Source organism: Ostrea edulis, chromosome 4 (assembly GCF_947568905.1).
Source record: "Ostrea edulis chromosome 4, xbOstEdul1.1, whole genome shotgun sequence".
Taxonomy (NCBI): Eukaryota; Metazoa; Mollusca; class Bivalvia; order Ostreida; family Ostreidae; genus Ostrea; species Ostrea edulis.
In genome coordinates, this window is record NC_079167.1 from 33,542,151 (window position 1) to 33,603,970 (window position 61,820).

The 61,820-nt window shown below is 36.1% G+C and overlaps 1 protein-coding gene and 1 long non-coding RNA gene across 2 annotated transcripts; both read right to left on the reverse strand.

Moving 5' to 3' along the window:
* Positions 1–7,580: 7,580 nt before the first annotated feature.
* LOC125672304 (RYamide receptor-like) lies at positions 7,581–39,208 on the reverse strand. Its single transcript, XM_048908521.2, has 2 exons — positions 37,699–39,208; positions 7,581–8,102 (listed from the first exon to the last, which is right to left on the reverse strand). The coding sequence occupies exons 1-2, from the start codon at positions 38,398–38,400 to the stop codon at positions 7,668–7,670; spliced, it is 1,137 nt and encodes a 378-aa protein (XP_048764478.1). The 5' UTR covers positions 38,401–39,208; the 3' UTR covers positions 7,581–7,667.
* Positions 8,401–11,892, reverse strand: LOC125672305 (uncharacterized). Its single transcript, XR_007368931.2, has 3 exons — positions 11,821–11,892; positions 11,139–11,335; positions 8,401–8,845 (listed from the first exon to the last, which is right to left on the reverse strand). It is a non-coding gene; the product is annotated as an uncharacterized LOC125672305 (long non-coding RNA).
* Positions 39,209–61,820: the final 22,612 nt, after the last annotated feature.

Here is a 61,820-nt window from a genome sequence, read left to right on the forward strand (position 1 = left end):
AAATTAACAGAATTTAGATACGAATGAAAGGTGAATTATTGGTATTATCATTGATAAAGACACTGGGGGATGAACAGTTGATCATCTTATAAAGGGACCCAAGATGTTCAGCTTGTGAAATTATTCATGAAAGCGAAAATAACTAGAGATTGTTTTATGAAAAACAAATGTATTCCCAGCTCCCCAAATTGAAAGTGCTCTAAATTACTCCCCCCCCCCCCCTTAATGTGCTGCATGAGCAGGAACATAAATATTATGAACTCCCATAAGTCTCATAGGAGAATTGTTCACAAACTAATTTACATCCTCCACCCCTCAGATCTGCAATGACTTTAAGGAAAACAATTGGATCCTCCTGTCTCTACAATATGCACATCTGTAAATGGCATTGAAGTATTGTACAACATTTCAAGTCTATCGGATAAGCTATATAGGAGGAGAAGCATTCACAAGCTATTTTAACATCCTCCATCCCTCTAAGATCCACTATAACTTATACGAAAATAATTGGATCGTCCCATCCCACAAATATGCACATCTGCAAATGGCAATGAAGCATTGTGCAAAGTTTCAAATCTATCCGATAAGCCATATAGGAAAAGTGTTCACAAACTATTTTACATCCTCCACCCCTCTTAGATCTACTATCACTTTTATGAAAATAATTGGATCCTCCTGTCCCGACAATATGCACATCTACGAATGACAATGAAGCATCGTACAAAGTTTCAAGTCTATCGGTGTTCACAAGCTATTTTACATCCTCCATCCCTCTTAGATCCACTATAACTTTTACAAATATAATTGGATCCTCCCGTCTCACAAATATGCACATCTACAAATGACAATGAAGCATTGTACAAAGTTTCAAGTCTATCCGATAACCCATATAGTGGGAGAAGCGTTCACAATATTTTGAAACAGACAGACGGGCGGACTGACTGACGGAAAGTACAAAAACAATATGTCTTCCCTTGAAAGAGAGGAGACATACTAATTCAAATATTTGGAGCAAATCAAGAAGAAAAAACACAGTGAAGAAATTTCGCAATGTGCCACTGGATTCAGCTAATTCAAATACGGGAGGGAAATGTGTCTTAAAAGGTTTATCGATTTAAAATTTGTGAATCTTCAAATTTAAACAGAGGTATGTAAAGGTTTAAGTTCTTCAGTGATTTTTCGATACCTGTGTTGATTAAGGAAATTTGGAATTAAAGTTTCTGTTTGACAACTGTATCGTCTTTCGCTTGTTTTCAGTCAACCTGTAGGCGTCTAACATGTTATTGGGTTTACCTGGCATTGTCCAATAAGTTGGCAATTACTGTCCATTATTTTATCAAATAATTACAGTAATTGGCAACTTCTTGGACACCAGTTCTACAGTAATTGTAACATATTGGTTCGATGTGAACTCTTTTCAATATAAGATCATATAAATAATTGGATTATATAACAAAACTATTTAATGTGCTTCTGTTTATCCGACCTACTGTGTTCAATACTTGTGTTATTACATGCATAATGTGTGTTCCTAAATTAATGTGTGATTATGTGTTTGCAAACAGTAGTGAAAAGTGAAAATAACGAAGTGATCAATCTCATAAATCCCATAAAAAATACAAAATCAAGAATAGGGCAAACACTGACCCCTGGACACAATAGTGGGATCAGGTGCCTAGGAGGAGTAAGCATAGCCTGTTGATCGGTCACACCCGCCATGAGCCTTCTAATTTGATATCTTTAATTAGAAACAATGATTTCTTTTAACGTCTATAACATACTATAAATTCCTATGAATTATTTTCATTTTACCCTAATTCAGGATAGGATAAAAATGACCGAGACTTTACGTGGCTTCAAAGTGTGTTTATGAAATATATAATGAAATACAGTTCTTAAGCATTTCATGAACTGTGGAAGGAGTTACTTCGCTTTACTTGCCTCCATATCCATCACTACGTAGGGCATCATTGTCTAGAGATTGCACTTTGTGGATTTAATACGATTCAGGATTGACACAAAAAGGGCGTCTAATTAAATTTTGGTCATAAAGATAACATCCCCACGGCCGTAGCGTAAAGTTATCGTGTCGGCACACTGAGCCCCAGGACAAGATACAAGCGATAAACTCTATATTGTAATGTTTTCATAATTGCAATAAGAGCTTGTGAAATTGTACAGATGCTTGTTTTCCGGATTTCATCACCAATTTGTTACTAAATTTATGATCAATTTCAAATCTTTAAATTTTTCTCACGTGTGCTTAGCATTACATCAGATGTTTTACTACATAGATCTTTGGACGTTTTTTTGTGACCAAGCCCGAGTCTTATTTTCGAATTCAAGAATAGATTTTTATACTGACTTTAGTAGCGTTTGTTATTTGAAATAATATTGATGCACCTTTGTTTATCAACCCCACACTTTTTCTGGGTTATTTGATTTCTGAAAAGACGCTGCATTTTAAGAAACAAGAGGACCACAGGCCTTATTCGAGCACTAGTGAAAAAGTATCACCACTCCCAAGGGCTATGGACTCTAGAAATTTTTTTACTGTTATGAATATTGAAACTAAATTTTAATGTTCAGCAACAGTATAAAACAAGATGTGTTCTTAAAACTTTAATGCCCTCATAAGTGCATACACTGATGAAAGGCTTCACATAATATAATAGGTGTTGTAACATTAAAATATAAGACTAATTTGGACCCACCCTAGAGTCAAAACTTTGGATTATAAATTCACAATTTTTGTACATCTTTATCTGCTATTCCTAAATATGCATTTAGATTTTATACAGTATCAGCAAATTTACGCATAAAAACTATATTCTAAGTTTGGTGCCACCTTGGGGTCAGAACCCTCTACCCTAGAGATAATAAGATTTACAGGTTTGGTAAAGGACTACCTGCTCTCTCTAAATATCCATTTAGTTTCAATTTAGTATCAACACATGTAACACTAAAGATGTTATTTAAGTGTTTTACACATAAACACTATATAGTAAGTTTGGCCCAACCTGGGGTCAGAACCCCTACCCTGGGGACCATGAAATTTACAATGTTGGTAAGGACCTTCCTGCTCTACATCAATATGCTTTTAGTTTTTCTTAAACATGCTCGGTTCTAGAGAAGAAGATTTTTGAAAATTGGTCAATTTTGGACAGTTTTTACCCCGCCCCTAAATCCCCAGGGGTGCTAGAATCCTGAAATACAACCTATCATTGGGTCAAATGCTGTCTGGCGTGTTTCATACCGATTGTTAGGCCATTCTTGGCACACTGATTTTTGACTACGGTAACTCCGTTACTTGAGCAAGATATAGGATTCACGGCGGATGTGACCGGTCGACAGGGGATGCTTACTCCTCCTAGGCACCTGATCCCATCTCAGACCTCCGGTATATCCAGGGGTATGTGTTTGTCCAACTCTTAATTATAACCCCCGTAACTTGGAGAGGGGGTATATTGGAATCGGGTTGTCCGTCCGTCCGTCTATAAACGCAATCGTTTCCGGGCTCTAAAGCGTTATCCTTTCCACCTACAGTCACCATATCATACATATGGACTACCCATAGGACGAAGATGTTCTCTATCGAATTTGGGGCCCAAACGTCAGGTGGACTGGACATTGAAGTAGCAATATGGTTTCCGGGCCCTAAAGCGTTATCCTTTTCACCTATACTCACCATATCATACATATGGACTACCCATGGGATGAAGGTGTTCCCTATCGAATTTGGGGTCAAAAGCTCAAAGGTCAAGCGCATTGGACATCGAAATAGCAATATGATTTCGGGGCTCTAAAGCGTTATCCTTTCCACCTACAGTCACCATATCATACATACGGACTACCCATGGGACGATGTTTCCTATCGAATTTGAGGTCCAAAGGTCAAAGCACTGGCCATTGAAGTAGTAATATGGTTTCATCTCTTATCCATTTCTCCCTAGAGAAGAAACTACTCAAGGTTTTGTCATGCCCTTTCTTTTTTACACTCAGGAAAGAGGTAATTTATACCTATTAACAACACCCTTTGGGAGATTGGGGTAAGCGAGGGCATTGCTCACAGTATCTCTTGTTTATACTCTTACAGGACTTTTGAGAACAATCACTGTTCGTTATCTTTCCCTTTTTATTGTAAAAAAAAAAAAAGATTAATGAAATATGAAAGAGCACAAGAAACTCAGAATCTTGAAATGGAAACTAGAAAAAAGATATACGTAAAGGAGTGTGCAAAAGAAACTCGTCAATGAAAGGTGAATATATCGAACATTGATCAATCTCGTAACTCCTATAAGCCACACAAAATAGATAGTTAGGCAAACATGGACCCCTGGACACACCAGAGGTGGGATCAGGTGCCTAGGAGGAGTAAGTATCCCCTGTCGACCGGTCACACCCGCCGTGAGCCTTATATCCTGATCAGGTAGACGGAGTCATCCGTAGTCAAAGTCAGTGTGCCAAGAACAGCCTAACAATCGGTATGAAACAAGTCCGACAGCATTTGACCCAATGATAGGTTGTATTGACGAACTAGATCGTTATAACGACCATAGAATTTGCGAAATGCTGACTTCAATCGAGACTGTTAAAACTCCTGTACCATCAACTTGTTTGTCTGTAGCTTGCCTTGATTTAAAAACTGACCATACGCAGAACAAGCTCTTGCGTATAGAATTAGTTTAGAGATATAAACACCATATGCAGGTGATACTGGAATATTGCTACATAAATATGGGAAGTTGACGATTGTTTATTTCAAGATATAGAAATGAACAAAATTTTAATCGTTAAAGAATATGTATCGATCATTGGTCATGAATTTATATTCTTTGCGACATTATCTATATAACAACTGAGATAAGATATAAATGTTTTTACAGTGATAACTTCATAGAAAACTCTTTATCCTTTGTGAATTGTCAATATGCATTTATTTTACTTCTAATATGAGTGTGCTATTCCACCGCATAATGTACATATTTCAATCATTGTTTCTTTTTCTATATTTAAACTATTGGAAAAAGTGTAGTTCCTTTCCCAAACAATTAAAAAAAAAAATAAAGTGTAGCATCTGGACTTGGTTTTTGTTTTCAATTTTCAAATCTCTTACCGAGGAGGGAGGGATGTGTAAATAAACTATTTTAATGTCAAATACTGTTTGGATTGACTCTAAAATAAATCAAAATTAAGAAATTAAGGTTTCTATACAATAGTTGATAGGGCCTTGTATTAAACAGGTTTCTATACAATATTTGACAGACCCTTTTATTAAACAGGTTTCTATACAATATTTGACAGACCCTTGTATTAAACAGGTTTCTATACAATATTTGACAGACCCTTGTATTAAAAAGGTTTCTATACAATATTTGACAAGGCCTTGTATTAAACAGGTTTCAATACAATATTTGATAGGGCCTTGTATCAAACAGGTTTCTATACAATATTTGACCGACCCTTGTATTAAACAGGTTTCTATACAATATTTGGCCTGTAACAAGGTGATTTTGTTGATAAATCGGAAATCCAGAATATCACCCAGTTAAGATAAGATGCCCAATCATATATCAGACGGCAGCGTTAGCAAATTTTGCTCTAAAAAAGTTCTTCATTGTCAGAATCAGCTGCTCACGTTTTTCAGATTAGAAATGTCAAATTTCTGGCTAAAACATAGTACATGATTATAGTGTTCAGAAGGATAATAAACCAATAAATTCCTCGGGTTTTCGTTATGAAGTGTATGGACATAACTGGAGGTAGTTTATACACGTAATACATATACATATGCATTTGCTCATATACCCAAAAGTGTAGAGAAGGCCATTTCAAGAGGTGTGGTAAAGCGTTCATGAGTCCGAGCTCCGATAGTGCCAATGCCGCATCCAACCGAATACGTAAACATAGGTAGGGTAGGGGTTGCTCCTTCGCCTAATGCTTGGTATTTAAAAGTGATAATCACGGATCCTTAAGAAACAAAGGTTCCATTTTGCAACAGGTGTTGGCACATTAAGAAAACAAAACTCATTGCTACGGCCCTGAACACAAAGCATAAGTCTAAATTTGTGATACTTCACCTACAACTGGTGACATGTCAATATGAGTGAACAAAAATTCGAAGAGACGTAAAACAAACAAACAAAACAAAAGATTAACACAATGAAGTCCTTCCTACACCAGCTCCAGAAGCACGCAATGATGCCATATTAGCACAATGAAGTTGTCCCAGAAGCAGTTGACTGCCATTAACACACCATAGATACAGGTATCCTTGTGCATGGAGACTACGCACATCCAGCTGGAATAAATGTTAGAAGTTTTGTTAATATAATTCTTACTCGGGGTCACTGCGACCTAATTTTAAGTTCAGACATCAAACTCCTTCATACGGATCAGTGGACAAGGTTTGATGATTCTAGGCTGAAAAGTTACAAGTCGGGCACGGTAAAACAAACGATCCCTTCAAACCATTCATAGACGAGCGTACAAAAACTGAAAAGGTAGGATCTGGAAAGTTAAAAATATTTAAAGGACAAAAAGTAGGTCACAATAAGTCACCAGAGTGATTGATGTGACCTAAAATCAGACACACGATTTGTAGGTATTTACGATGCCTCGTGATACGGAGTTAGTCACTTAAACCTCGTGAACTATGTTTGAAGCGGGTATTCCAGTCGTATTAGTGACACCAACTTGCATATGGCCAAGTACAGCAGACTTAAAACTTTGGCGACGAGTCTCCAATCTAGTTCACAGCAATAAACACCACTTCTTGTGCCAGTTTTAACGATGCCGCGAGTTTTCAGTTGCTTCGCAATTCCCATGCTTGCAAGGTGAAATACTACAGACACTGCATGCTAAGAATATTAATCTAATCCACCTCAGTGTATCCCAACAACACCAGGGTATGATTAAAAAGGATTGTTATCTCTATCCCAATCCACTTGGGTATGCTGAATGAGGGACATTTACCTCTATCATTACCACCTCATGGATAAGTTGAAAGGGGACCTTTACCTCTATTCCTACTACAGTATGCTGTAGTGTAAAGTGTCCCTTATGTCAATGAAAAGTGAAGAAAACAGTGATTAACCTAACAAATCCCATGAAGAATACAAAATTAAAAATTGGACAAACACGGATCCCTGGGCTTACCAGAGGTATCGCAACAAAACCTGGCCTTTCGAAGTCAGACTCTTCTTTTCGTAGCAAGAACACACGTCTGTTCACGATGTTTTGACCTCCCACCACAACTAAATGTTCTCAGGTGCTATATCCCCCATATTCTGGGCATTTCAAATTATACTTTATATAAAAATAATGTCCAAAAGACAATGAAGGGGTAATGAGGTGTCCAATACCCAAGCACATGTGACAAACACAGAACGCAGGATTCTCAGGACCATAATTTACACTGAGTTCGCCAGTGTTCATGGACACCTAGAAGAAATTCAATCTTATCTATGGTTCCTTGATAAGAGCGTCAGGGGAAGAATAGCACACCACACAAAAGAAGTTCAGTGAACTACTGAAATTAATTAAAAGTCGATGAAAATACAATTATATTGACACCGTTATCATTTTTACAAATTTAATCAAGATTAATGCTCCCTGAAAACACACAGAGTCAATCTTTCACCAGAGATAGCACATGCATTTTTCTCTCACGTGTCGCTGTGTATTTTACCATGTATGTCGTAATTCTCTGACAACAACTGTTCTTTGTGCGATAGATACCTACATTCTTTGGATTTTTTATTCACATTTTGCATTGATTGCATTTCAACACGCAACACAACCCCGTTATTTCTCCCTAGTTCATCAATCTGTTCATCAGATTCACATTTGGAATGTTTTCGTCGACAACATGTGTGGAATGCTAAATGTAGCCCCGCTCTGAATTTAGGACTCATCCAGATATATATGATGGGGTTGTAACAGCTATTACTCATGGACAGCCAATGGAAGAAAACCCAGAGAACGGGCATGAAGCTCTGGTTGTAAATCTCCGGATTCTGTTCCCCCGCCAGAGTGATCACGTGGAACGGCAGCCAACAGAGGGCGTAAAATATCACCACAGTTACCATCATACGAATCATCTGAAAAAGACGAGAGACATTCTTGATATACATGTACAACAATACACATATACAATAATTTTCTGTCAATCTGCTAGCATGCCATTTGGCTGACAATGTGTTTTTGGCAAATTTAGACCCCGGCCTTTGAAGAAGAAAACATGTGGATTGTCATAATCCATGAGATCACAGTAATCCACGACAAGGGTAATGGAGTTTTCTTTTTCATTAATATCGTCATCATTGATCAAACATAACCATTTTGCATGCTAAACAAGAAAAGAGGGAACTATCATTTGAAATTCATGGTCTTGAACCTGACCCTAGAAATCTTCAAGATTTTATGACAATATTCATGCAAAATCTTTGACATATTCTACACTCATTATGCAAATAATGTAAGTCAAACTTAAACTTTATTTCACATTTATTTGTTATAGTATCAGATATTGCACATGAAAACAACACACACTTGAATGCGTACATGATTGAACGTTTACTGTCAATGAAAGTGTAGTGATTAATTATAGCACGTATTATGACAATGTCTGGACTATCCAAACATGATTTGGTTTATTCTCTTCACTTATTGTGGTTTGCAGGCAAATATTCAAGAAATTTGGTAAGTTTCTTTGCCTCCCGGTTTGCTTTCTGTTGCTTTTTTTGTCTTTCCTTTGCTTGGACCGCCATTTCTATCTTCAACAAACTGGAGGCAATATTCGTATGTGTTGCAGATCACAAAAAAGGGCTCCTCCAAATGGTTGCTGATAAAAGAGAAGCATTTCATTTTAAGAAATCACTTATACTTAATTTTGATTATAAATTGAGAAAACTTATTAAAATCAAGTAACATATAATTAAGATTTGTCGCGCTTCTGCATATTAGAAAACTATATTCAGGATATAGGGCTCACAGCGGGTGTGACCGGTCGACAGGGGATGCTTACTCCTCCTAGGAACCTGATCCCACCTCTGGTGTGTCCAGGGATCCGTGTTTGCCCAACTATCTATTTTGTATTGCTTGTAGGAGTTATGAGATTGATCACTGTTCGTTATCTTCACCTTTCATTCACATGTTGATATTTTACATTTGAATTGGCAAGATTTTTTTATGTGAAACACTCTGATGAGACTGCAACAGATTGGGCAACCGAGTGTTTGTAAACTGCTGCATTCTCAAATATACAAAACGCATTGAAAAATGACAATAGAAATGATACAAGCAAGACCTCTGCACTCTTACTTTCTTCCTAATAATATGTTTTGAAATAAAAAATCCAAATAAGTATGTTTGAAATACCGATGATAAAATATTGCAGCATTTACAAAAAGCAGCATTTTACAAAAATAGAAGAAGTCAAGATCATATGAATATGCCTCTTTCGCACATATATTGTACTCAATTACATGTATTTGCTGTAAAATCACTTCATATTTCCTTTCGTGCATCACAGATGCAAACATTTGCGATGGTACATGTGTCATTATGAAAAGGGAAACAAGAGCAACTCCAACGTGGGATAATAAGCCCGTAGATTTTGCTCAAGGAAAACATATTTTAGTGGGATTCATATAACAGTGAAGTTAGCACTGTCCTCTGTGAGCTAATTCATGATTATGCTTGTAGAAATGGATATCAAGATATAAAGAGGGATAGCCTTAGAATGCACTACTTCATAAATATGCTAACGGTTCAGTTGGTATCCTGCCCATAAGGTTTTCCTAATAAGTGATACTACGACCTTGACCTTTGACCTTGAAAAACAATAGGCATCTTCCTCTCATCATGGTGATCAAATATACGAAGTTATAATATCCTGGAGCTTACGGTTCGGTTTGTATGCCGCCCACAAGGTTTTCCTAACTGATACTACGACCTTGACCTTGAAAAACTATAGGCATCTTCCTCTCATCATGGTGATCAAATGTACCAAGTTGTAAAGTCCTAGGGCTTATGGTTCAGTCTGTATCCTGCCCACAAGGTCCGGACAGACAGACGGACGACGCCATACCATAATACGTCCCGTCTTCGACGGGCGTATAAAACATTTATCCCCGTTAGGATTTGAAGACACAACTATCAGTTCCCCAGTGTTATTAATATTGAACTTGTCCGGTAATATTCGCAACGGACGGCAGACTTTAAGGGAAGATATCAACATAAAAACAAAACATTCATCAACATGGCTGGACTTCCCTGAACTCAACACTGCAGATTTCTTTTAGTCTTTTCCGTTAGAGAATCTCATTATAATGGTTCATTAATGATTTCTACACTCTATTGTGACTACCTTTTCTTTAAAGTCATATTTTATGTCCGTTCGACTCCACCTTCCATTGTCCTCTATCCAATACCTCATTGATTGATTGTATATTGATTAATGTCCCTCTTGAGAATCCTTTACTCATATGGAGACGTTGCCGGTGTAGGGCGGCAAAATTAGGCCTTACGGCCTTTGAGCAGGGAGGGATCTTTATCGTGCCATACCTGCTGTGACACGGGGCCTTGGTTTTTGCGGTCTCATCCGAAGGACCGCCCATTTAGTCACCTCTTACGACAAGCAAGTGTTACTGGGGATCTATTCTAACATGGATCCCCACGGGGTTCATCCAATGCAAACCGGACAGGTCCATTATAATGGACCTGTGAGACAGCTAAGTTGTTTTATACGAATCCCAAAGATGACACCGCATTGACAAATTTATTGTACGTTACAGAAAATTACTTTTATAACTCATCCTTTCAATGAGTTATCAACGAAATTTCAAATAAATGTGCAAAACGTACGAAGTTCATGAATTTGTCAAAAGTAGATAAATATTTGACTTTGAAATGGAACCATAAACAACAGATTTTAGGACATCCATCTAGATGACTCGTGCTTTCATTTTATCAATGTATTTTGTATTCCTTATAGGAGTTATGAGATTGATCAATGTTCGTTATCTTCACCTTTATAGGAGTTATGAGATGATTGATCACTGTTCGTTATCTTCACCTTTTCATGCAGAGGTTCTGAAAAGGTTTGTCAAAATAGCGTACCATTCATAACCTACCTTCACACCCAATGAGAAATCATGATAAAACTTGTAGCGGGCCTCGATTTCTTCATCCCTGCAAACTTTCATCAAAATCCCGTCAGCAGTTCTGGAGAAGAAAATTGTGTACGAGAAAAGCTGCGGGACTCTGGATGACAGATGGGTCGCTATGACTACAACTCACTTAAGCCTTTGGCTTATCAGGCTTAGATGAACTGAAAAATGACATTACATGTATATCAAATTATTATGCATCCAGGATACATCAACAATTTTTCCATGCAGACAACGTTACACTGATCGACAAGGGGTGCCTACTCCTCTTAGGCATCTGATTCTACCTCAGGTATATCCAGGGATATATGTTTGCTCAACTCTTAATTTTGTATTCTTTATAGAATGAGAATGTTAGAGTGAGAAAAACTCGTTTGTCTACCATATGGCCTGAAAGTCTTTCTCTACCAAATGTTCTAAAAACATTTCACCTGAAATTGGATTTTCAAACAAAGAAAGAATGAAAGGCTTCATTTTGACAAAAGTACTTTCAAACGTGTATTTTGAACAACTCCATCTCAAAGCATGACCTGATTTTGTTAAGTAACAGATAGGGTATCTTAAAAGTACAAAACCCTCTAAAAGATTAAGGATGTATTTTACCAAAGGTCAAAAATTTATTGTCACAAGGCGGTATATAACCTACCACGATTTTTGCAGACATCTTCATTTAGTAACAATTCTTCTGCCTTGGAAAATTGATGTCGTTGCTTGACTGTAAAGAAAAATTGATCTTTGCTCAGTCCATCAGCCTTTTGTAATGATAGCCTGCAGGAGCTTCGTGTTGAAATGTGTCTGTGCTTTACCTTTTCCAACAGTGATAAATGTTTTTCTTACTATTACTGCAAAATTATATGAACCAAACCATCTATTTACAAAAACACAGAGGTATCTAGTTTTCTACTTTAATATTTTGATTAAAATTCTGCTCTTAAGACATATTGAACCAGCTGGCTATTTATTTATCTCTAATTTCAGATCGTTGAAGGTGCCTTCGTTTCAACATAAATTACTTGGAACTTGCGTATTATAGTACTCAGATGAGTGATATAGGTCTACTTTGGACTCTTGTTTAAATTATCTGTAGTAAAATTCATTATCATACCTGAGGTACTAGATCTGTCACAAAAGTTCGTCGTTATTGAAAGGGTGGTTTCTGTCGAATTGGAAATTTTCCAGGTACCAACAGTACATGTACTACTGTGAAAAATTAGACTTTGTCGGCAAGGGGACACGCTATGGGCAGTCTTTTACGTCTTTCTAGGACCCCCTCCTGCAGGAAAGGCCTAGGTTTTCTGTATCTCATTCTTCAAATTATAATTCCAAGGAGTTGATATAAAACAGAAAGTTTAATGAGCAAATTTGATGAATGTACATGTATGTATCAATTATTATAAGGGTTGTTAAATGTGGTATCTATCAGGTTACATACACATATAAATGTATGATGCAAGGAAATACAAAACATTGGATGGAATGTTTGAAAAATAAATATATTCTACTCATGAAACAACAAAGCGTCGTTTACAATTTCACAATTATATTTACCTCATTATTTAAATTAAAAGCCTAAACACCTTGTGAAAATTTGCTTTGTTACTATTTGAATATTCATTGATTGCAAACTCCTTACCTTTCCTCCCCCTGTCTTTCTGTTTCTTTCACTGTGTCGTCTGCAAGTCCAAGGTATATACGGCTTTATTTAATTAAACCAACTCCTTAACGAGGAACGTTTCAATACCAGTGAAAAAATCTCGACGGGACGTAAACCTAAAATCCTTAATGAGGAGATAATGAATGGTTGACTGATTAATGTAGTGGTCCTCATAAGATAGTCTGATGTAGAGGTCTTCATAAGGTAGTTTATCATAGAGGTCTTCATGAGGTAGTTTATCATAGAGATCTTCATAAGGTAGTTTATCATAGAGGTCTTCATAAGGTAGTTTATCATAGAGGTCTTCATGATGTAGTTTATCATAGAGGTCTTCATAAGGTAGTTTAATGTAGAGATCTTCATAAGGTAGTTTATCATAGAGGTCTTCATGAGGTAGTTTATCATAGAGATCTTCATAAGGTAGTTTAATGTAGAGATCTTCATAAGGTAGTTTATCATAGAGATCTTCATAAGGTAGTTTATCATAGAGGTCTTCATAAGGTAGTTTAATGTAGAGATCTTCATAAGGTAGTTTATCATAGAGGTCTTCATGAGGTAGTTTATCATAGAGATCTTCATAAGGTAGTTTAATGTAGAGATCTTCATAAGGTAGTTTATCATAGAGGTCTTCATGAGGTAGTTTATCATAGAGATCTTCATAAGGTAGTTTAATGTAGAGATCTTCATAAGGTAGTTTATCAAAAAGGTCTTCATGATGTAGTTTATCATAGAGGTCTTCATAAGGTAGTTTAATGTAGAGATCTTCATAAGGTAGTTTATCATAAAGGTCTTCATGAGGTAGTTTATCATAGAGGTCTTCATAAGGTAGTTTAATGTAGAGATCTTCATAAGGTAGTTTATCATAAAGGTCTTCATGAGGTAGTTTATCATAGAGGTCTTCATAAGGTAGTTTATCATAGAGGTCTTCATAAGGTAATTTATCATAGAGGTCTTCATGATGTAGTTTATCATAGAGGTCTTCATAAGGTAATTTATCATAGAGATCTTCATGATGTAGTTTATCATAAAGGTCTTCATGATGTAGTTTATCATAGAGGTCTTCATAAGGTAGTTTATCATAGAGGTCTTCATAAGGTAATTTATCATAGAGGTCTTCATGATGTAGGTTATCATAGAGGTCTTCATGAGGTAGTTTATCATAGAGGTCTTCATAAGGTAGTTTATCATAAAGGTCTTCATGAGGTAGTTTATCATAGAGGTCTTCATAAGGTAGTTTATCATAGAGGTCTTCATAAGGTAATTTATCATAGAGGTCTTCATGATGTAGTTTATCATAGAGGTCTTCATAAGGTAATTTATCATAGAGATCTTCATGATGTAGTTTATCATAAAGGTCTTCATGATGTAGTTTATCATAGAGGTCTTCATAAGGTAGTTTATCATAGAGGTCTTCATAAGGTAATTTATCATAGAGGTCTTCATGATGTAGGTTATCATAGAGGTCTTCATGAGGTAGTTTATCATAGAGGTCTTCATAAGGTAGTTTATCATAGAGATCTTCATAAGGTAGTTTATCATAGAGGTCTTCATAAGGTAGTTTATCATAGAGGTCTTCATGATGTAGTTTATCATAGAGGTCTTCATAAGGTAATTTAGCGTAGAGATCTTCATGAGGTAATTTAGCGTAGAGATCTTCATGAGGTAGTTTATCATAGAGATCTTCATAAGGTAGTTTATCATAAAGGTCTTCATGAGGTAGTTTATCATAGGGGTCTTCATAAGGTAGTTTATCATAGAGGTCTTCATAAGGTAGTTTATCATAGAGGTCTTCATAAGGTAATTTAGCGTAGAGATCTTCATAAGGTAGTTTATCATAGAGGTCTTCATGATGTAGTTTATCATAGAGGTCTTCATAAGGTAGTTTAATGTAGAGATCTTCATAAGGTAGTTTAGCGTAGAGGTCTTCATAAGGTAGTTTAGCGAAGAGGTCTTCATAAGGTAGTTTAGCGTAGAGGTATTCCTAAGGTAGTTTAATGTAGGGATCTTCCTAAGGTAGTTTAACGAAGAGTTCTTCATAAGGTAATTCAAAGCAGGAATCTTCATAAGGTAGTCTACTGTAAGGGGTGCTCATAAAGGTAGTTTAACGTTAGGGTCTTCATTAGGTAAATTGACGTAGAGGCTTTTATAAGGTCGTCCGAGAGGTTTAGAAATAATTTTTTATTTTGCAGATCCTAACTAGAATTCTGCACATTCATTATAGGAGTCCATAAAACACTGACGTAAAATTGTTGGATATGTACAAAGTCCAAATTTCATTACACGTAAAATTACATGTATTTCGTTTCATGAATCGGAAAACAAATAAAACCAAATTAGTGCGTGTTTTCTGACGTCAGTAACTGGCGGTTAAGTTATCGTTTGAACTGTATATCGTGTAAAATGTCGTAAAAGTATCATAATAAGCTATTAAAGGGGGCGATACGTAATTGTAGATCCGCATGTTTCTTAGATATTGGTGAATATTCTCTGGACGGGTCGTTTAAGGTTAACTTGGTCGTTTAGCAATCATACAGAATGTTGTCAATCCTCCAGACTTTTCAAAGAGGAAATTTAGATCTTAGCATTGATTAACAATACAGAAATCCTTTATTTTAGCTTGTATTGAAAACAATAGTGATGTGCAAAATACTATCATTTTATGGCTGAAGTATTATGTTTATACTGCAAGATGCACCAAGAAACCTTTAAACTTGCCCGCTGCAATATCACAAATGAGATTATTTTATGAAACACACAAATATATCGCATATAAGAATGGTGGAAAGAAAAAATTTGATACTCAATGGAACAGATGGAGCTTACTATTGACTTGAAACATGCCTCTCCCTCTTTTTCTCTCTTTCTCACTATCTCTCTCTCTCCACACATATCATGTTAATTATATATGACTTATAATATTCATGTACTTTATTATGTGTACAAAACCCAATTTTAAAAAAACCCAATACAGACACGGAATGATGCGAGTGCTCTCTTCATTTTACCTCACCTGAGCTGAAAACTCAAGTGAGCTTTTCTGATCATCCGTTGTCCGTCGTCTGTCTGTCTGTAAACTTTTCATACATTTGACTTCTTCTCCAGAACCACTGGGCCAATTTCAACCAAACTTGGTACAAATCATTTCTGTAAAAGGTTTTCCAGTGTGTTCAAATGAAGGACCATGTTCTATTCAAAGGGGAGATCGTTACAAAAAATGCAAAAATAGTGTTGGGTCATTTAAAAATCTTCTTAAAACCACTGGGCCAGAAAAGCTGAAAATTACATGAAAGGTTCTTGACATAGTGAAAATTCAAGTTTGTTAAAATCATGGCCCCCGGGGGTAGGGTTAGACCACAATAGTGGATATTTTTTTTTACATGCGAATATATAGGGAAAATATTACCATAAGTCTTCTTCACAAGAATCACTCGGCCATAAGAGTGGAGATTTATCTGAAAGCTTCCAGGTATAAAGTAAATTCAAGTTTGTTCAAATCATGGTTACCGGAGTTAGGGTGAGGGTACAATATGGGGTCAAAGTTTTACATGCTGATATATAAGAAAATCATCTCCTTCAACCAAACTTGGTAAAAATCATCTATGGGTAAAGGGGATTCAACTTTTTGATCAAATGAAGGACCACCCTTTCAAAGGGGAGATAATTTCTAAAATGCAAAAATAGGGTAAGGGTCATTCAAGAATCTTCTTCTCAAGAACCACTGGGCCAGAAAAGCTGAAATTTATATCAAAGCTTCTTGACATAGTGGATATTGAATTTGGTTAAAATCATGACCCCCAGGGGTAGGGTGGGGCCACAATAGGGGATTAAAGTTTTACATGCGTATATGTAGGGAAAATCTTTAAATACTGGCCAAGGTGACTCAGGTGAGCGATGTGGTCCATGGGCCTCTTGTTCTCCTAAAATTTGGTATTTTGCCCACGGGTCTCTTGTTCTCTTAAAATTTGGTATTTTGCCCACGGGTCTCTTGTTCTCTTAAAATTTGGTATTTTGCGACAATATGTGACGTAGTAGCAGTGCTGTAAATGCAGTATATAATCCGATGTAACACACACTTACAAACTAAATGAATCGTATTTTACCGTATTTTACCATATTCCGGTCCTTTCACAGCTTCTAATTTCATCAACACAACTATCAAAGTAGCAACTGAAGGTTAATGCTTCCAGGCACAAATCTTTTAAGACAGTACATATAATTATTGCGCATTATCTACATCTTTTTCCTGATTTCAGCCAGTTTGTAAACTAGAATAATTCACCCAAATCTGTTAATCGTGATGTAATGATCCACCCTAGGGGAGTTTTCACTACAGTACAAGACGAAAGAACAGTCTGTGCGTGGTGTCTACAATATTACATGTAGCCATCTAAGTAATTTATCTAAATTAACGAAAATCCTGGGAGGGGTTCATGACAATAATGTTCGCCTCAGTGCATTTTAAAGTGTAAAGACGGGTCTCCCTAAGGGAGAAATTGTGCGGGATTGATTCCCTATTCACAAAAGAAAACAATACAACCAAAACAAACAAGCTCGAGTATCCAAATAAATCGTATCTGTATAAGAATCTATCTACAGCACTAGTCTGTGATAAAAAAAAACAACCCACGATTTGGACATTTTCTTCAAGTGTCATATAATTATACATGTACATATTAACTGTGGTGTCGTTGATGACTAGGTTGCCATTAAGTTGGAGGAGCTTTCCAATTAGAGCTGGTGTACTACAGCAGAACTGACGCGGCGCTGAATTTAGGGCCAACATTTTATTCTGTTTTAAGGTGAATTAACATAAATATCATCACGTTCTAGAGGAATAGAAAAAATAAATTCTAAAAGCTAAATCATTTTTCATTACCTTTAAAATATCTTGCTTTATTCATTGCCGCTGCTTGTTGAGACTCTAACAACGGATTTTTTTTTTATGACAACGTTTTGTACAGATAAAAGAAAAACTTGTATTGTGCTCATACATTGTATGTTATCTATCAGCAATACAATTACAATCATGCTCCAGATGAAACGAAGATGATTTGCTTGCTGGCATCCTTCGACCTTCGAAAATCACGCGTCATAAAGGTTGGAAAGTGATCCGCTTAGTTACGATTTAGCAAATTCAATATCAAAATAGCATCATGTCCCCTTAGTAAGAATTAAGACGTCACAAAAAGGATGGGTTTTGGTTGGGAAGGAGAGACATGTAGAAAATAGTGTTCGAATTATCAATATGTCGTGTTCTTGAGTTCACCAGTATAGTTTCGAAGTACCAGTAAATTATTCAAAACGGCGAAATAATGATAGAGTCGGTGGTCATCCGTTTGATATTCAAATTAAGCCGTTTTATATCGGTAGACAGGGGATCGTAACTCCTCCTAGGCACATGAGGCCATCTATGATATATCCAGGGGTCCGTGTTTACCCTACTCTTGATTTTGTATTCCTTATAGGAGTTATGAGATTGATCACTGTTCGTTATCTTCACCTTTGCATTAAAAGGTTACCATATTGCACAGATATTTGGAGAATTGTTGGAAATTCTTCATAATTACAATAGTATGATTATACGACAAGTGGATTATAGTAAAACTTGCCATAGCGGGCACTTGCCTCATGCAGTCATTTCATTATCTCCCGTCAAAGTCAAACCTGCATTATGGACACTTGATATAAAAAATGCATGCATGGATGTGTTGTTATATATTTTTGACTTAGTTTGATTGTAATAAGTACAAATAGATGTATAAAATTCCGGGGGGAAATAAGGAACTTGTAAATTTTCCGTAATGTTCAAAAGAAATAATTTATAATATACCCCCAAATATAACTCTAAAACAATTTCCTCACAATTCTACTTAATGGAGAAACCATGGCAAACATTTACATCCCACACGATAAATGATATTCGTTTTTTTTATTTAAAAAAAACCCCCAAAATTTTGTTTTTATAATTTTTGAAAAATGTTTAGCATGCAGTCCCCGTGGGGTTTAGTAAAAGTAACCTTTACAATGAGTGAGCGCTTAATAGTGGTCCACTTTATCAAACGAAACTTAGGCGTTCTATATATATATATATATAATTTTTTTTTTTTGACGAGTGAGGGGAAACTCCCTTACGAAACAGCCTGTAGAGAAATAAATGTTATGTGATTGAACTCCATCTGATCATCAATATCTATATCTATATATATATATATATATATATATATATATACATGCATGTAAATGCATATAAATTGCTACATGTACATGGAAAGTGATGATAACGAACAGTGACCAATCTCATAACTCCTATAAGCAATACAAAATAGAGAATTGGGCGAACACGTATCCCTGGACACACAAGAAGTGAGACCAGGTGCCTAGGAGGAATAAGCATCTCCTGTCCACCGGTCACACCCGCCGTGAGCCCTATATCTTGATAAGGTAAAATGAGTTATCCGCAGTCAAAATCAGTGTGCCGTGAACGGTCTAACAATCGGTATGAAGATCGTCAGACAGCATTTGACCCAATGATAGGCTGTATTGGCAAACTAGATTGTTATAAAGACCATAGAATTTGCGAAATTTGACTTTAAACGAGACTGTTGAAAACCCTGCACCATCAACTTGTTTTGTCACGAGCCTGCCTCGATTTAAAAACTAACCATACGCAGAACAAGCTCTTGCGTATCAAATGATTTGAGAGATATAAACACCATATGCAGGTGATGATGGAATATTGCTACATCAATGTGGGAAGTTGACTCCGGAGATAATAAACAACAAAATGTTTAATTAATGAAGACCTGTACATCTCTATTCACTTTATGAAAAAAGTTGTGATTTGTCATCCGCAGGTGCCCTGTCTTAGAACAACATCGCCTCTCATTTGAACTGCCTTTAGAATGATTCGTAACTTGAGTTTTCCCAACCCCCAATTTCGAAGCAACAGTACGGACATTTAATCACGATACCATCATTTTGATAGCTTCATATCGTTCTGTCAGATTTACTGTTATCCTTACATCCTTTTCCGCCAATTTATTTGAAACAAACACCCTTGGTTTACCGTGTAAAAACAACTCATTATGATATGATCATAGAAATCCCTATTTGTTCAACCAACCGTTCAAAATCGATCTAATTATTCTCGAAATCTCGCAACACTTAATGAGTTAAATTAAAAACCTGTGAGTAGAATTTACGGAAAGCTGTGTCTGTACTTCGCTGTTATGTGCTGTACTTAATCGTGATACCACCATGATGATCAAATTTCATGAACGCAAATACAATATCAATACAAAGTATAATTTCGGTCTCAGACACAGCAAAGTTACTACAAGAAAGTCATTCTATCACATGCGGTGCCATGCTAACACCAGCGAACACTGTTCTAAAAACACGGACTAAAACACAATCTTCTAGAAACCTACGTAGCACTGAAACAACAATCGACGCTTTGGAATTAAGATTATCAGCAATAGAAAAAACATTGTATCATTCAATTTTGTTAAAGTACATGTGTTGAAAATAGACGCATACATAGAGACTGCAAAAAGACTTTCAAAATATAGAGATAAACACGAATTCCCATGGAAACATTTTAATCTGTGAAAAGTATGACAGAATCGTACAAGATCAACGCCAGTGGGGATACGGGTTAGAATAGGTCCTCAGTAACCCCCACCTCCCGGGATCCGGATTAGAATAGGTCCTAAGTGCGCCTTGTTTGTCGTAAGAGACGACTAAATGGGAGCGGTCCTTCGAACGAGACCGCAAAAACCGAGGCCACATGTCAGGATAAAGATCCCTCCCTCCCTGCTTAAAGGCCGTAAGCGCCGAGCATAGGCCTAAATTTTGCAGCCCTCACCTGCAATGGTGAAGTCTTCACATGATTGAAATATTCTCGAGAGGGATGTTAAACAATATACAGTCAATCAATTTTACCCATTGTCTTTTATATACATATACTTCTGTTGTAATCGAACAGTGCTTATTGTAAAGTATGTTTTGCACCTATTACTGTATACTACTAAATGTGGTCTAAACGAATAATGATGAACTTGAAACGTGAAGTAAGCTTTAAAGCGTATTCCATCTGACGTTAGCGTAATCAAAAGTGATAAGTGCATTAGACTGGACTACTAAAGAACGTGTCCTAAATTGGAAAGGCAGTATTTTATTCAGCAAACTCGACTTACAGCAATTCATTATGCCTTCATCCATAAAACAATCAGAAAACTCCGTAGACATAAATCGGCATTCTATTGGGAACCGAAACAAGACCAATTATTTTCTTACATCACATTCCGACAGTTTGGGTTGTTACACTATTCAGTAAAGATGATTGATGTTTGATGCCTGCACGCCTCATTCCGGAAGTAGCAGAAAGTTGGTGAAGTTGAACATTCTGCCTTCGGTCTATATTTTTTTCTTACATATCCCCTTGTAGTCTGTTCTACTATGATAATGGCCACGAAATGAGAAGCACTATTTTGATTCTGATCGTTTTGTTATGGAAACCGGAAGTCAAATAAACGAATCATTTCATATTTCCGAAGAAGTTTGAACATTGTACTCATTTCATTCACTTCACGTATGAAAAGTAGAAATTTACAACGGCAAAAACGTGAGTTTCTAATTGAACTTTTTGACTAGGTCTTGCACTGTATGTGCATACTGAAATGTCCGACCAGGTAACATGTCGAAGACGCTTGTACACAATTTCGATGTTTTAAATTATTCAATCATATAATGGAACTATTACAAACATAGATATGTCGACAATAGTCTCATATTTCTTGATTATTTTCGCTGAGTTGATCTCTACAGGTCAATAGGGGTACAATTACAGACTCTGCAGTGGTTTCAGTTCGTCTGGAATGCGGCCGTGTTTGCATGTTCCAAGAGTATACCACTGAGAAAGTGCTCATACGTGTAACAACCAAAGGGCTAAGATTTTCCGAGTGTCTATCATGTTTGCATGACAAATAACATGATAATACAGCGATTATATGTAAAGTGGTATTTAAGCGCCGAACCTAAATGCTTGGGTGTCGCAAATAGTACCGCTGGCTGGTCGTGTCTCGTGAGTGCTGTGTAATCTCGCTGCACCCAGCAGTAACAGCTTCCTTGGCAGCCTGGTAATGTATGTGCATGTTTAATTTCTTGTATCCACCAGAAATGATTTATATCTATACAGAAATGCTTTAAATAATGGGTTAGGCTTAGAGATGTATCTTGGATAAGGCTCAACAATAATGATTATGACAACGAAAGAATGTATGTAGTTTAAAGAAAACAAGATCTCCGAAGTTCCTTGCAATTGCTAACTCAGTAAGTTTGAACCAGTTCATGAATTAATGAGCCATCAATCCTTTTCGGCAATCCAAAGTATTAATATTTGCACATGAATTCTCCAGATAAATATAGTATACACATGAACTCTTCAGACAAATATACATGTAGTCTACACATGAACTCTTTAGATAATTCTTGACAATGCTGTTTACACATTAAATGGATATCAAAATATATTTTCTTTCGAGAATCAATCTCCATTTTCTTGGGGCTTGAGGGATGTCGTTAAACCCTAAGAAAACAATGGTGACCTTCTGGACACATAAATGTAGTATAAAAGCTGGGCGCATACTTTATAAAGAGCACGAAGGCCTATACCAGTTCTGTCAATTCATGGTCTCCGAGTCAGCGGTTCAGGATAAAGGATTGTATCATATAGTTTGAAATACATTAAAAATGTTTTAAAAGCTTTTCTTTTGATCATTTAGCATAACAACTAGTGCATAGTCGTGATGACAGGTGTTGAATTTTTTTTCCCACATGTCCGGGACTTAGGGGCCAACTTTTGCGAAGTCTTAAAGGAAAATATCCAAGTCCAGGTTGAATTTAGAAGTGTTATTGTTTTTATATTACACCATCAAATGGTTAAATAAAATCACTTCAAATTTTCAATCTTTTTATTCGAATTGGCGTCTTCGGCAATCTATCTTGACGGCTCGCATGCAAGAAAACAAAACACTATATAGAGTTATGAACTTTAACCTGTTAAGATATTCTATTCTGAGAAGCAGTCAGTTTTATTTTCGTTGATCAATTATTCATACAATATTAAGCAAGTCCCTCGGATTTCCGGCATTTCTAATTGCCGAGTCTGAATACGGATTTTCTTAGTCCCGGACGTCGGGCTTGAAGAATTTTTAACCCCTGAATGAACGTGGGGGTTTTACCAAAAACTGTGAAAAGTTATTATCAATGTATTCAAAGACGGACATACATACATACACAGACAGACGGACACATACACAGACATACATATACACACACATACTCGTGAAGTCAGTGCATAGTTCTAATGAGAGTGAATGCCTCTACAAAGATTGTGGGGTTTTGGTATATGATAGGTTGGGATTATATGGTTTATATCATTTAGTTTTTTTTTATCTATCTGTTTAATCTCTCTATCTCGTACCCGCAACAGTACTCGTGAAATTTCTATCATGTATGTATCGTGCATGTATCGTATCGTATCGTGCGTGTATCCTATCATATCGTGTTTTGCGTTTATCAGGTTTTCCTTTTTCTGTTCTGCGTTTATCAGGTATATCGTGTTTTGCGTTTAGCAAGTTTTCTGTTTATTGCAAATATCGTTTATCTTGTAACTTTGGAAACTATTGGAATCATAATTCAAATTTAATGAAAAAGTACGATACTTTCCGAAAGCTTTATTCGGTTTATCGAAGAAGCATTTTTTTTTAGGAAATCGAGGAAAGGCAGTACGTTTGAAGGTATTTTACTGATTAATTTTCAAATCGGAGCTTTCTATCTTCTTAGTTAGAGTTAACTACAAATCATTGTACTGTTTCTAGACAGCCCCACAGTTCATGACCTTCACGTGAAGGGGTTTCAGTTTCACTGCTGTCAGATTTACAGTCATTGGTTTGCTTGACACACCACTGTCTACTTTCCACACTACTTAAAATGGCATTGTGATAAATGATTACCCTGTTTTTGTTTTTGTACTTTATAATAGCCAGCTATGTTCAACTATGTTCTCCTTCAAACGTACTGCCTTTCCTCGACTTCCTAAAAAATGCTTCTTCGATAAACCGAATAAAGCTTTCGGAAAGTATCGTACTTTTTCATGAGATTTGAATTATGATTCCAATAGTTTCCAAAGTTACAAGATAAACGATATTTGCAATAAACAGAAAACTTGCTAAACGCAAAACACGATATACCTGATAAACGCAAAACACGATACGATAGGATACACGCACAATACTATAGGATACACGCACGATACGATAGGATACACACACGATACGATAGGATACACGCACGATACGATAGAATACACGCACAATACTATAGGATACACGCACGATTCGATAGGATACACGCACGATACGATACGATACATACCAAAACCCCACAATTTTTGTAGAGGCATAATTTTAATGGACTTATGGGACTATTGCGCTTAAACTTTTTATGCGACGGCGGGGGAGATATGGTTAAGTGTAGCAATCTTATTGACCTTGTTCAGGGTCGAACACCATTGTCTGGTCATAAGCAACAGTTTGTGAGCTAAATATGAGCTTTGTATGTCTGTAACGAATTACAGATATATAAATGGCTTGTACGTTTTATAAAAAAAACTTTTGTACTTTACAATTGTTGACATGCGTGGTACCAAGTGAAAAGTGTTAAAGGTGTTACTACACATGTAAAACGAGGAGCGAATAATGGAACGCAATGAAATTGATATAAAATGATTGTTTGTTATATCTGTCTATCTATCTATCTATATATTCTTTTTTTATTTGGGTGTGTGTGTGTGTGTTTTGTTTGCCTTTTACTATTTCGTTTATATACACACTACACGTAGAAATTAATAAGGGTTTGCTATCTTTTACTCCGGACCAGTTCCTGTCAGATACAGATGTGCGTATTGTCACGTTCGCTGCATCGATCTCCAAATTGTCCAGAAGTTACAATGTTCACAGAATTAGCTGTAGCCAATTACAATGCAAGACTTGTCAATTACAAGCTCATATTTTTATCACTATAGTAACTTTCACAGAACATTCGGGGTCTACTTTATCACTATAGTAAATTCGTTGAGCGGTTTCCGAGGAGTTACGTCCACAAAGTCAAGTGTGACTGACGTTCGGACTTCGGTATTTCTATGTCCCTTCTGCGTCGCAGCGGGGATCAAAAATTGTCTATCCCGACCATACTTTTGTTACAATGAGAAATTTAAACTTATACTTTTTGCATGCAAATTCCTTTAATATGAGTAGAGACCTCGTCCAAACTATGGGTCAAGGAAATCATAATCACTAAATCTAAACAGGAACAAATATTGGACTGGACAAGGGCAACATTTTTATTATTTTTTTGAATTCAAAATAACTCTTAACTTTGTTAGAGAGAAAGTTTTAAATTCATAATTTGGACTAAAGTTCATGAATAGTATATTTGCCCGTCCCAAATTATGGGCCGACATCATAGATACTAGTGCAAAAGTTGATAGGATAGTATAGGACATGACTTTATAATAGAAACATTCGCAGAACGATTCGAAACAGTGAATCCTGACCTAGAACTATAGACATTTGTCTCTGGTGAAGGGCAACATTTTCTGGGTACCGGCTTTGCAACAGTTTAGACTTGACCCAAAGGTGGCTTATAACACAGTGTTATGACCCTGAACAAATGCCATTTGATCATCGTTTAAAAACACAGAAATATCTGTTGATAAAGCATTGTGAAATATTTGTTTCAAGCCAGAACTTTGCAATGGAAAGGCGTTTGACCAACTTATAAAATGGCTCTATCTACTCCAATAAAAATTTGAATGTATTAAACTGACAAACTCCTACTTTATGTTCAAAGAAACTCTCTCAATGAGCTATAAATACTATAAGTAGCAACTTCTGTGGGTTAAACATTTGAGTTGGGGAGATTAACTTTAATTAACGGACAACTTTTCTTTGTATCAGTCTTAGAAGTTTAACGTGAACGTGAAGCTTGGCCATTTGACAAAGATTTAAGTTCCCACCAACTCCCCTATAATCGATGTTCATATTTCACAGGCATTCCTAGAGGTCACGCAACTTTCTGCCATTTCTTTTATCAACTGTTTGTATCTCCTCGATATGAAGAGTTCTTGTATGGTTTCCAAAACAGGTTTAGATACGATATTGTAGCATATCGGTCTGTTAGGTTAGTGGTTAGATCAGCTTGCTACTAATGCAAGGATCCCGGGTTTGATTTCGGATGGACTGAGATTTTTCGCCCCTCTTTAGTGTAATAACATACCTTCCACTATACACAACGGTTGACTTTACTTGCCAAAATCAGGAAATATCAAAATAATATGCTAATTCAAAAACAGACCTGCCCCAATTGTTTTGTGCAAACAAGGTAGAATGCAAGTGAATTGTACCTGAGATATTTAGGGGAAAATATATAAGTTATTGAGAAACATCGCGTCTGTCATCAACTGTATGAAATGCATATACAGAAATTTGCACAACGAGATCTGGGGACATTTAGTTCTGATCTTCCTACAACACTTTCGTTTTAGTTCAATTGTTGATACTGTTTGATACACTGGTGACCATAGTTAAGATCCTTGGGTCTCTTGTTTAATAGTGGAGAAAGTATGCTACATTTTCATCAAATGGAGCTACTTTACATTCAACAAATACTAATTTATTTTGCCGCTCACAAATGTAAATGTCATTATAATGCGACGATAACATGACAGTATAGCATTGAGTTCTTGTTGATATAGAGAGGTGGGATCTCCACGTGGTCCAGAAGAGCTATTGGATATCGCACGAAAATCGCTCTTTTCTTTACATGCATTGATTGTATATTTTCGTCTGGGGGAGGTGATTTGATTGCCTATCGAAAGATGAAGATACTCATTTCGACAAGACACAAGTACCAGTGATCTGCCTTAAGAGTGAACACCATCTGTGATGCAGCAGAAGGTATAATGTGAATGGTCTGCGGTTTAGTTGTTTTGGTCTGATTGTTTACAGGGTGGATACAATTGATTTCGTATAACACAGCTTGATGTTTGTCTCAGCTAAAATAATAAGTATATCACTCCATCTGTATAAATGATTACATAGTATACTGCTATATATTAGCTATATCTATATATCTACATAGTATATATATATATTCCTTGTCACTGAACAATGGCACAAGTTCCAATGATGTTCTGGTGGACAATGTGTGATGTATCAGTGTCCTTTAAGTTTGACGGAGGTGTGATGATGTGTCGGTTTTACAATACGAGGTGACAGACCTAGAGATGTTGAGTCGCACATGTAACTCTACACAGAAATGCTGATATAGCTAAGTGAATTACGTCATGTCAGAAGAGTTCAAAATATTCAGAAAATACAAAAATAAATTCCTCCGCGCCCTGATGTAGCATCTTTCTTGACGACAAAGAAAGTATTCTGACATGAAGCTGTGTTCAAGACCGTAACGGCTACGTAGTGCTAGATAGCGGTACGATCCAATCTACATGTAGCCCTACTTAGGGATATAGTGCGTTCGACAGACCTACAGATAGATATTTAGCCTAGCAGCTACGATCTTGACCACTCTGTTGAGAAGACCTCAACAGAACGGACCCTCTTATACCAGTTAACATGTACTGCATTGTGAATGCTGAGTTGTAAATAGGCATTGCACAATTTCCCTGCTTTTCAAAATATTTTAACTTTCACATTTCAATGACAATATATTTCTTCAATAATTCGGTGATTTGCCAATGATATAATTAGTGATTCCTACACCAAGACATTTTTTTTTACGCTTTTTAAAGTTTTGAATGTTTCTAATTAAGATAGTGCTGTCTTATTTTTATGGCCTTTCTGACAAGCACAATTATTGACAATTACGATAAATTATACATTGAAAGACATCAAATATTCTGATGAAGAGCAACACTCTGTAGAAAATATTATTAACGTACAGATGAACAAAATAATTCACAATACATGTACCTGATTCTATTTGGCAGATCTAGCTTTTTTCTTAAGCATTTTCTGTTCGACCTAGTTTTCTGTATCTCGTGGTCTCAGTTCATGCTGTATTGAATTGCAGGCCATCATGTCAAATACACTTGCTCTTTTGTTTTTCTTCGGAATCTTTCACCCGAAGGTCTTTCCCTCAAGACTTGCATTAACACTTTGCTAGATTTGCATACAAATGCATGGACTGGGAAATCGATGCGTTAGTACACAGACCGTTCCAGTATATATTTTTTTCTTTTTCTGCATGGTGAATGACCGAGTGCAGAAAGTGATGTTCGTGACGGGCGATATCCTTATCATTAACCTACAGAATATCTTGCATTAGATGCCACAGATTCATTACAGCCTTTCAAGAACAATTTGTCAAATTACGATATCGATGAATAAAATATTTACAAACAACTCCTGAATAATAAGCAAACATGCAACATGCGACAAACTAAGGCTATTACCAACTTCAGTCATGTTCAGAAAATTGCTTTTGAAATATTTCATTTTCTACTGCTGGTACATGTACATACACGAATCTAAGACCTAATATACGGGCGCCGCCATATTTTGACCACGTGACAACCGTCTCGACGGTGCTGACAACCCAATATTGATCCTACTATTATCAATCACAAAATATCTGAGATTTATTTGTTTCATCAGTTTTGATTTTCAGCCCATTTCCGTTTTAAAAATACAAATGAGAAAATCACATTAAATTTATTTATTTTATATGATATTGTGCGAGAGAGTAATGATGAAATTCAGAATAGAAGGTTGAAAGACAATAAAACAAATGCAAGAGAACTTTCGGTAAGGTGTATGAAAGGTCGAAAATGCGGAACACGAGAATTCCAAAGTATTGCAAAAGGATTAATCTCTAAGTTCTCTATAACCTTGTCATTTTTAAAATAGTCATTATTCGAGTTACCAAGACATTCTATATATGCATATGTTACATACTAAACCACCTCAAGCAATGTTAAAAGTATAATCGTCTTGTATGACTTGCCCATCCTTTGACGTTCACATGATAAATCTTTATTATATGATTGGAAAAAACCCCATAACAAAGCATTTGTGACTCCCACTTTTGCAAAAATATATCTAGTTGCTTCCATGCTTGTCATCCCCACATTGGCTACCGCTTAAACGCCAACATTTATGAGAGACCGATAACTCTTACTGACTGTCCCACGAGATTCGTCTACACAGAAAAAAGAATTTCGATTTTAAAGCCAGGGTTGTTTGCATTATGGGAGTACAGAATGATGGCGGAACTACGAGTCCCGGGTATATAGATGGCGGAACTACGAGTCCCGGGTATATAGATGGCGGAACTACGAGTCCCGGGTATATCCTTGTTATCCATGTCTTACAATAAGTAAAGAACCTAGACATTTAAATTCTTCTTTTTCATGAAAGGTGAAGATAACGAACAGTGATCAATCCCATAACTCCTATAAGCAATACAAAATAGACAGTTGGACAAACACGGACCCCTGGATATACCAGAGGTGGGATCAGGTGTCTAGGAGGAGTAAGCATCCCCTGTAGACTGGTCACACACGCCGTGAGCCCTATATCATAGAATTTCTTAATATTGATATAAACAAAATACATATATTTACATTCCCAATGCTGTTGCCTTTGATTGATTGAATATTGTTTAACGTCCCTCTCGAGAATATTTCACCCATATGGAGACGTCACCACTGCCGGTGAAGGGCTGCAAAATTTAGGCCTATGTTCGGCGCTTATGGCCATTGAGCAGGGAGAGATCTTTATCGTGCCACACCTGCTGCGACACAGGACATCGGTTTTTGCGGTCTCATCCGAATAGTCGCCTCTTACGACAAGCAAGGGGGTACTGAGGACATATTCTAACCCGGATCCCTTGATATCTTTACCAACTGTAATGAGAGCTATTTCCTCATGAATGCATTGCAGTTGTAAACAACGAGCGTTTGAATCTTAATAGATATTGTACTTCTATATTAACGGCTGGTAATTCCAACAGAAGTGAATTAGAATGTAAATATAAGAAAAAAAACTTCCGTTTTGAAACGACATGAGGTTATGAACTGCAACGCTTTACGCCGGCATACTTTGAAGCATTCTCACGTAAAACATCGTAGTTCATGCTCTCGTGTATTTTCAAGAGTGAAATTTATTTTTTAAATTTGAAATGAAATTCTGACTTTCATTTCATACAGTGTAGTCCTTTGAAATTCTACGATGTGCGATAATGCACGTCTTCAAGTGGCATGCCATATCATGCGACAAACAACCAGGTTTCGACACAAACAATTACGGATTTCTCAATTTTGACTTGCTGAATTTTCGGAAATTTTCAATACTTATCAACATAAGGAGTTTTGTATTTATGAAATGTCTTGGAGTATGAAATTCAGATTAATTAAAGAAAGTTACAACCAATTTTATGACCGTACTGTAATTGAAATATTTAGAAGTCTATTACATCTTTTAAATCCGCATATTTGCAGCATTATAAATATAAATAAGTGATTTGTTTAAAATAAACCTACCTTTATCGTAGAGAATCCTCCAACACACACCCACACCCCTCCCCACCCCAAACACATTTCCAGTGATATTATGTATTTATTTTTATATAATACTACCTATTTTCTATTCTCTTATTTAGCTGTTCGATTGTGAAAAGTTTGTTTATGTTAAAACTAAAGTTATTTTAGTTTGTTTATGTTAAAACTAAAGTTATTTTAATTTGTTTTTACAAATTGTGTGAACTTAATAAAAGTCCTTAAGAGTTTATCCGTAAGTTTTATGTTTAAAATATATAAAGTGTAACACATTCCAATGAAAGGTTCCCTGAATCTGATTCAGGGAGAGTAAAGGCGATTTTTCTTTCCTTTTTTCCATTAATATAAATATGGAGTAGGAGATTTGAGACTGAAGTATGACAGGATTGATTTGGTTCTGACGAGTTTCCTATGAATTGGTTTTGTCACCTTGAAAAAAAAAATCAGTCTTGGACTAATTTTGATCACTCTGATTGATTGACGTTTACCAAAGTAGAAGGACCGTTCATCCATATTTGGAAACACTGATAAAAATTTGTAAAAGACATTATTCTTAAATCTAGACTTCATTAAAAATATCCATATTGAAGTAGTCTTAGATATGTTGGTTTTCATTCTTAAAATGATACGTTGCTATTTTGAGTTGGAATTTGTAATTTTTTTCTATGGCCTCTGAGATGAGAGATATTGTGGGGATTTTATTTTAAGGTCACTGCATACGCAATTGTCTTTATTATAGAACCTTATAAAGAAGCATGTGCGGATGCTGTCAACTGTGATGCGCTAGATACAAGACGTTGTTTTTCTTGTGAAGCCATTCCTTTTTTTTTTTTTGCGCTTTGAAAATAGAAATGTATGTTTTTACTCGTGCAGAATGATTAGACCTGGCAACATTAATTACTGAGGAACAATTGTATACCAGTGTCGTTTGTTTACTATATCTATTCATTTATCAATCATCCCGTTGGGATCCGGGTTAAAATAATTGGGGTGGTCCTTCGCACGAGACCGCAAAAACAAAGTCCCGTGTCACAGCAGGTGTGGCACGATAAAGATTCCTCCCTTCTCAAAGGCCTTAAGCGCCGAGAATAGGCCTAAATTTTGCAGCCCTTCACCGGCAATGGCGACGTCTCCATATGAGTGAAATAGTCTCGAGAGGGACGTTAAACAATACACAAACAATCAATCATTCATCACTCACATCACAGAGGATTTGTATTTTGTTGACCACTTTTGATGTTTACACTGACAGCCGTAGAGAGTTTGATTATCGAAAGCAACCAAAGACTTATTAAAAAGGAGAAAACTTTGTGGCGGAAACCTTTATACATGAGCGTTTTGTGTATGCAATATCCTAAGTTTACCCGCCTCGATATACATGTAAAATTAAACGGGGGGAATGTATTCATTACCTGCTTCCTAACCAATATAAATGAGAATAGGAAGTGCTCAGAATATATGAGAAATAATTATTATTGACCCGACTAGGGGAATTGATTGGGCAATATCTGGTCTGATACATACTACTGGAACATTCTCTTTATGGTACGTACTACTGGAACATTCTCTTTACGAAACGTACTACTGGAACATTCTCTTTACGATACGTACTACTGGAACATTCTCTTTACGATACGTAGTACTAGAACATTCTCTTTATGATACGTAGTACTAGAACATTCTCTTTATGATACGTACTACTGGAACATTCTCTTTATGATACGTACTACTGGAACATTTTCTTTATGAATGCTGAATTTTAAACATTTTTCTGGTTTCTAGGCTTTCCATATATACAATTAAGACTTCACTATTATATACTTTCATTTTCAAAGTTACCACAACAAAAACTACCATCACAAGAAATGTTTATAAACATGTATCACCACTCATCACCCACCTTTGTGGTGCAAAATTCAAAATAGTAATACACGTGTACTATCTAATTGATAATAGTGCCAAAACACTTCAATATATTGAGCGGATAATATATTCCTATGTCTAGAGTGGATTGACCCTTGGCCTACCATATCACCTACGAATTAATCGGGATCATTTACTCCTTAGGATGTGACAAGTTTGGTGTCAATTAAGCAAATGATTCTTAAAATATAGGATAACATATATTATTATGTCCAGTTTAACCCTTAGCCTTTGACCACATACTCCCAGATTTACATGTAATAGGGGTCATCTACTCCTTGGTATGAACCAGTGTACTAAGTTTGATGTCTATCAAGTAAAGGGTTTTCAAGATATCTTCATATGTCGAGAGTGGATTGACCCTTGACATTTGACCATGTAACCTAAAAATCAATAGGGTCATCTATTCATTAGGCTTTACCAGTGTACAAAGTCTGATGTCTGTCAAGCGAAGGGTTCTCAAGATATTGAGCGGAAATTATATTCCTATGTCCAGTTTGAACCTTGACCTTTGATCATGAAATCTCAAAATCAATAGGGGTCATCTTCTCCTGAAGATGTACCAATGTACCAAGTTGTTTGATGACTGTCAAGCAAAGGGCTCTCAAGATATTGAGCGCACATTATTCCTATGTTAAGAGTGGGTTGACCCTTGACCTGAAATTCAATAGGGGTCCTCTTCTACTGATAACCAACCCACATATGAAATATCATTACGATCAAGTGAATGGTTCTCAAGATATTGAGCGGACAACATGTGGTCTAACAGCATACCGACCGACCGACCAATAGGTGTTAAGCAACATATCCCTCTTCTTTGAAGGGAAGGGGGGGGGGGCATAACAAACTCTACTATATTAAAATAGTTTACCATAGTAATTTTTAAAGTAGGAAGTTTGTTTTACAACAGTAAATAAGATTATCAAAGATTTTTCTTTTACAATAGTGAATCGGAGGATCAAATTATTAGAATTGTAAAACAAAGAACCAAAGATTTACTACTGTGAAGTTTAGTAAACCAAAGAATAAGTGTGTATTGCAGTCTTCCTTGTTTCTATTATATCAAGTTTTACTATGTTAAAACGAAGTTTTAATGTAATTAAATGTACTACCAGAGGTTTAACTCCAGTAAATCAAAGTGTAATCTACAATATATCAAAGTATGGTCATTTTCACCAAAGCAAATCACAGTGATCAAGGTTTTTGTTAAAGTTTTTACTCTAGCGATATTTTACTATTCTTATTCCAAAAACCTTAATTGTTTTTACGAAATTGGTCCAAAATATCAAAGTTTTTCCCCCTTAATATATCATTTTATTTTTACAACTAATACAAGATACAATTTTTTTCTATTGGATACCACATTGAATTTAAGGCTAACCATCATCACTTTGGGAGAAAAGAAGTGGTCGTCATTAAAGTTGTCCTTCTTCAATAACGAATATGCCCCTCTCTCGTTACCATTTGTTGCTGCTCGAATTCTGCGATTTATAGAGTTCGCTGCACGGTTAATCTGTGTCACAGGGATGTTCCGCCACTTTTCAAGCAGTGCGTGCTGAAAAGCGGGTAGAACCTCTGTGGATTTGGGCGCATTCGAATGAGTAAACCTGACGTGTCTCACACATGTTCTAATGGCGAGAGATTGGTAAAGTGGGAATCTAGACTAGTCAGAGAAGAGTACACGGCACCATCTTTACACAGAAAACACAGTATCCCGCCGCTCGGGCACTCGCTGCTCTGCCCTTGAATGGAACAGATCGTTTCTCTACATGCAGCAAAATATGTAATTATATTCAGGCGTTATATCCCTGTACGCGTCCAATCGATGTTTTCAGTCTTATGTCCCATTGTGTTTTATCTGTGTAAAATCGTTGTTTTCTACGATTGTAACTAGAAAACTGACACAGTCAGCAAGGGCCCCGCCGAGGGTTATTAAAGGAAAGTGACATCTGTATTTGATATAGCAATGTTTGGGGCTGGTATATATGTTAGAATTAATAATATATAAAGATATATTGGAATGCCAATTTGTGAAAAAGGAATCATGAAGCATATTTATGAGAGACTTATGCAATTTAAATTACTTCTGTTTGACACACTCATCCACTGAAACACAACAGAGTGCAACTAAATCCCATTGTAACAGGGGATTCAACATGGATAACTGGTACAAAATATGGTACACACTATTCGAAAAGGATTATGAATTTGATATATTGATGTCTTGGAAAAGGAAATTCTGACATCGGGGCTCTAAGCGTTTTTAAACACATTGTCATTTGATAAAAGTGTTCTACATTTTTAGAAATAGAGATTAATAGAATGTCTTTACATACATAGGTAACAAAGTTTCCATTATTCCTAGCCGAGACATACCATGTATGCGCAAAAAATTCATAAGCAAATATCAAAATAATCACGTAGAAAATGTGGACCTTACCGTCAACAAGCGCAGTGAAACACGCCATTTCGAGATTTTCACCGACGAAAGCTCGGTAACAGTAATGAATAAGGTACACTCATTTTGTATCTATTTTGAGACTTTCTTTATTAAAAGGAACAGTTCTCTTATGTGTAACGTGCAATTACTACATAATTCAATAACTTGAAGCATGAAGCAGTTTCACTTTGCAACCGGATATAAGAAATTTTATTTCGTATTCCGATCCCGATAGAAAGTTGTTCACTGGGAATGACGTGCTAATTCAATATACATGTAACATCAAGCATTTTTATATCACATTAAAATATATATATATATATATATATATATATATATATATATATATATATACATACACAATGTTGTAGAGTTATTTCTTGTAGATTGTCTATATATCAATACAATGCATATCATAATTCAAATTGAATTATCTCCCTTAGACAGTGGTAAATAAATACGGTCATAATAAGAAAGATGATGACATTCAAACAGACAGACAAAGTGACATGACTCCAAAATCTATTGGTGTCTTCCTCTTATTGTAAAGTATTTCTGTACAAAATTTGAAACCTGTACAATGAAAACTGTTTGACTTATCGTGTCACAAAGAAAGTGTTCATAATAACAAAGATAATGACACACAGACAAAGTGACATGACCCCAAACTCTATAGGTGTCTTCCTCTTATTGTAAAGTATTTCTGTACAAAATTTGAAAACTGTACAATGAAAACTATTTGAGTTATTGTGTCACAAAGAAAGTGTTCATAATAACAAAGATCATGCCATACAGGCAGATAGACAAAGTAAAATGACCCCAAAATCTATAGGCTTCTTCCTCTTATTGTATATTATTTCTGTACAAAATTTGAAAACTGTACGATAAAAACTGTTGAGTTATCCTGTCACAAAGAAAGTGTTGACGGACAGAAGGACGGGTGAGATTATCAAAGATTGAGTCAGATATCTCTACCAAGGCTACACGCATGATTTCATGCAATTCAAAATTTCTAGCAATGAATTATTAATAAAAAATATTGACGTTTAATTGGGGTTGCATTTCTTTTGCCTGTCAGTTGATAATTTGCAATGCTATGTTGTGACACGCATAATGCACATACACCAAGTAATTATCACATTTTGACAATATGTCTAATTGCTCGCCGTATTGTGATCTTCAAAAGATCCGTATGTCATACAGGTAACTCCCAATGAAACCTTCCACTAAATAAAATTCCTTCTTTTATTATGCACTTATTGCTTCTCAGACAAAACATTCCAACGAGACTATGTGCTGTCCTGTGGCATGTTATACATACTACACCGTACTTTCTTTTATGGAAGGCAGTGAATATTGATCTCAGTTTTCAGCTTCCTATTTTACCGATTTTGAAGATTTATTACACTTTAGTTATTGAACGATCTGAACACATTATAAACGTTGACGTATAGGCGAAAAGACTAATTATCCCCGCGATCGACGTGTGGGGGTATATAGGGATCACCATGCTCGTACATCCGTCTCTATGCATTCTACGTCCAAAGATTTTCTCGGACACGATTGCCATTTGCCCAAGGATTGAGGAAATGTTATATACTATGTGAAGAATAAAAGCCAAGGGGCAAATTACTAATATAGATATCTTGAAAGGACAATACATTGTATTTCATTTTTGACTCACAAGCTGCGACCAAAAGGGTATCGCTAGAAAAAAAAACCCGTCATCTACAGAAAGAGAGACATACATGTTGAAAATTACCAGACCCTCAGTCAGGCTGAGATTCATGATTACTTGTATAGAGTGCAAGTCTTTAATTAAATACCAGTACCTCCTCAATATATCTATGTGCCTTCATTACAGAGTACATGTAATGTTGTATAGTATCATATAAAATCAACCCCGTGGTCGTTTCTTGCACTATCATGAACTTTAATTTCTAACATTTATGATCATATTCAAAGTATTCTGTCTGTATTTCAAATTATTAAAATTTACAACTGCAGCTTCAACAGACGCGAGAAAAGTGAAATGTGTGTTTGTTTTCTGTGATGCTATAAAGATATTGCGATGGATCAGAATCTGTTCTATTTTTGTCAGTGGACCCATCGTCCCTCCACATATAATTGTTCACGTGCAACATCTCGAACCAGGGCGCTGTCGGTAAATTATCGTGCAGGTTGCTAAAATAACGTAAGCTTACAAAAAGTATTCCCACTTCAAGACTTATCTGATGCTTCATCTCTATAATTTCTTTATGATCTCTCTGGGACATTAGTTCTTGATGTGAAGTGAAGAAATTTATAATCCACACAAATAATGCAGATCCACGGGGGTTTAATGGACACGTTGCACGATGTTGTGTAAGCTTGGGCAAACAATCATATCCTCCACCGATTCTCTGCCATAATACAGGAAGTTCTAACAAGATGTTTACCTGATTATGTCTCATTACGGTTCGAAACGACAGATATAGATAGGGCTTAAAACAATTTATTTTCTTATGAGGATCTCTAAATATGTTTGTTAGATTAGCGAAAGGGTCCCGTGAAATTGCCCGTACACCACTTAGTTTCCTCTGTGTTGAGACGATCGTTTGTGTGTATGGATATCGGGTTTTTTTTAATATAGCTTTTTAAAGAAAATTATTTGTTTTTCAAGTTTTAAATATGTTACCATGTTATGAAACATGCACATAGCAGATAACTCTGAGAAACATGTAAATTTAGATTCCTCAATGCATCATTATCTACTACCATTTTCACAAACTCTGTATTTTTATAACACGCATTAAATTATACAACGTAATCGTTACTGATCAGATTCAGTACACGTGGAAAGAAATAAACCAGAAATAGACATACTTACTTTCTGTTTTGCGGAAGCCAGCTGTAATCTTCTTTTATTCTGATCGTCTTTTTGATTGTGTTTAAGCCATATGTGATATCTGATGGTCGTGTAACAAAACATCATAACAAGCATGGGGGCAAAGTAGTGAAGGACCATGATCCCCACGCTGTATGCGTATCGTCCCTCCTCGTTACCTTCCCAAGTCTCCAGACACTGTCCACTAGTGTTCGAATAATACTCTATCCGAGCATTGAACAACGTGGGGATAGGGATGGACAACGATAGAATCCAGATGATTATAATGATGAATAGTGTGTACTCCGTGGTGATTCTCTTCCGGAATGGATGCACTATCACGATGTAGCGGTCAACACTCATGGCCATCAGTGTGTACGCACTAAGAAAGACAGACACGATCTGAAGGTAACACACGACCGGGCACATTAATTCTCCAAAGGGCCAGTAATTCAGCATCAGATTGGCCACAAACGTAAAAGGAATGCAGAAAATCGCCATTATGATATCACTTAAAGCCAAATTAACAATAAAGTAGTTTGGGACAGTCCGCATTCGCTTATAAGCATATACCAAATAGCACACAATACCATTCCCACCAACCGCTATCACTATAATGAAGGAATACATCACAATAAACATGGTCTGGAGAAATGTGGATATTTTAGGTGCCGATTCCAATGTCCCATTTGTACTGCCGTTCATTTTTCCAAATATGTATTCTATAATATAGGATTTTCATAAGACTGGTCGGCTCTGCCTCCTGATTGAATGACATTCAACCCCCGTTCTTCCCTGTTGAAAGGACGGCACACTATAGGAATAAATCTGCGAGCGTCGTTCTCTGCTGATCCGGAGAGTCCCCTTCGCAGAACCATTTCATGAAGACTTTTCCCTGTGATTTAAGGTGAAGTTGATTTTAGTTTGTGCCATCTGAGACCAGACCAAGAAACCAAGAAACTAAACTTTCATTTAGCACTAGGAAATGGCTTTAATCTGCAATTTCTCCAGAAGTCATTCGACACTCAAAGAAGCTATTGGTAACATCAGTATATCATTACTTACAGTGCGACTAGTAATACACATCTCTCTCTTCGGTGTCAGAACTTCTCTTATTTCAGCTACGTCAGATTAAATCGATCTCTATTAATATATATCGAGAAAAGGTACCTCTGATAGCATTACTGATCACCGTAATGACTTGACCGGGACGTATTCACAATAGAGGGCCTCACATGTGTGAAGTGAAGCAATCTATGATACTTAACTCGGCGTCTCAATTTAACTCAGAAATGCTGTATTCCATCTCGTTGGGGTTACGAAAGTTATACTGATACAGTTTAGTTGTGTTATTATTATGGCCTCTATTGATATCTGAAAATTATTTCCCGCCTCACTCTTGTCGACAGAATTCCCAGCAAATTGCCAGGAGGATAAAAAACGACGGCAAAATATGTTACACGAGTTTTATTATTTCTAAGTTGAGTTATGGAAACAGGAACAAGCATATGCACTCCATCCTCTGACTGTACAAATTATGTTTGGTAATAAAAGTTTGTTATAGCAGTTCAAAGTCTGTTTTGATACGAAGTGAGTTCGAATGAACTATAATATAATAACCTATTTTATATGGAAACCATTAACTGTTCAAAACAATTTTCCTACAGAATTTTTCGGAGTTTTTTCCCCCTTTAACTTAGGTGCTCCACTTAATAAAATGGAATTTCACTTATTTATAGTTTTAACTGAATGAAACCTTACAAAAAGCATGGCAGATGCCCAGAATCTAACATGTTTGGTATATATTAAGGCGAAAATAACGAACAGTGATCAATCTTGTAAATCCTATAAAATATAGAGCAAGGAAAACAGGGACCCCTAGAAACACCCGAGGTGGGATCAGGTGCTGAGGATGAGTAAGCGTTCCCTGCTGACTGGACACACCCGCCGGGAGCCGTTTATGTCATGTTATGAAATACAGGTTATTTGTAACTTAAAATTTACATTAGTGTAATGTAATATTGCATCATCTGCTCCTTTCAGTCGCTACAGCTTGCATCTAGTGTTAAGATGTATGAATGAAATAGCAGCTCTTGATTAAACATTAATGTATACATACCTAAATCAAAGAATATATCGATCAATGCATGTTATCTATTAGTGAGACCAAAGTGTCACACGAAATAAATTTTCAACAAGATCCATTAGCTAATTCCACCATTACGAGCATCCAAGTTATTAATCTGGTCTGAATATCATAAATCACAGGCAAATTCCAAGAATGATAATTCCTCAGTAATAAAGAGGTAGGGTAAATAAGGCAGCGAATTTGCTCCAACATGTTAAAAGTTTTCAGATTATGATGAAATTTTTACTTTTATAATTATGTCATCTTAAAACTCCTAATACCAGTTAAACGGATTAGTTTCTGATACCAAGAATCCATCACACATGAGTTATATTGTACTACATGTTTATTGAGGAGAGCATAGTCCTAGCTCTGGGATTGTTTGCAATACTCGTTAAATAAATAAAGCATCAAATTAAATAAAAATCATATTGTACTACACAAATTTAAAAACAATATCAAATTACGTTATTTTAAACATTAAATTTCAGCAAGGGACAATGAATTTAAAAAGCAATTTTATGTGGAAGTTTCCAGTTTGTTGGAATATGATCGCAATTAAATGTCTAAAAACTGATATGCAATACTTCCATTTCTTCAGTCAATATGGCAAAATCCAATCGCAATGATTTAATTTGTGACGTAATAGCAAACAATCAAGGGAATTGCCAAAAACTCTTGTTTTCATGTAATCAGTTTTTTGTATCTTTAATTCGATTTTAAATCGATATACATAATAAGATTATGAGTAAAGTTCAAAGGTCGGATTGATGTTTTTGCTATTATTTAAGGTTTTTCATCATCAACGTTATTCAACTTTTTTTTTTTTTTGGAAATTCCTATTGAAAGTTTTATGTTTATTATTTTCCTGCCGTCAAAATGCTTTAACGCCATAAGACTTATTGAAAAACTTTATGGTTCATAAGAGAGCACTTCTTAAGAAATGATCAGATATCACACAACGCTCTTGATTATACAGAGGTATTCGACCTTACGCAAAAATCTTTGTTGTCGCAATTCTTCTTGAACGAAAAATGACAGGAACATCAAACCTGTGTTGAACTATTATGGTCATTAAGTAGATTTGACACATGCATCTCTGGTGTGTCCAGGGGTCCGTGTTTGCTCTACATGGGATTTATGAGGCTAGTCACTGTTTTTCATACGTTAAACAAAAGGATTCGATTACCCTTAACTGGAGTTAATGCTCGTTATGATTTACAATAGCTACGGAAAACGCGTAAAACTTCAGAACGATTTGTCTGAAGGACACGAGGCAAACTGGAATGACAAAATGATAACGGTTCGTTATATTATCTTCAGTTTTTCATTACTAGGTTTTTTCAGTGAGAGATTCAGAAGACACTTAAAGGGACTGATTCACGATTTTACCCAAAATTTTGTTTTTCACGTTTAATGATCAAAATCTACTGTCTAATGTGTTTGATAGATTTCACATGAAAATTAAGGTGATACATCATCACAGAAGCTCATTTTAGAGAGTTTATTATTTGTTTTGTAAACAAAGATTGCGGTATGCTATTGCTTACGAATTTTTCAAAAGAAATGGATATCGATCTAAGTATTATCATATCTCTCACATTTCAAGCATTTTTGGGGTGAAATGTGTCATCTAAAAGTTAAAATTTGTGACTATGCAAAATTAAGATGCATTATATTACAAAATCAATAGTTCACTTGTTTGTTTGTTTACATAAAAAGACTCGAGTCTTTGTTTACATAACACATATTTAAGGCTAAAATTTTACATTTATTCTTGCATTCAGAAGGTCAAAATTTTGGCTGTCAACATTAAATGAGCTATATTTCTAATGTTTAACATCAAAAATGAAAAATATTTTTATCAAAAATCGTGAACCAGTCCCTTTAAACCCAGTTAAACCCCTGAGAGTTGGTGATATTTATATTTACAACTTTATTTAAGGTTACAACTTTAAGACTAACGGTCATAAAGACCTGAATCTCACTGGAATTGGATCATTAACCTTGAAAATGGGTCAAAGTCACCCCTTTTCCTCCCTCAAGGTTTTAAGCAGTTTGATATTGAAAGTAGGTCAAGTTCAAAGGTCACACTTCCAGATACGAATCTCCACGAGCAATACGATATCAAGTACCACACATGGCGTCCCCAAGGAAAACAGTACTCACCTTTCATTTGATTGAGCACCACAGACCGTCTACATCGAGTACTTCAAAGACAACCGACAATCCACGCATTCTTTGGAGAAACGCGGGAAAGCTCGGTAATCGTCAAAGATGACTGCACGCAATATTTCGACGGAAACCCGGCGCAGTGTAGAAAATTACTCACCTCTCTGACACGCCCTACTGCCTACCCAAGAGTATGTCGTGGAAAAATCACTAACCCTTGTAATAACAAAGTGGGATTAAACCAACAGAACAGCCATTTCAGGAACCTACACCACTACAGTAGGGCACGGGTAATGCAAATCCTGAATACACCATTCTCATCTTCTATCTAGAAATTTTGAAACCGTCATGTCAAAGATATGAAAAGTCGGATTCCATTTTCTGTCTATATAACTGTATGAAGGACTACGCTGAATTGACAGAGAGACGGGTATAATTTCATCATTTACCTGGTCAGGAATGATGCAATCATCTGCTCAGATTGTACTCAAGGAAACTTTTTCAGCCTCAAACTGTCTTCAATTTGCACAGCCTGAGGTGAAGATAACGAACAGTGATCAATTTCATAAATCCTATAGGCAATATAAAATAGAGAGTTAGGCAAACATGGACCCCTGGATATACAAGAGGTGGAATCAGATGCCTAAGAGGAGTAACGATCCCCTGTCGACCGGTCACATACTGCGTAAGCCCTGTATCTTGATCAGGTAAACGGAGTTATTCGTATGCAAAATCCGTGTACCAAGAACGACCTAACAATCGGTATGAAACACGTCTGACAGCATTTGACCCAATGATAGGTTGTTTATTGATTGATTGAATAGTGTTTAACGTCCCTCTCGATAATATTTCACTCATATGGAGACGTCACACTGCCGGTGAAGGGCTGAAAATTTTCCCTTCACTGGTCTTGGTGACGTCTCCATATGATTCTCGAGCGAGACGTTAAGCAAGATACAATCATTAACTTGTTTGTCATATGCAGAACAAGCTCTTGCGTATCGAATCAGTTGAGATTGATTGATTATTGTTTAACGTCCCTCTCGAGAATATTTCACTCATATGGCGACGTCACCACTGCCGGTGATGGGCTGCAAAATTTAGGCCTATGTTCGGCGCTTATGGCCATTGATCAGGGAGGGATCTTTATCGTGCCACACCTGCTGCGACACGGGACATCGGTTTTTGCGGTCTCATCCGAAGGACCGCCCCATTTAGTCGCCTCTTACCACAAGCAAGGGGTACTGAGGACATATTCTAACCCGGATCCCTTGATATCATATTAAGACGTCACCATTTGCCGGTGAAGGGCTGCAATATTTAGGCCTATACTCGGCGCTTATGGCCATTGAGCAGGGAGGGGTCTTTATCACACCTGCTGTGACACGGGACCTCGGTTTTGGGGGTCTCATCCGAAGGGCCGCCCCATTTAGTCGCCTCTTACGACAAGCAAGGAGGTATAGGGGACCTATTCTAACCCATGTCCCCACGGGGTTGAATCATTTGAGAGATATAAACACCATATGCAGGTGATAATGGAATATTACTACGTAAGTATTGGAAGTTGACGATGGAGAAGCTGAAGTTATTCCCGTCTATCATAAAGTTGAGTTGTTACTTTATTAATACCCAGTGCGTGAACACAGATAAATGACATATATTACACAGAAACCCTACATATATGCGCATCCAATTTAAATCGTCGACATTCCACTCCCATGACTCCATTTTCCGTGATGGTAAGCAATATCAGTAGAAAATAAAGTCACGTTAACAGCGACATGTTTTTCTTTCTCTGAAGTTTGAAAACATATTATAAACGTACTGGATATACATTTCCTTTGTCTCCAGCACTAAGTTGAAATCCGATAGCATTACATGTGCGAGTCACACAGCTAATACATTGTAATCCCTATTACATTAACGGTTGAGAATGCACCCGCTAATGTAATCCCTTTCCAAAGGATTACACGAGTAGTTGACACTGTAGATACCACCTGCAATGTTAACCGCTAATGTAACGCCTTCGGTTATGATTCTATTCGGGAGATACTGTTTACCCAGTCTTTTCAGATGACAGTTTGTATTATGATGTTTCCAACGGAAGATCTTATAGTGATTCTATCAATTGGTTCTTCTGATTTTTTCCTATCATCAATAATTATATCTCAATAATGCGTCGTCCGATCGCTACAAAATTTTACGTTGTTATTTAGATCGATGATTTTCTCGCACATTATTTCCATGTTTTCAAATTTACTTCCGGTTCAGAGTTATAGGGTTCCCCCGTATCGCCAAGATGGTGTAGAGGTAGAGCGTTCACCCGCATGCGGAAAGTCGGGGTTCATATCCCCGCTGCGACAGAACTAAGTCGTTAAAAAGGTAGTGACAGTTACTCCTCCTAGACACCTGATCCCAACTCTGCATCCAGGGGTCCGCCTTTGCCCAAATATCCATTTTGTATTGCTTATAGGAGTTATGAGATTGATCACTGTTCGTTATCTTCACCTTACATCGGCAAACGCTCGGCATCAGGTGTGAATGTCACGGGTCTAGGGAGACGACCTTAAAAACGGATGTCCCGTGCCACAGTATGTGTGGCACGCTAAAGTACCCTCACAGCGCAATGACCGTAAGCGCCGAGCATAGGCCTAAATTTGAAGCCCCTCACCGGTATTGGTGATGTTTCCACATGAGTGAAAAATTCTAAAGAGAGACGTTAAACAATATCTCACCTCGGGTGTATCCAGGGGTCCGTGTTTGGCCAACTTTCTATTTGTATTGCTTACAGGAGTTATGAGATTGATCACTGTTTGTTATCAATCAATAAATCAATATATAACCCCCGCAGTCGCTGAATTTTTGTCCATCAATGTTTTTGGCTCAAGATATCAAATTGATACTTGCAGATCAGATAGAAACTACGTAGATTTTTAAGTGTGAACGTCTATTGCCGTCACTTCCGGTCCACACAAGGATAAAATAAATCAAGAAAAAGAAAAGGTGAAGATAACGAACAATGACCAATCTCATGATTCCTATAAAGAATACAAAATTAAGAGTACCGGTAGGACAAACACGGACGCCTGGGATCAGGTGTCTAAGGAGGTGTAACCATCCCTTGGTGACCGGTCTCAATTGCTGTGAGACCTATATCCCGATCGGGTAAACGGAGTAATCCGTTGTCACAATCAGTGTGTAAAGAACGGCCTCAATTGGTATGAAACACGTCAAACAGCATTATACCCAATTCCTGGTTGTATTGGTAAATTAGATCGTTATAACGACTATAAAATTTGAGAAATGCTGACTTTAAACGAAACTATTGAAATCTCTGTAATATGATAAATCGCAAGATATATACAATTGAGTTTGTCATATTGTAATTTTTAATAAAATCTGATATTATATAATTTGTTTGACAAATTACCGTTGCCACCTTGGATAACAAATCACAACCAATTACGATTGGGCTTGAAATGTCAAAATACAACTGCATACTAAATTTGAATAAAATTGGACAATGTCTAAATTCTTTTTCCTCTTCAATTCGGTTTCCTCAAAGTGTTTTCGATAACAAGCTATCATGAATTGAAAATGCAGACTTTAAGCCTCAACCTATCCCTAATTATGGAGTATAAGGGATTGATGATTACTTTGATTATATAATGCATTATCAATTTATTGTCGTTTTTTACTAAAGTCAAAAAGACTTTCCGGCCCCTAAATGTAGCCCCTTTTCTTGATGTCACATTGGTATAATTTGGTACAATTCAGGGCACTGAATCATACAACAGAACAATATTAGGGGACTGAATCCTACAACAGAACAATATTAGTGGACTGAATCCTACAACAGAACAATATTAGGGGACTGAATCCTACAACAGAACAATATTAGTGGACTGAATCATACAACAGAACAATATTTGGGAACTGAATCATACAACAGAACAATATTAGGGGACTGAATCATACAACAGAACAATATTAGGGGACTGAATCATACAACAGAACAATATTAGGGGACTGAATCATACAACAGAACAATGTTAAGGAACTGGATCATACAACAGAAGAATATCTGGGGACTGAGAGCGTTCGGGGCAATCGGGTCGGGGTTCGAATCCCAGCCGCGACAGGCTTAAGTCGTTAAAACAGGTAGTGATAGTTCCATCGCCAAACGCTTGGCATCAGGTGTGAATATCACGGGTCCTAGGAGATGACCTTAAAAACGGATGTCCCATATCGCAGTAGGTGTGGCACACTAAAGAACCCTCGCTGCCCAATCGCCGTAAGCGCCGAGCAAAGACCTAAATTTGAAGCCCTTCACCGGTCTTGGCAACATCTCTATATGAGTGAAAAATTCTTGAGAGAGACGTTAAGCAAGATACAATCAATCAATCATCCAACAGAAGAATATTAGTGAACTGAATCCTACAACAGAACAATATTAGGGGACTGAATCCTAAAAGAAACCAATATTAGGGGACTGAATCCTACAACAAAACAATATTAGGGGACTGGGACATAAAACAAAACAATAGTAGGGGACTGGGTCATAAAACAAACCAATGAAAGGTGAAGAAAACGAACAATGATCAATCTCCTATAAGCAATATAGAAAAGAGAGTTGGTCAAACACGGACTCCTAGATATACCAGAGGTTTGATTAGATGCCTTGGTAAGTAATCACCCCCTGTCGACCGGTCACACTCGCCGTGAGCCCTATATCTTGTTCGGGTAAATTGAGTTATTCTTAATCAAAATCAACGTGCCAAAAACGGTCTAACAATGGGTATGAAACACGTCAGACAGCATTTGACCCAATGTTACGTTGTATTGGCAAACTAGATAGTTATAACGATCATAGAATTTGCGAAATGCTTACTTTTAAGGAGACCGTTGAAACCCTTGCACCATCAACTTGTTTGTCAGTAGTCTGTCTCGATTTAAAAACTGACCATACGCATAACAAGCTCTTGCGTATCGAATCAGTTGAGAGATATAAACACCATATGCAGGTGACAATCAAATATTGCTATGCAAATATGGGAAATTGACGATGGAGAAGCTGAAACAATTCAGTTTGTCATAAAGTTTAGTTGTTAGTTTTTCGTTAGTATCCGCTTTCAATAAAATATCCAAGTATGAAGCAGAAGTGGACGACTCTGTGGTGTCCTTTACCTCGAGTCCTCAGGGATATATCAAATCGACATATGAATGAAAGGTGACGATAACGAACAGTGACCCATTTCATAACTCCTATAAGCAATACAAAATAAAGAGTTGGGCAAACACGGAGCACTGGATATACCAGAGGTGGGATCAGGTGCCTACGAGTAAGCATCCTAGTCAAAGTCAGTGTGCCAAGAATGCCTAACAATCGGTATGGAACACGCCAGACAGTATTTGACCCAATGATAGGTTGTATTGGCAAACTAGACCGTTATAACGACCATAGAATTTGCGAAATGCTGATTTTGTTTTTTTACAAGAAATCCCTGCAGCATTAACTTGTTTGTCAGTAGTCTTTTGCTTATCGAATCAGCAATTGAGATATATAAACACCATATGCAGGTGATAATAGAATATTGCTACATAAATATTGAAGGTTGACCATGGAGAAGCTGAAATCATCCCGTATGTCATAAAGTTGAGTTGTTAGTTTCCCGTTCATATCTACTTTCATAAAATATCTAAGTATGAAGCAGACGTGGACGACTCTGTGGTGTCTTTTATTTCAAGTTCACTGGAATATATCGAATCGACATATGAATGAAATTTATTATTAATAGATAATATGTCGTCGATATATCTAATTGTCGAATTGAAGGCCACAGCAAGGGACCAATATTAGGGGACTGAATCATACAACAGAACAATATTAGGGGACTGAATCATAAAACAGAACAATATTAGGGGACTGAATCCTGCAACAGAACAATATTAGGGAACTGAATCATACAACAGAACAATATTAGGGTACTACATCATACAACAGAACAATATTAGGGGACTGAATCATACAACAGAACAATATTAGGGGATTGAAGCATACAACAGAACAATATTAGGGGACTGAAGCATACAACAGAACAACATTAGGGGACTGAATCATACAACAGAACAATATTAGGATACTACATCATACAACAGAACAATATTAGTGGACTGGATCATACAACAGAACAATATTAGGGTACTACATCATACAACAGAACAATATTAGGGTACTACATCATACAACATAACAATATTAGGGAACTGGATCATACAACAGAACAATATTAGGGTACTACATCATACAACAGAACAATATTAGGGTACTACATCATACAACAGAACAATATTAGGGAACTGAATCATACAACAGAACAATATTAGGGGATTGAATCATACAACAGAACAATATTAGTGGACTGAATCATACAACAGAACAATATTAGGGAACTGAATCATACAATAGAACAATATTAGGGGACTGAATCATACAACAGAACAATGTTAGGGAACTGAATCATGTAATTGTAGAAGGTAAACTAAAAGACAAATCATGTATTTCCTCAAAACTCAAAGGAGTTCAACAACCTGTACTTTTCGCAAAAACTGGAGAAAATCAAACCTCATGGCACATGCACATCTTCCATACCCATACAAACACTCTGTAAAACAAGGGGGTTCTCACTTCAAAATTGTGGAAGGAAAAATAGACAAACCACGTATTCTCTATGTAATAATTCCTTAAAACCTGGAATTTTTTCAGAAATTGAAGGATATCAAAATCCTTACCACATGCACATCTCCAATAGCTTTATAAACACTCTGTAAATTAAGAAGGTTCTCTGAAATATTTTCTCTTTGCAATATTTTCTCAAAACTGACCAAGCTCAACAACTTGTGATTTTCTCAAAAGTTGAAGAAAATCAAAATCTGTGCCACATGCACATCTTCAATATCCATATAAACACTGTAAAACAAGATGGTCCTCACTTGAAAATTGTGGGAGGAGTTAGCCGGACAAATTATGTACCCTCTATATAACAATAATTTTTAAATAAAGGGGCAAAACTCCTGCAAGAGAGGTCAAAATGGATCAAAATTGCAAAAAGATCTAGAGTGATCCACAAAGAAGCTACATAGCAAGTTTCATCCTGATATGTGACAAAGAAATGAAATTAGAAACAGAAAACCCCGAACGGACGGACGGACGGACAGACGGACATACAAACATTGCTGTACCATAATACGTCCCGTCTACATTTCAAGAGATTCAAATATTGGAACGTTTGATTTGCCATAGTATGAAAAGGCACGCGTATTACTTTGATATGGGATTGTTTAAATGTTATGACGATTACTGACAAATTCTGTTGGTGAAAAATTATGTGATGTACTTCTAAGTACAGCTAAATCTACATTTGGTATACGTTGTCAGAAAAATAGTTTTGAAAACAAGCGTGACAAACCATGGTTCAATAGAGAGTGTAGAACCACAAGGAAGAATTTTTATATGGCGAAAAGACTGCACAATTAAAATGCCTCTTTAGAAAATAAAGCGAATCTTAAATTAGAAAGCAAGAAATATAAACAAGTGATGGATACACATATTAAAAAGTATAGGAAAGACATAGCTCAAAAGTTAAAATTCTTGCGCTCTACAAACTCTAGAGATTATTGGAAAGTATTAAATGGTTCAAAAAGTGCAGATAAATGTGCTGTTGATATCAACTCAATGTATGATTTTTTTAAGACTATGAATTAATGTTCTGATAGTCATACTGAAGATGTACATTTATTTAGTTCTTCTGTAGACAAACATGATTGTGATGATTTTTTGAATGTCAAAATCAGTGAGGAGGAGATTTTAGCTGCGGCTAAACAATTGAAAAATAATAAGGCAGCAGGCTTTGACAATGTATTGAAAGAACATATTTCATCATCTCTGTCTATATTTTTGCCCGTATATACAAAATTATTTAATTTGATTTTTGATAGTGGGATTGTACCCGACGAATGGTTAATAGGCATTGTAAAACCGATTTTCAAAAACAAAGGCGACCCAACGAAACCTGAAAACTACCGTCCAATAACACTGTTAAGTTGTCTTGGTAAGCTTTTCACTTCTATTTTATGTAAACTTTTGGAATTGTATGTAGACAATTATAATCTTATTAGTGAAAGTCAAACGGGTTTTAGGAAAGGGTATTCCACTCTTGACAATATATTAACGTTGCATTTTCTAACCAATATGGTAATGTTTAACAAAAAGAAACTTTATTGTGCTTTTATCGATTTTAAACAGGCATTTGACTCTTTTTGGAGAAATGGGTTGTGGTATAAATTGTTAAAAAACGGTATTGATGGCAAGTGTTTTACATATATAAGAAAACATGTATGATGGTGTTAAGTCTATGATATCCATTAATGGCCAGTCGTCTGAATGTTTTAACTGTAAGATTGGGGTTCGTCAGGGTGAAAATTTATCTCCTCTTTTGTTCTCGCTTTTTATCAATGACTTAGAAGAATTTCTTTCTAGTAAAAACGTGCTTGGACTTTCTATTAATTCAAGTATACCAAACACTGACGAAAACCCATCTCTACTTTATTTAAAACTTTATTTTATTCTATGCCGATGATACAGTGATTATATCAGAGTCTGCCGTGGGATTACAACATGCTCTTAATGAGTTTCATGCATATTGTATTCAGTGGAAATTACATGTCAACGTCGATAAGACAAAATTATGGTTTTTTCCAAAGGTCGACCTCCAAATATATTTTACTTTAATAACAAAGATCCAGATCAGGATCGTTTAACAAGGCAAAAAATCATTTATGTGAGCAAGCCCAAAAAGCCATGTATGGGGTTATACGAAAAATTAGACAATATAATCTATCAGTTGAATGTCAACTTGATTTGTTCGATAAAGTTGTTGCACCTGTACTTTTGTATGGTTGTGATATTTGGGGGTTCGAAAATCTTAACATTATTGAACGTATGCACTTAAGATTTTTAAAATATATTTTTAACTTAAAAAGTAGTACTCCAAATTATATGGTCTATGGAGAAACTGGCTGCTTTCCTTTATATCTAACCGTGTATACAAGAATGATTTCTTACTGGGGAAAGTTATTTTTAAATCCAGATTGTAAGATTGTGTGTAGTTTGTATACGTATGTACATGATCTATTCTGTAGAGAAAGTTATAAGAATTCTTGGTTATCTTGTATTAAAAATATTTTTGATCTTTGTGGACACTCCAATATATGGAATGAACAAGCATTTTTTAATACAAACTGGTTAAAAATTACTGTTGAACGACGTCTTAAAGATCAGTATATACAGAAATGGCAAAGTGATATACGGGAGTCATCTAAGGGTGAAACGTATGGCATTTTCAAAAGTGAATTTGGGTTTAAAAAATACTTTACCTAAAAAACTTCGAACAATATTTATTAAATCACCAACTCCCAGTAGAGACTGGAAGATGGTGTGGCACTCCTAAAGACGAAAGAACTTGCCATATCTGTAATACGGGTCAGATAGCTGACGAATACCATTTTATCCTTGAATGTAAGTTTTTTTTAATGTTATACACTGTAGAAGAAAGTATCTGTGTAGAAAATATTGTCACAAACCTAACTTTTTTAAATTTTCAGAGTTAATGTCAACTTCAGACCTTAATGTACTTATCAAATTGTGTAGTTTTATATCTAAAATATATGACCAATTCTGTCCTCCTTAACTCATTTTATGTATCTAAAACAACTCCCTGCTTTTTTCACATGCACCTTGCATATAATATATTCTATTAGTAAATATTGTATATATTGTACCTCATGTACCATAATATGGTGTGAGTGAATAAAGTAAACTGTAAACTGAAAAGTACTTTTATTATGTTGCTTTTAAACTGATACACACGAACTGTACAATTTAAATGATGCGGAGAAGTCAACATTCAAAATGTGTTGGGCAAATTACCTAAGATTAAATTGCCGTCATCAAACATTTCACCCGGATATTAATGGATCACATTAAAGTGTTTAAGTGATTACGATTATAAATGTTAAGAAATCAAACCACAAAGCATTTCTGGATATCTTCAACAGAATAGGCCTGTCATAATCAAAGACTCGATCGGTGGTAATAAAAATGGGGTGTTAAAAATTTATTTTTAAGTACAGAGGTCTTCATCCGTGACAAATACAAGATGTCCTAAAAAAAAAATCAGGAGACATTACAAGATTTGTATGTATTATATACAATTGTACAAAATTAATGCTTTAAATTCTTTATATTAATGAGCATTAAATATATCTGGCTGTTTTGTGTTAACGAAAACATCAGAAAATTGATTTTTATTACATTAAAAAAGTAATAAAAAATACTGACGTACCTACCCCCACTTTCAAAAATATGGGTCGGAGTACCTCAAACAAACGACAAAATTAATGATGGACCTATAAATATATACTAATTATATGTTCGAAACGTGGATCGTGTTAGAACAGGTCCCCAGTACCTCTTGGTTGTCGTGAGAGGCGATTAAATGGCGCGGTCCTTCGGACGAGACCACAAAAACCGAAGCCCCGTGTCACAGGTGGTGTGGCACGATAAAAGATCCCTCCCTGCTTAAAGGCCGTAAGCGCCGAGTATAGGCCTAAATTTTGCAGCCCTTCACCGACAATGGTGACGTCTGCATATGAGTGAAAAATTCTCGAGAGGGACGTTAAACAATATGCAATAAATCAAATATTCCAAAACAATATAAAATCAATCAATCAAATCAATACATATCTAGACAATGGTTTTCTCATTACATATTTAGATAATGGTTTTATCATTACATATTTATATGATGGTTTTATTAAATATGCAGATGATGGTATTATACATTTAGATTATAGTTTTATTAGTTCATAGTAAGATGGGTGCTTTATCATTGCATATTTAGATGACGGTTTATTATTTAATATTTGAAATGATCGTTTTACTAGTGCAGATTCTTACGACGATTGTGAAAATTTCTGAATGCATCAGAATGATGGAATCAGTACTAGGACTGGAATACAAGGACTGGAATACTAGGACTGGAATACAAGGACTGGAATACTAGGACTGGAATACAAGGACTAGAATACGTGAACACCTCGTTCCGTTATACAGAATTGGAAATTGTACGTCAAACCAAAATACGGGATACATGTCGAAATGCGTATCTGGTAATCAAAATTGGTACCGTATAAGTTTTACATCATAAACAGAAATTTTAAATATCAGAAAATATCCAATATTAATTCAACAAAAAAGTAACGAAATTTGACACTCTTTAAGAACCTGCTGTTAACACCCTTTATTAATTGGACTTTGTGTATCGAGTGTCCAACAACAGGTCGGCTACTTTAAATAAGTTCTATTCCAGTGCTTTAAATCACGTTCCTCACAATCTGACACGGTGGTAAGTCGTTAAACACGTAAAAAATATCAGAATAGACATGTCAACAGTATGTTTTACCTCACCTATAGATGAACTCCGAATCAATCGTTTTCCACAAGGAAGTGATTCCCCAGCGAACACTACAAAAGATTATCTTGGTCAGCTCCGAGGCAATTATATTGCTTGGGTTCGAATTTATTATTAAAGAGTAATGGTAAAACTCTAAATATAGGGTACCCAAGTTCGCCGATGAAAAAACAATAAACTAAATGGTATGAAATTCTACTCTGCATTCCAATATAACCATGCACAATCCATCTACATTACTACGAAAGTTCATTCCGAAATTCCGTATACTTCTTAAGATATGCAGAAATGAATTTAAAAACCCCCATTTTTGGTCAACTTTTAGCTGGGCTCCGGCAATGTACCACTAAACAGAATGTTTATGCAATGTAACAAGCGATATTTTTCGCCTTGGGAAGGCATAAGATACGACTTGGAAACCTGGTGTATTACAAGATATGATATCAGTTCCCGTGATCAATGACCTATATATATCATCATATGGTATAGACGGTCAGATACATGCATGGCTGACACATTTCCTCACAAACAGGACAATGCAGGTCGCTGTAGAAGGCCAAAGAACAAAACAAATTACCGTGGACTCAGGGGTCCCGCAGGGCAGTGAGGGGACCGTCCTCTGTCCCATCCCATTCTTGTGCCACATTAATGAACTTCAAGCGCATGTACGCTTCCAGACAAGACTTAGAAGATGAGTGTTTGCTTTACTGCCAAATTAAGTCTCAGCAAGACCACGTCATACTACAAGAGGACTTACAAGACCTGGAAAAATGGGCCAAATCATGGGGCATGAAGTTTAATATTAAAAAATGCTATATCTTCAGTATTCGGGGAAATAGCAATCACTTTTATAACGTGGACAATACCATCCTCCAGCAGGTCCCCTCAGACCCTTACCTGGGAATTACAATCCCGGGAGACTTCAAGAGGGGAACCCACATCGGTAACATCACCATGGAATTCAACCCTAGGCTTCTTGTATAGAACCTTGCGCAGTTGCCCCAAATCAAGACGCATTGCATACCTGTCGCTTATCAGACCAATCCTAGAATATGGCTCAGTTGTATGGGGCCCGTATTACATTAAGGACATGAAACACCATAGAGCGAGCACCACACCGCGCTGCTAGATTCATATCCGGAAACTATACCACCAAGAACCCAGGCTCTAAACGACTTTGAACTACCACCTCTTCAAGACAGGCACTGCAACATCAGACTTGCGTATTATTACAGAGTTGTTGAGGAGTTGGTGCCAGCCATACCGCCTCAGGATTATCTCGCACCCCGTAAGCTAGGCAGGACTATCTGTGTCAAATCATACCCAGATTCATACCACACAAACATTGTAGAAGGTTCAGTCCGCCACAACACCGGGGGGATTCAGTGTAAAATCCAGCAGGACGGATCAGTACGAAAAGCACTTCTTTATCAAGACCACTGGTGACTGGAACCATCTGAGTGATTCAACTGTGTTATGTGAATCGATCGAGGGATTCAAGTCATCCCTCGGATCGCGTGATTAAGATCTGCTCTCTCCCACCCTCTTCGACATCACCAAATAGGGATCTGCAGTGTAACAATACAGTAACAGATAAAGAAGGCGAAGATAACGAACAGTGATCAATCTCAAAACTCTTATAAGGAATACAAAATAGAGAATTGGGCAAACACGGACCCCTGGATAGACCAGAGGTGGAATAAATTTCTGAAAAGAAAGTTTTTATTTTCGCACTAGTCTCTGACAATTATGAACAAGGATTAGCACCACCGGGTAGTATTTTATCGAGGATGTTGTTTTAGCATCAAATTAAACAGTCTGGCTAAGGTAATTTATAACAATATTCAGTCACCAGTGGTCTTGATAAAGAAGTGCTTTTCGTACTGATCCGTCCTGCTGGGTTTTACACTGAATCCCCCCGGTGTTGTGGCGGACTGAACCTTCTACAATGTTTGTGTGGTATGAATCTGGGTATGATTTGACACGGATAGTCCTGCCTAGCTTACGGGGTGCGAGATAATCCTGAGGCGGTATGGCTGGCATATATATATTTGTTAGTAGATGATTTCATTCTTTGTTTTAGATCGAAAATATGAATACGATCAAATGACAGTTATGTTTAAACAGAATTTAAACATGGGCTGATAATAACGGCTTCAAATTATCTAAATTCTAAAACATCATATGTGCACTTCTGTAATAAACGGAAAACACACTGATCCATTTTAAATTTAGATGGAACTCCAGTCCGAGTTGTAGAACAAGCTAACTTCTTGGGTGTAATCTGTGACAGTAAACTTGCATTCATTCCACATATTAAGCAACATCAGGAAACATTAGGTTTTTACCATGATCGGACGCCATCCTGTTATTTTTTTGTTACTTCCTGTAGCTGTTAATTTGAAACCTAACGTATTTAAACGTTATTTTTCCGGAAAATACATGTGTCCGAAAATTCCGGGGGTTTTCTCCACCGTATCGCGATACGTATCGTGGAACGAATGACCACAATATACCGGTAAAATCGCACATCCCTAGGAAAAATGTACGAAGGCGTTAATTATGAATGGTGTTGCAAATATCAAATGGGGATCAAACAGACTTTCTTGAAGCTAGGTTTGTGTATCGTTCGACTGCAAGATCTCAAATAGACTATGGTTGTATTGTTTACGTATCTGCCAGAAATTCATATTTGAAGGCCCCATTCGTTCCATCATCAGGGACAACGGCAGTGTTGGGGAGCATTTAGAACATCTCCAAAAGATAGTTTTGACATAGAAGCATGCGAATTGCCACATCATATCCGCGCAATTAAACTAACATTACGATTTGTTATCAAAATCAAATCAAATGCTAACAACCCAGTCTATAACCAGATATTCCGTCCTAAAAACGAAAATAAATACGCCAAAATCCGAAATGTATCTAATCAAAACGAAATAAATACGCCAAGAATCCGAAATGTATTAAATCAAAACGAAAATAAATATGCCAAGAATCCGAAATGAATTAAATCAAAACGAAAGTAAATACGCCAAAATCCGAAATGTATTTTAAATCGATACGAAATTAATACGCCAAAAATCCGAAATGTATCTAATCAAAACGAAAATAAATACGCCAAAATCAGAAATGTATCTAATCAAAACGAAAGTAAATAAGCCAAAATCCGAAATGTATTAAATCGATACGAAATTAATACGCCAAAAATCCGAAATGTATCTAATCAAAACGAAAATAAATACGCCAAAATCCGACGGTATCTAATCAAAACGAAAATAAATACGCCAAAAATCCAAAATGTACCTAATCAAAACGAAAATAAATACGCCAAAATCCGAAATGTATCTAATCAAAACGAAAATAAATACGCCAAAATCCGAAATGTATCTAATCAAAACGAAAATAAATACGCCAAAAATCCGAAATGTATTAAAGCTGTATGACCCAATGTTCATGTATTATTTTTGTACATAATTACTTTAAAACAGATTAATTAATTTATAAAGTTATTAACTTTCCCTTAATTACATGCTTGAAAACATCTGCATGTAAATGAAAACGGTGAGAATATTATTTAGAGAATAAATATAGTGTGGTACATATGTAAATCATCCCATAAATTATACCGTGTTAGACGTCTATAAATAGGCCCACTCTCGTCAGGGGAATCCTAACATGATGTATTAACTCAGACGCAACTGTCTAGTTTAAAGGCTGAAAGAGCGTAAAACAACGAATTACTAAAAGGTATTTGATATTTTTATTTCTATTAAAGTTATGGCACGGTACTGTTGTAACAAATTACAATTTTGCACAGATAAGACCATCGATGATCTAAAAGTTTGAACTGGTCATGTGACTGTCAGTCACGTGACTGTCACTTGAAATGGCAGAGTGACGCGGATATTTATAAACATCGATTTAAAATCAAATAATTTTGTTTAAAACAGATGAAATAATGTATGATATGTCATACAGCCTCATAACTACATACGTGCGATGATTTAATAGCGTTTTTACGAGATGGGAAAAAATATTGTAATTCGGACCATACAGCTTTAAATCAAGTGGACGTAGAATCCGCAAACATCTAACGGATTCAAAGTTACATTTAGACTCTATTAAACCCTTTTTCTCATCCCATTATACCACGGTGAACATAGTACAAAGCAAGAGTGGATACATTCCTAACAGACTATAAAAAGTCAGAAACAATTCCAATCATAATCCAACAAACATGACTAAATTAAACAATCTCAAGATCCTATACTGAAATTTATACCGATGGTTCAAAAGATTATGTAAGGGTGGTGTTGCTCCAGTAATCAATGATAATTTCTCTACTAGACTTCCAGCTCAAACAGCATTTTAGCCAAGGCCATACAACTTCAATTACATCAAATCATCTCCAGATAAAAATTATTCGATGTTTTCAGGATTATCTTTCCTGTATTCTAAGCTTACAAAATACGAACTCTGATCCGACATATATTTTTGACATCCTAAATCAATATTACTATGCAGAAAACAAGATAAATTAATATTTTTGTTGGATCCCAGGCCACACGAAGGCAGATACTGCTACAAAAGCAGTACTTCAGTTCGAATTTGCTAACTTTAAAGTCCCTTATATGGACCTTAAACTCCCTGCTCTTAACGAAAATCGTATTGTACCACAACATCTACCAGAAACAGGGTAAATCTATAGAATTCAAAAGAACTTTTAGTAAGGAAAACAAGGAGGATTAACATGGCGAGGAAAATGCCTATTCATCGAAATACATACTTACCCCGTTTACATGATCAAGACATAAGGCTCATGATGGGTGTGACAGGGGATGTTTACTCCTCCTAGGTGGCTAAATCCCACCTGCTGTGTCCAGGGGTCCGTGTTTACCGAACTCTCTATTTTGTATTCCTTATAGGAGTTATGAATTTGATCACTGTTCGATATTTTCATCTTTCATACCATGAAATGCATGATATACCGTCTTCAATGTAAGGAAATTGGAATATATATATTTACAAAACACGATTGTAATGTATAATTTTTTTTTACATCTTTTATTCATGGTGGGTCATTGCTTCATCGCTTTGAAGACTAAATACTGTATGTAATTATACATACTCTAAAACTAACCTACGAATTATTTCTTTTTGAGAGTGATTTTATTTTTGATTTTCATGTCCACCCACTTCTAGGCCCGTTTATCGCCTTGTTCTCCCAACGTCTTTGAAATCACAAAACTTTTCTAAAATCAAGAATATCAAAACGTATGACTTTTCAACAATTCACACAACCATTCCTGACGTTGAATTAAATACTAGACTTTTAGACATCATAGGAAGTTCCTTCTGCAATAAAAATGGAAAAAGGAAATATTCATATCTAGTGATCAATCATTTAAAAACTACTATGTTAAACACCATTCAGATTCTACGTACAAATACTCAGAAGTTGATATTAAAATGATGTTGGTGTTCCTCATTGAATTATATTTGGTGTGTATGGTGATCAGGTCTTCCTATAGTCTATTGAAATTCCCATGGGCACGAATAGTGTTCCTTTATTAGCTAACTTCTTTTATTATACTTTCATGTAAAATACTCGAACCTTATTGGTCGAGAAGCATTTGAAAAAACATATTGTTACCCTCTGAGAACAGAAAACACGCGACCCAGGGTGATAGTATCTAGCAACGGGTAACAGTACTTGACAACAGGTGATATTATAAAAAATATCACATGCGTCAAATTTTTGCGCGTACGGTTCGCCGTAGATTGCTAGACGACGTCGTTTGAGCGTTTGTAATAAACGCGAGTACCCGCATCAAAATACGAAATATCGCACGACAGTGATTGATCAAATGTCAACAGTTTTTCTGCTTTCCAGTTTATATAACATTCAGTATAATAAAACAAATATTGCATGTATTTGAGGGTAACATTGAAATTTTCACCCCTCGAGAAACCATTGTCAACCTCGGCTACGCCTCGGTTGACAATGGTTTGCTCGGGGTGAAAATTTTCAATGTTACCCTCAAATACATGCAATATTTATATATTATACCCTTACGAGAGAGAATTTATTAAAAAGCTTCCAAATGAGAAGAAACAATCTCTTGCTGTGGCCTTTAATTCGACATTTAGATAAATCGACGACATATTATCTATTAACAATAATAATTTTCATTCATATGTCGATTCGATATATCCCTGTGAACTCTAAATAAAAGACAACACAGAGTCGTCCACTTCTGCTTCATACTTAGATATTTAATTGAAAGTATATATTAACGGCAAACTGACAGCTCAACATTATGACAAACGCAATTATTTCAGCTTCTCCATCGTCAATTTCCCATATTTATGTAGCAATATTCCATTATCACCTGCATATGGAGTTTATATCTCTCAACTGATTCGATACGCAAGAGCTTGTTCTGCGTATGATCAATCTTTAAATCGAGGCAAGCTACAGACAAACAGGTTAATGGTGCAGTGGTTTCAACGGTCTCATTTAGAATCAACATTTCGCAAATTCTATGGTCATTATAACGATCTAGTTTGTCAATACAACTTCTATCATTGGGTCCAATGCTGTCTGACGTGTTATGTCATCAGGTGCCTAGGAGGAGTAAGCATCCCATGCCGACCGATCACACCCGCCCTGAGCCCTATATCTTGATCAGGTAAACGGATGTATCCGTAGTCAAAATCAATGAACCAAGAGCGGCCTAACAATCAGTATGAAACACGTCCATCTATATAGTTGTATTTAAACATAATTACAATTACATGTATAATCTGTCGGGTGAGAGGGTATGGTGATCAATTTTATTGATAAAATTTCTGCACTAAACACAAGCAAAAGAGTGTTCGATTTCTTCGTCACCACAATAAGATTTCTAGATGCAAGAAACTAATGATATTATATGGTAATATTACTCCATAACCTTCATAAGTCGAATTCCCCACTTTAGCTCACTCAAGTAAATATTGCAGACGTGTTTTCACCTCTAGTGTTATTTCATACAGATTTCCAGACTGGTAACGCATGCATAAGGTATCTCCAGACCACATTGTTCATGCACATAGTTAATAATAGCATCACGTTTCACAGGAGAATATCTCAGTGCATTTACAATATGGGTGTATTCACGCTAATATTTCATTCGTGACTGGACGGTCATATTCACCGAAATGGCCCAAAATTATTGAAATTATATATATATATATATATATATATATATATATATATATATATATATATATATATATAAAACAGAATGCATTGGTACGTAACTTCCAGATTCTACAAAAAGTTCAATGTTTAGGAGCGACCCTGTGCTCACCGCGGAAGTCCTTACACGTTAACCCACTGAGATTAGCGGCTAGGCAATAAACACTGATACAGTTGAAAAGAATGAACATGCTACTTTCATGATTCGACTTCGGTCATTATAACGATGTGTTATTCATCCTATCAATTAATAAGAAAAATTGGTATTGTGTAATAATAAATGAAATATTCTGATGCTAGAGGAATGACCTTTTGGTAAGATGCACTTATTTCGATCTTTCAAAGACGGTTACATCCGGGTAAGGTCATTGAACATTCGAAGACCTGTGCAACCGTAAGATTTTTCATTTATAATATTCCTTGATTTCCTGTTGATTATTACACGCCTTAAGGCCATCACTGCAGTAATTAGAAGTGGCAGCTGCTGACTCTCAGTGAGTTGACTAGTGAGCAATTCAATACAATAAAAAACAGGTCTGGATATATATATATATAAAGCATAAACAAACAATAATTATAACACCCAACCTTACGTTTACCCCTAGGATCTAAACGATACATGTGATAATCAATTAATTAATATATAAAGCACTAAATACTGAAAATTTTCGCCCCAGCCTGGGGTCGAACACCCCGGGCAGGGGCGAAAATTTTCAGTACCTAGTTGTGATTATTTAGTGCTTTATATATATATATATATATATATATATATATATATATATATTCCAGTAAATTATAATGTTTGAAGGGTTAGTAAATATAAAAATATGATTGATAGAAGTGCAAGAAAAAGATTGAAAAGGTAAGTGTTAAAATGATGTGCATATAAATATGGATGTTTATTTTTTAAAGCAAGTGGAAAACACAAACAATATAAAGTATATACATGTACAATTGGTATATATGTGCTGATTATGTTTTCTTAAAATTCACAATAGGTACAAGTCTCCATGAAGTCTAATGAGAAAAAGTCACAAAAAGGGTGTGG

Excerpts from the sequence above, each read along its gene's own strand:
- LOC125672304 (XM_048908521.2), bottom strand. The coding sequence starts at position 38,400 with ATGAACGGCAGTACAAATGGGACATTGGAATCGGCACCTAAAATATCC. Across the intron at positions 8,103-37,698 it reads TGGCTTCCGCAAAACAGAAA|ATGATTCGTATGATGGTAAC; the intron begins GTAAGTATGTCT and ends CGTCTTTTTCAG.